We start from the raw sequence: 68,742 nt of genomic DNA, 5'->3' as shown, positions 1-68,742 counted from the left end.
AAAAAAAAAAAAAAAAAAAAAAAAAAAGTATAAGTAGTAGGCTGGGTGCGGTGGCTCACGCCTATAATCCCAGCACTTTGGGAGGCTGAGGAGGGAGGATCATCTGAGGTCAGGAGTTCGAGACCAGGCTGACCAACATGGAGAAACCCCGTCTCTACTAAATACAAATTAGCCAGGGGCGGTGGTGCATGCCTGTAATTCCAGCTACTTGAGAGGCTGAGGCAGGAGAATGGCTTGAACCCCGGAGGTGGAGGTTGCGTGAGCAGAGATCGTGCCACTGCACTCCAGCCTGGGCAACAAGAGCAAAACTCCATCTCAAAAAAAAAAGAAAAAAGAAATAGTAGAATAACACTTTGTATAAGTGGCTTTAAAAAACTAATCAAAATACTGTGTTGGAAGCAGAATTGTGAAACCACCTCTGAGAACAGTATAATCTCTGTGGTTGTTCATTGGGTTCAGGGAGATAGGAGGGAAGATATTATGAAATGTGTTTTGCTACTGTGTACTAGAAAATTTCAGCTTATCAGTCGGGTGCAGTGGCTCATGGCTTATGCCTGTAATCCCAGCACTTTGGGAGGCTGAGGCGGGGCAGATCACCCAAGGTCAGGAGTTCAAGACCAGCCTGGCCAACATGGCGAAACCCCATCCCTACTAAAAATACAAAAATCAGTCGGGTGAGGTAGGAGGCACCTGTAATCCCAACTACTCCCAAGTAGTTGGGAGGCTGAGACAGGAAAATTGCTTGAACCCGGGGGACGGAGGTTGCAGTGAGCTGAGATCATGCCATTGCACTCCAGCCTGGGCAACAAAAGCAAAACTCCATCTCAAATAAATAAATAAAAAGAAAATTTTCCTTACCCATTGCCCTATATGTTACATGCATTTCACTTAACTTTGTTGTACTGTCTGTATTGTGTATATACTGGACAAATGAGTTTTAATTTTTTTTTTTTTTTTTTTTTTTTTTTTTGAGACGGAGTCTCGCTCTGTCACCCAGGCTGGAGTGCAGTGGCCGGATCTCAGCTCACTGCAAGCTCCGCCTCCCGGGTTCACGCCATTCTCCGGCCTCAGCCTCCCAAGTAGCTGGGACTACAGGCGCCCGCCACCTCGCCCGGCTAGTTTTTTTGTATTTAATAGAGACGGGGTTTCACCGTGTTAGCCAGGATGGTCTCGATCTCCTGACCTCGTGATCCGCCCGTCTCGGCCTCCCAAAGTGCTGGGATTACAGGCTAGAGCCACCGCGCCCGGCGAGTTTTAATTTTTTAATATCTAGTCTCTGAATATTAGTAAATAACACATTTTGTACAGTTTGTGTTAAAACTCATGAAAAGGCTGTCTTCTGAAAAGGACTTTTGGACATGAAATGATAACGTCTCTTCTAAGTGACACATGTCCCTATATCCACCAGATTGGTGGTGGAGAGGAGTTGGAAGAAATGAAGGATTCAAACCAGAATGTTCCATTGCACTAACAAGGAAGTGAAAATGTAAAAAGCAAAAAGGAAAAGAAACCAGAATGTTCCTATTTAGAAGATACTTTCAGATATAACCATTGCTACATGTGTCATTTATTTAACACTACTGTGTATATAGGAGAAAACTTAAGTCCTTATTTTTTGTTTTATTTTATTTATTTATTTATTTTGAGATGGAGTCTCACTCTGTCACCCAGGTTGCAGTGCAGTGGCACAATCTCGGCTCACTGCAACCTCCACCTCCCGGGTTCAAGCGATTCTCCTGCCTCAACCTCCCAAGTAGCTGGGACTACAGGCGCGTGCCACCACTCCAGGCTAATTTTTGTATTTTTAGTAGAGATGGGGTTTCACTATGTTGATCAGGCTGGTCTTGAACTTCCGGCCTCATGATCCACCCGTCTCAGCCTCCGAAAGTGCTGGGATTACAGACATGAGCCACTACACCCGGCCTAAGTCCTTATTTGAAACATCTACTCTTTCTAGATATTTAGAAGTGGACCAAGTATGTTAAAAGTAGAGGTAGTAAATAATACATTTTGTAGATATCTTTCTGTTAAAATTCATATGAAATATTGTCTTTTAGAAATTGATCACACCACTTCTCTGAGCAGTACACATTATTATATTTGTGCTGGTTCAGGGAGGAAGGAGGAGAAAGTTCAAAGGGCTTTATACAAGAGTGTTTCTGGTGAACAACATTTAACCGTTGTCCCTCACGTCTGTGTGTTTAATTTTACTTTGCTGCGTATCTAGTGTATATAAAGGTCAAATGAGTCCTGCTTTACAACATCTAGTCTTTCAAGATGTTAAAGAATTTGCCAGCGTATGACAAAAGTGGAGTTAGTAAACTAATACACTGAGTACTTTACGTTAAAATTCATAGGAAAGACTGTTCTTAAAAACACTTATGGAAGTGAAATTGTTAAAATCCCTTGTAAGGCCAGTCATGGTGGCTCACACCTGTAATCCCAGTACTTTAGGAGGCCCAGGCGGGTGGATCATCTGAGGTCAGGAGTTTGAGATCAGCCTGGCCAACATGACAAAGCCCCGTCTCTACTAAAAATACAAAAATTAGCTGGCAATACTGATGGGTGCCTGTAATCTCAGCTACTCCAGAGGCTCAGGCAGGAGAATGGCTTGAACCTGGGAGGCAGAGGTTGCAGTGAGCCAAGACTGCACCGCTGCACTCCAGCCTGGGTGATAGAGCGAGGCTCTATCCCAGGCTGGGCTCAGTGGCTCATACCTGTAATCCCAGCACTTTGGGAGGCCAAGGCAGGTGGATCATGAGGTCAGGAGTTTGAGACCAGCCTGACCAACATGGTGAAACCCCATCTCTACTAAAAATACAAAAAAAAAAAAAAAAATTAGCCAGGTATGGTGGCACGTGCCTATAATCCCAGCTACTCAGGAGGCTGAGGCAGGAGAATCTCCTGAACCCAGGAGGCGGAGGTTGCAATGAGTCAAGCTTGCACTAATGCACTCCAACCTGGGCGACAGAACGAGACTCCATCTTAAAAAAATAAATTAATTAAAATTAAAATTTAAAAATCCCTTCTAAGCATTGCAGATGCTTATACTTGTCCCCTGGGTTCATAGAGGTAGGAAGGGGAAGGGTTCTAGGCCAGAATGTTCCTAGTCAGAAAACATATTGAAATTATAGCCTTTGTTATGTATGTGCACTGTTAACTCAATGGGACTGTGTGTATAGTGAAAAACTTCAGTCCTATTTGAAACATCTCATCTTCCTAGATGTTTAAAAATGCACAAAATATGCTAAAAGAACTAAAGTAATACCCTTCAAGTTTTGGGTTTTTTTTAATATTATAGAAGTCGCTGCATTTTGGGGACAGAACTGTTAAAGTTGATGTCTTGGAGGGTATGCTGACTGCTCATTGGGTAGTGGTGGGTGGTGGGGAGGAGGAATTTTGCAGAGAGAAGGGTTCTATGCCCAGGAGTTAGATTAGTTCAGATCGCCTAACCATCGTTCTATATGCGCATTTTAGTTATTATTGCTGTGCATTAAATAATAAAATAAGTTATAATGCTCAAAGTATGTTAAAAGTAGAGGAAGTAAAATAATCCCTTTATAAATGTGCTCTTGTTCATTTTTACGAACACCTGTCTTCTGGGAGAGACCTTTGTCCCTAGACCTCTTGGAGCTAGACATAGTCCTGTACTTAGTCCCTGGAATGGTGGAAGGAGAAGAGAAAGGGTAGAGGGAAGGGCTCTTCACTAAATACCTAGAAGATGGTTTTAAATTAAAATCATAGGTCTACATGTGCATTTTTAGTAAAGTACTTGTGTTTCTTGAGGACAAAGTTCATTGTTTTGCAACATCTACGCTTAATAGATGTCCTGAGGTGACAGTGTAAGACAGAGGTATCCAATCTTTTGGCTTCCTGGGCCATGCTAGAAGAACTGTTTTGGGCCACACATAAAATACACTAACAATGACAATAGCTGAAGAGCTAAAGAAAAAAAAAATCGCAAAAAAAATAAAACTCATAATGTTTTAACAAAATGTGTGATTTTTTTTGAGATGGAGTCTTGCTCAAAAATAAAAAAACTGATGATTTTTTTTAACGAGCATTTACTCCATATTGTAAAATACAGAGAAGTAGAGATATAGTGATTAACCCCGAGGGAGAAGGAGTGCTGTCATTTGCTCCTGAGACTGTAAGAGCAGGTGGATGGCTTAAAGGAACCGTGGCTCTGTACCAAAACCTGAAATGCAGGATTCATAAATTCAAGTAATTAATAGTAGGGTTGGAAGTATGAGGTGCGTGGGTGAAAAAGTCCAAGGCAATGGCCAGAAGGGGCAGGTGTGCAAAAGAGGAGGGAGACTGGGGAGGTACACAGCCAGGACAAGGAAGATAATCAGGAGGGGCATAGGCCATGTCTTTTCCTTCCTTCCTCCTCCACATACCACATTAACACTGTCCTTTAAAGTTCAGATCAAATGTCACCTCCCCCATGAAGGCCTCCCTGATTTCCACAGCTGGCATTGAGCCCTTTCCTCCTCTGTGCTCCCCTGGCTCACTCTCTCCTCCATCTGATCTTTGTCACACTCTTCCTCCTCCTATTTTAACTTCCCCTCCACCCCCCGCCCCCAGACAGGGTCTCACTCTGTTGCCCAAGCTTGAGTACAGTTGGACAATCTCAGCTCACTGCAACCTCTGCCTCCCAGGCTCAAGCAATCCTCCCACCTCAGCCTCCCAAGTAGCTGCAACTACAGGCGCACACCACCATGCCTGGCTAATTGTTGCATTTTTTGTAGAGACAGGGTCTCACTATGTTGCCTAGACTGGTGTAGACTGATCCTGGACTCAAGCAATCTTCCTGCTTCAGCCTCCCAAAGTGCTGGGATTACAGGCATGAGCCATTGCACTTGGCCCATATTTTAATTCTTTTAAAAGTTAACTGGTGTAAGTCCTTTGCATTCCAGGTGCCTTGAATGGAGATGTGATGGCTGAAGCTATGGCTACTATCTTGGACCACTGAGAGTCAGCCACCCTTTAGGGAGGGCGGGGCAAAGAGCTGGAAGGACCTGACTACCTCAGGACTCAGTGGGTCAGAAATGCCACCTCAGGCCTGGGTTGCCTATCTCTAGATTTTTATGTGAGAAAGATATATTTTATGTTAAGTCAATTATTCGGGGTCTCTGTTAATTGCAGACAACCCCAATTTTAACTAAAGCATTGGGAATTATTTCTGACTCCTTTTCTACCTTTGTCTGAATCTAATCACCAAATCCATCCGATTCTACCTCCTTCATATGCCCCAGATCTGTAACCTTTTCTCCATCACTGTTACCTCTAGCTGAACTCAGGCAATCAGAATTTCTTGCCTGGATTCCTGTGTAAACCTTCCTTCTACCTAGTCTCCCCACTGTAGGGTTGTTCCTTCCAATCCACCTTTCATATCAGGAACTCAAATTAGCATATATCTATATGTATATATATACACATACACACACAAAAAAAACTATATGCACACAGACACACACACACACACACACACACACACACACACACGGAAAAGTACACAATCCAATGTAACAAATACTCAACCCCAAAATGGTGACAATTGTTAATCTTATCTGTATCTTTTTCTTTTTCTTTTTTCTTTATTTTTTTTGAGACAGAGTCTTGCTCTGTGCCCAGGCTGGAGTGCAGTGGTACGATCTACGCTCACTGCAACCTCCGCCTCCCGGGTTTAAGTGATTCTGCTACCTCAGCCTCCTGGGTAGCTGGAACTACAGGCACACGCCACCACATCTGCCTAATTTTTGTATTTTTAGTAGAGACAGAGTTTCACCATATTGGCTAGGCTGGTCTCTAATTCTTGACCTCAGGTGATCTGCACACCCTGGCCTCCCAAAGTGCTGGGATTACAGGCATGAGCCACCACACCTGCCTTTTATCTGTAATTTTTATGAAGCAAATATGACAAAGTTGTCTCCTTCCCTCCACAAGGGCAAATACGCTCATGCCCTCCTAATCCTGGATTGAACTATATCCTTGGCATATTTTTTCAAACTTTTACGTACACTTATGAATGAATGTATGTTCTGGTTTCATGTATTTTAAAAGTATTATCTAAGTGGCACCATATTATATGTATAATTCTATAGTGTGTTTACGTTTTTGAGGTGTTTCCATGGTGACATCTATTGAGCTCATTCATGTTGGTAGTTCTGTAACGCTCCATCATGGGACTGTAGCAGAACATCCATCTCTTCCTCCGTCAATGGGCGACTAGGTTGTTCCGCTTTGCTTTTATAAACAATGCTTCACTGACAGCCTTAAAAATGTGTGAGGAGATCTCTAGGGTTTATACCTGGAAGTGTTATTGTTTTGGGAATAGTTGTTGTTACAGGTTGAAATGTGCCCCCCAAAAAGATATGTTTAAGTTCTAACCTGGGGAACTCATTAATGTGATCTATTTGAAAATAGGGTCTTTACAGATGTAATCAGGCGAAGATGAGGCAATTAAGATATACCCTACCCCAATATGATTGGTGTCCTTAAAAGAAGAGGAGAGACAGACAGGGAGAGAACACTGTGTGACACCAGAGGCAGAGATCAGTGATGCCTCTGACAGCACAGGAATGCCCAGGACTGCAGACAATTGCCAGAAGCTAGGAAAAGCATGGAACAGAGTCTCTGAGACCCCATAAGGCACAAACCCCGCCAACACCTTGATTTTTGACTTTTGCCCGCCAGAATTGTGAGTGAATAAATTTCTGTCGTTTTAAACCACCCAGTTCATGGGGATTTGTTACAGCAGTCTGAGCAAACTAATGTACTAGTATGTTTGAAATGCTTGTTTCTTGGTGCCATAAAGAAACAGCACTTGAACATAAATTTAATTTCCTTAGCAAGGCCATTTTTATACTTTCTGCAGAAAGGGTACACTCGACAGCAGTTTTGCCATGAGAGTACACCGAACAAAGGAGACAGGGTCATTTATAAGCTGACGCGTCCACCTTGCTGCTGTGTCCTGTTTTCATTGGCTGGAACGGGTCCTCACATTTTGTATTTGTTCTGATTAGCTAGCGACTTAGAACTTTTTAAAAGAGGCAAAGGCAGAGGAGAGCAAAGGAAGGAGGAAGTAACTTGTAGAATGCTGAGAACGGTAAAATACGGAAGAGGAACAGGCTATGACCTGATGCTTGCTTGGACCAGTACAAGCATGCCAGGGCAAATATTTAGGCTAAATTATGGGAGTTAAGAACATAAAGTACATTGATTTCTTTATTACGGCTAGCAGATATTTAAGAATGTCAGTACGGGTCTTTGAATAAATTTTGTTTTTAAGAGAAGTTACTATTTCTTTCTTTCTTTTTTTTTTTTTTTTTTTTTGAGACGGAGTCTGCTCTGTCGCCCAGGCTGGAGTGCAGTGGCCGGATCTCAGCTCACTGCAAGCTCCGCCTCCCGGGTTCACGCCATTCTCCTGCCTCCGCCTCCCCAGTAGCTGGGACTACAGGCGCCCGCCACCTCGCTGGCTAGTTTTTTGTATTTTTTAGTGGAGACGGGGTTTCACCGTGTTAGCCAGGATGGTCTGGATCTCCTGACCTCGTGATCCGCCCGTCTCGGCCTCCCAAAGTGCTGGGATTACAGGCTTGAGCCACCGCGCCCGGTCATTTTACTATTTATTTCTAATTAGACAGGGAGCAAAGTCTTTGAAGAAGAACCTCTACTTTACCTTTTACAGGTAGAATCCCAAATCATGGCCTATAGAAGCATAGGTCAAGGTCATATGAGAGCATAAGGGTCTGAGACAGTAAATTGGAGCTGGGCTGGAAGGACCTATAATGTGGCCCTAAGGAGGGGTTTAGACTTTACCATTCAGGCAACATGGAGCCACAGAAGAGATATTAAATTGCCAAGGTATACAGTTCTATCTCGGTTTTATTTTATTTATGTATGTACTTATTTATTTAGAGACGGGGTCTCACTCTGTTACCCAGGCTGGAGTGCAGTAGCACAATCTTGGCTCACTGCACCCTGAATTAATGGGCTCAAGAGATCCTCCCTCCTCAGCCTTCTGAGTAGCTGGAACCACAGGCATGTGACACCACACCCAGCTAAATGTTTTTATTTTTTTAAGAGATGGGGGTTTCATCTTGTTGCCCAGGCTGGTCTCAGACTCTTGGTTTCACGCCATCCTCCTGCCTCAGTCTACCAAAGTGTTGGGTTTACAGGCATAAGCCAACACACTGGGCCCCTATCTGGGTTTAAGATACGAGTATCAGAGAAATAGACTACACATGAGAAAGACTTGTTTGACTTGTGGATGTGTCTGAAATTCCTTTGCTTTTTTCTTTAAAACTGATTCATTTCCTTCCACAAACAGTCACCAGGATTTGACATACACGAGTTTGTCATTAATGACCACGGGTTATTTTGTGCTTACTGAATCAGGCCCTGTTTTAGACATAATCTGCTAATCTTATTAATCCTCACAACTGCCCCACAAAATACGCATGCGACCCTCTCCATAAAGGGATAAGGAAGCCGGGCGCGGTGGCTCACGCCTGTAATCCCAGCACTCTGGGAGGCTGAGGCGGGCGGATCACTTGAGGTCAGGAGTCCGAGACCAGCCTGGTCAACATGGTGAAACCCCCGTCTCTACTAAAAATACAAAAATTAGTCAGGCGTAGTGGTGGCGCCTGTAACCCAGCTACTCAGGGAGCTGAGGCAGGAGAATCACTTGAACCCAGGAGGCAGAGGTTGTAGTGAGCCGAGATCACGCCACGGCACTCCAGCCTGGGTGACAAAGTGAGACTCCATCTCAAAAAAAAAAAAAAAGGGTGGGGGATAAGGAAACATTCAGGAAGGAGGTGACATGACTTGTGTTTAGGGAAACTATTAGGGTTGAAAGTAAGGCATCTTGGTTGGGTCCTAGTGGCTGTAAGGCATCAGACAAAATACGTCAACTATGTCAGCCTACATTTTCTCATCTTTTTTTTTTTTTTTTTTTTTTGAGACAGAGTCTTGCTCAGTCGCCCAGGATGGAGTGCAATGGCACGATCTCGGCTCACTGCAAGCTCCGCCTCCCGGGTTCCCACCATTCTCCTGGCTCAGCCTCCTAAGTAGCTGGGACTACAGGCGCCCGCCGCCACGCCCGGCTAACTTTTTGCATTTTTAGTAGAGACGGGATTTCACCTTGTTAGCCAGGATGGTCTCGATCTGCTGACCTCGTGATCCGCCCGCCTCGGCCTCCCAAAGTGCTGGGATTACAGGCGTGAGCCACCGATCCCGGCCCATTTTCTCATCTTTCAAACTGCCATAACAGCAGCCACTCTTCGGCCGGCTGGATTAAATGAATGAAGTGCAGCAAAGGCTGGGCTTAGGTAAACTGTGCAGTCATCCTCTTCCACGACCTCCGCGGAGCCCACGCCGCTCCGCCCACCGGCCGCCAGGGGTCGCTGTGACGCGGCTCGGGCCCAGCACGCGGCCGCTCTGGCCCGGGAAAATCGTTGTCCTTACCTTCAACAGGAGCCGGCTCCCTGTGTGTGTGTCCGCTCGCCCTCTGCTCGGTCCTGCGGCGGCCCACTGCCCTCCTACCGTCCACCATGGCCCTGCTGCACTCCGGCCGCGTCCTCTCCGGGATCGCCGCCGCCTTCCACCCGGGCCTCGCCGCCGCGGCCTCTGCCAGAGCCAGGTAAGCCAAGAGAAAAGGAGATGGAGCCAGGGCGATGGCCCTGCCCCGCTGAGCTGCGAGCACCCCAGCACATTCACTCCTCCCGGCCCCCAAACACACACTGTCACTCACACACACACACACTTTTCTGCCACCCCCTCGGTTTTCCCTTAATGGGGACTGAGGATTGAGCGTCCGTGCCCCACAATGACCCTCAGGATCCCTCATCCTTCTGGTCCCCGCACCGGGCCCTGCAAGAGGGCGTGCAACGCAATCCCTGGGGAAAGGAAGTGTGGCCCTCGGCGGCTCCCGGACTCCCATTCAAGTGGGAGGGGTGCGGAGAGTACTGGGGCAGCGGCGCCCGGGGACGCCCGTGCCCTTGATAGGGTGCCCTGGGGGCGGCGGGCGCACCTGTCCTGGCTCCCGGCCCGCCCGAGCCGGTGGGCCGGCGGCGGCTGGCTGCCGCGTGTGTGCCCTGGGCGGGAAGCGCGCGAGAGGAAGGTTTCCCGGGCGTCGGCATTCGGGCCTCGCTTCCCTCCCGGCATCTGCGACCTTGGCGTGCGGCATCCCCGAGACCTTGCGACCCTCCGAGGTCCCTGTGACCCCGGTGCCCGTTTGGCCTTTGCTTGGGAAAGGGTCGAGGTGTAGTGTGCCTCCTTTATTTTTTCCTTATTGCCCCTAAGGAGGTCCGGTTGCAGGGAGGCCATCAGTCTTCCTCTCCATCTCCCTGTGCTCTTTCATTCAGTAAATGTTTCGTAACTGCAGTTTCTCAGAGCCAGGCTCTGGACCAGATGCTAGCGATACAACTGTGAACAAGGCGAGGGAAAGACAATGACAAATTGTCATTGCTCAAAAAATGACAACGTAATTCCGTACTGTGGCGTGTATAATAGTATGGAGGGAAATTTCAGAGCTTGAAACGAGCGCTAGTAATTCATTCCCAGTGGAGACCGGAGCCAGACGATTAATTCAACTCAAGAAGCCGATTTGGAGCACTCTCCTTAAGTGCTACCTTAATAAGGAACTGAGTTTTAAAACCACCCCCAAGCAGGTATTAACTGCAAGGAGCAAAGCGTAGCTCGGCCTTTCGTTTGAATGTATGCTGTGTATCTTTCAGCCAGCAGAACGATCTGTCCTTTCCAATGCCCCACAGCCTTGGCAGTACAGTTTTGCCTGGGCTTCGCACTTTCTTCTCTTCCTGACTTGGCTCCTTCCTGGCCCACTGTCAACGTGTGTGCTCTTTAAGTCTGCCTACCTAGTGGACCAGAGCCAGGAGGAGTTATTTATACAACAAATTTGGAAAACCAAAGTAGTGCTTAAAATTTCGGGCAAGAGAAAGTATGTTTCCCTATTATAGTAATCTTAAAATAATACCTTGTTTTATGGATTTGGCTAGATCGCCTGAAGCTCTAGTGCTTGGTGAAAATCCCTTGGAGTCAGGGTTAGTCATTCTTTAAGTTTGAGAGTCTGACTCATGTTTCTTTTCTGTATTTTTCTCACTAGAATGTAAGTTCCATAAGAGCGGAGACTTCACCTACTTTATATTCACTGTTACATCTCAGCACTATTAACAGTTCCTGGCATGTCTCTCATATTGGATATTTTTATTTTAAGCCCAGATTTTTCACTTAATGCAACAGAAACAAATACAGTATGACATTTTAATGTTGTGTCTTAGATCAAAATCTGAACATAGGCTGGTCCAAGTGTAATGGTGTTTACAACTAATTGATCATAACCAGTTACAGATTTTATTGTTCCTTCTCTCGACTAATCTTAAACACACAGGGGAACCATAGTGCTGCAAAATATGTAGAAAAAAAATAAATTATCTCTCTTTTTTTTTTTTAAATACAGGGTCTCACTCTGTCGCCCAGGCTGGAGTGCAGTGGCACAATCATGGCTCACTGCATCCTGACCTCCTAGGCTCAAGTGATCCTCCTGCTTCAGCCTCCCAAGTAGCTGGGACTACAGGCACGCACCACCACACCCAGCCAATTTTTTATTTTTTGTAGAGACAGGCTCTCCCTATGTTGGTGTCAGACTCCTCCCACATCAGCCCCCAAAAGCGTTGGGATTATAGACTGATCGACTCCACCTGACCAGAAAATAAATTCTTGAAATAGTTGAGCACCTAATGTTGAGGAATTACTCTTCAGATTTAAACAATGATACCTGATTAGATGATAGAACCAGATGCCCTATTTAGCATGAAGGTTAACTGTTCATGCAAGGAGATCAGACTTCACTCCTTCCACTGTGGAAGTGATCTTTACCTAGCTCCGAGTGGCAAAAGTGGAAAATACTTAAACTGAACTCATCGACATTTCTATTTAAATGACTAATATAATAAAACCTTGTCAGTTGTTATTCTGAAGAACTGAGGATTTATCCAATGGCATACTTGGAACTCTTCGTAAATATGTGGAACTCTTTGTAAATTCAAGTGTATCATTTAGCTAAACACTGCGAATATAACTTTCTCTTGTTGACCTGTACTGTAAATGTATAGTGACATGAGATCAGACATAGTTGCAGTTCAATGAAGAAAAAAAAAGATGCTAATGTATTTTGATTTATAATGATTCGTTTTTAATTATTTAATTCTGATTACTTTTTGGTGAAATAACTGAGCAGGTCTTGTGAGACTTTAAAAATGCAGTGTGCAACTGTGGTACCATAACCATAGAAGATCACAGACCAGGCGCAGTAGCTCACACCTGTAATTCTAGCACTTGGGAGGCTGAGGCAGGTGGATTGCTTGAGCTCAGGAGTTCTAGACCAGCTGGGCAACATGGCAAGACCCCGTCTCTACATAAAATACAAAAAATTAGCCGGGCATGGTGATGTGCACTTGGAATCCCAGCTACCTGGGAGGCTGAGGTGGGAGGATCACTTGAGCCTGATCGCTTGAGAGGTGAAGAGTTGCAGTGAGCCAGGCCGATCACGCCACTGCACTCCACCCTGAGCAACAAAGCAAGACTGTGTCTCAAGAAAAAAGAAAAAAAAAAAAAAAAGATCACAGCTGTGCTGTTGTCTCTGCCATTTTTAGCTCTGTGATTGTGGGCAAGCTAACTAACTTCCCTTCTGATTTTAAAATGAGAAGAAGTGAGGAAAAGCAGTTTAAAAACTAAAACTTTAAGTAGGCTTAAGCTCCAGGGAAATTGCAATGCATTTCGATTGGAAAGGCTTACCTGAATACTTTGTACCTAACCTCTCTTGGATGACCAGTCAATATTGCTCAATGTTTGAGGCTTTGTTCCTGTATCCAAAGTGTACTGATAGGAATCACTTTCTAGGTCACAAGTTATCAGCATTAATTTTGCCCCTAGAACACTCTTCTTTTCATCTACTCAATTCCTTTAAAAACATCAGAGTTCTTACAACGTGTGTGTAGTCTTTACCATGTTAAGAAATGGAATAGGCCGGGCGCGGTGGCTCAAGCCTGTAATCCCAGCACTTTGGGAGGCCGAGGCGGGCGGATCACGAGGTCAGGAGATCGAGACCATCCTGGCTAACATGGTGAAACCCCGTCTCTACTAAAAATACAAAAAACTAGCCGGGCGTGGTGGCGGGCGCCTGTAGTCCCAGCTACTCGGAGGCTGAGGCAGGAGAATGGCCTGAACCTGGGAGGCGGAGCTTGCAGTGAGCCGAGATCGCGCCACTGCACTCCAGCCTGGGTGACACAGCGCGAGACTCCGTCTCAAAAAAAAAAAAAAAAAGAAAAGAAATGGAATAATGAAAGGCATGGAGGAGCTGAAAGCTGGTTACTAATGTGTGGCTAATCAAATTGAGTATTCCCTCTAGGCCAGGTGCTGTGGCCCACACCTGTAATCCCGGCACTTTGGGATGCCGAGGTGGGAGGAGCACTTGAGCCCAAGAGTTGGAGACCAGCCTGGGCAATATGGCACAACCCCATCTCTACAAAAAACTAGCCAGGCATGGTGGCACGCACCCTAGTCCCTGCTACTCACGGAGGATCACTTGAGCCCGGGAGGTAGAGGCTGCAGTGAGCCGTGGTCACCCCACTGCATTCTAGCCTGGGTGACAGAGTGAGACCCTGTCTCAAAAAAAAAAAAAAATCTTATCCCTCTAGGAGGGGAACAACAGACACTGGAGCCTACCTGAGGGTAGAGAATGGGAAGAGGGAGAGAATGAGAAAAAATAACTGTCAGTACTTCTTAGCCAGATGATGAAATTATCTGTACACCAGACCCCCAGGACACGCACATGTACCTCTGAACCTGAAATAAAAGTTAAAAAAAACCTCCCAGGCCTCTGCCCTTTAGATGCCAGTAGCATCTGCTTTCCCCCAGAGTTTCAACAAACAGAAATGTCTCCAGAAATTGTCAGTGTTCCCTAGCTAGGCAACCCCTTCCTCTCTCTCTGGCTAAGAACCACTTTCCTTGTAATCTGGATTATCAAGCTTGTCTCAAGCAATAGATATGTGGTTTTCATACCTGTGTACTTTAATCTGTATTTCATGTTCAATCTCAAAACTAGCTTTGTAATTGTAAAATGAACATAATTTATTACATTTTTTTTTTAAATTGAGTATCCCTGCTCCTGTATTTAGATTGTTTAAAAATTCAGTATTTGAAATTGTGTTGAGAATTCTTAAGAGATATCCCAGAAGACTCAAGGCTATGGTTTCTGAGTTTCTATGCTTAACATTTTAAAGAACTTGAAAAATAAGTGCTTTTCACACCATTTAACAAGAATGATGCCTTCTCTCCTTGTGGTAGGGAGCAGTGGGCAATGTTATTATTGATCGAGGGCCTTGGAGGATACAGACCATTGTTTTTTCTTTTTCTTTTTTCTTTTTTTTTTTCTTCCTGACACAGAGTCTCTATGTAGCCCATGCTGGTCTCAAACACTAGGCTCAAGTGACCCTCCCACCTCAGCATCCTGAGTAGCTGGGACTACAGGCAAGCGCCACTATGCCCAGCCAGGCCATCTTTTGAAAAATGAAAACTGTTTTCCAGAAGTGTTCTCTTTTATAATCTAGTATGTCCTTGACATTCAGGGTATTCCTTTCACTCAGCAGTTAATGACAGTGATGTAGACAGACAGGTGGCTACATGTTTTCAGGGTCTGAATTGTGGATAAGTCATAAGGAAAGCTTTCTTCAGGCCCAGTTCAGAAGTTGGTTTAAGGTATCTGTGCTTCTTACTATCGCCTAGGTACTAGGAACAGCCAAGCAACCTAGAGCCACAACAACAAAATGAGAGGCAAGCTATTAAAAGAACTGGCACCAACACTAGTGAGGGGGAAGGGCGATAATGGTAGTGTCTCCTGATACTCTGGAAAAACCTATGCAGTAGTAATTGAAAAGCAGAAAAGGGCCAGCGCGATGGTTTATGCCTGTAATCCCAGCACTTTGGGAGGCTGAGGCGGGCAGATCACTTTAGATCAGGGGTTCAAGACCAGCCTGGCCAACATGGCAAAACCGCATCTCTACTAAAAAAAAAAAAATTAGCCGGGCGTGGTGGCAGGCACCTACTTGGGAGGCTGAGGCAGGAGAATCGCTTGAAGCCGGGAGGTGGAGGTTGCAGTGAGCCGAGATCACGCCACTACAATTCAGCCTGGGCAATACAGTGAGACTCTGTCTCAAAAAAAAGAAAAGCAGAAAAGGTTAGTTGGTCGGAGGGTTGTGGGTTGTTGTTAAACTGATTAACATTATCTCCCCCCACAGCCATACTTGATTAGCTTTGTATTTAAAGAGAAAGAAAAGCAGAAAGGACCTGCATTTGGTCATAAGGTCTTACAACTGTATATGCTCCTTGAATTCTCTACATACTGGCCTCCCCAGGCTCTGTACAAGGATGCAGGATGGTTACAAATAAAAGTGGAGCCGTGATAATTTAGTAACTATGACTATTAGCAAACATCACGCACTCTGCCAATCTAGGTTCTGAGTGGTTTTTTTCATCATTATACCAGCCCTGCGAGATAGGTAGTACTATGGCCCCATTTTACAGGTAAGGAAAGTTGAGGCTTAATTTACTTGCCAGTGCTCACATAGCTGGCAGATGACTGAGCTGTTATTTGAATCCATGCAGTTTGCCCAGTACTGAAATTACCCAAGGCAAACTATTAAAAGAACCATTAAAAGAAATAAGAGCCTGGGAAATCAAAAAAACTGGAAATAATCTACCCTTAAATAACAGAGAATTGACTGTATACACTAATTCATTACAATGATTGAGACTGCAGCAGTCTTTAACTTGTCAAGAGAGCATGAATTAAACTCTGTACTGCCATCCAGTATGCCCCATGGAGGAGTGGGTGTATGAATGCTGACAAGTACATTACGAGAACCTTTGTTGGGAAAGAAATATTCATGAGGTAATTCACGAGTTTATCAGCATGGTGAACACGGAGAACTTCCATGGTACCATACTGAAACACGTGGCTGATTCACAGTGGATAAGTGATTGCTAGGAGAACTTGGGCGATTCTCCTGCAACAACCCCCAGCTCTTTCTCACCGTGAGCCTTTATTCTTTTTTTTTTTTTTTTTTTTTTTTTGAGACGGAGTCTTGCTCTGTCACCCAGGCTGGAGTGCAGTGGCCGGATCTCAGCTCACTGCAAGCTCCGCCTCCCGGGTTCACGCCATTCTCCGGCCTCAGCCTCCCGAGTAGCTGGGACTACAGGCGCTGCCACCTCGCCCGGCTATTTTTTGTATTTCTTAGTAGAGACGGGGTTTCACCGTGTTAGCCAGGATGGTCTCGATCTCCTGACCTCATGATCCGCCCGTCTCGGCCTCCCAAAGTGCTGGGATTACAGGCTTGAGCCACCGCGCCCGGCCAATGAGCCTTTATTCTTAAGCCTCTACTTGGAAAGCCCTTTTTCTCTTCTTTTCAGTCTTAGCACTCAGCTGCTAAGTCACGTCCTCCAGGAAGCCTTCCTAACCTTGTGCAGTACTTTCCTTCCCTTCTCCAAGCTATTAGATCCTCTGCTCGGGGCTCCCATAAGTAATATCCCATAATAATGCCCTGGGTCGGTGTGTATCACTATCCATCATCTCCCTGCAGTGCCCAGCCTGCATTGCTTGTAGCTCCCTGCTGATCACCACAGTGGACTAAGGTGGTAAGGGATTGTGTTATACTCTTCTTTACGTTCCCAGCCCTTAGCATAGTGTTCTTAATGATTGCTTTGGAAGATCATAAAGCCTAGAAAAGTGTTCTGGCAAGGCAGAGAATCTCTACAATCTAAACTGATTGCACAGGAGGTTTTTTTTGTTTGTTTGTTTTGTTTTTTTTCTTAAACTTTTATATTGTGGGTGAAGTCATTAATCACTAAACCAAGGAAACTAGGTCATCAAGATTGGGCAAACTTTGTTAAAATGTTAACTTGTGTGCACCTGTAGTCCCAACTATTTGAGGTGGGAGGATGGCTTGAGTCTAGGAGGTCAACGCTGCACTGCAGCCTGGGGGATGGAGTGAGACCCATCTCTTTGTTTGTTTGTTTATTGAAACTCAGTCTTCCTCTACCACCCAGGCAGGAGTGCAGTGGTGCGTTCTTGGCTCACTGCAACCTCCGCCTCCTGGGTTCAAGTGATTCCCATGCCTCAGCCTCCCAAGTGGCTGGGATTACAGGCGCCTGCCACTTTGCCCAGCTAATTTTTGTATTTTTCGTAGAGACGGAGTTTCACCATGTTGGTCAGGCTGGTCTCAAACTCGTGACTTCAGGTGATCTGCCTGCCTTGGCCTCCCAAAGTGCTGGGGTTATAGGTGTGAGCCACTGCACCCAGCGGAGACCCATCTCTTTAAAAAAGAAAAACAAAAAAGTTAACTCAACTTCTTTTCAGATTCACTTACTATAAATCAAAACAAAATTCACATCTGGGTGCAGTGGCTCACGCCTGTAATCCCAGCACTTTGGGAGGCGAAGATGGGTGGATCACTAGAGGTCAGGAGTTCAAGACCAGCCTGGCCAACAGGGTGAAACGCTGTCTCTACTAAAAATACAAAAATTAGCCGGGTGTGGTGGCACACACCTGTAATCGCAGCTATTTGGGAGGCTGAGGCAGAAGAATCACTTGAACCCAGAGACAGAGGTTGCAGTGAGCCGAGATTGCACCACTACACTCCACCCTGGGTGACAGAGCAAGACTGTGTCTCAAAATTAAATAAAAATTTTAAAAAACAGGCCGGGGGCGGCTCACGCCTATAATCTCAGCACTTTGGGAGGCCGAGGTGGGTGGGTCACAAGGTCAGGAGTTCGAGACCAGCCAGGCCAACATGGCAAAACCCTGTCTCTACTAAAAATACAAAAATTAGGCTGGGTGCAGTGGCTCACGCTTGTAATCCCAGCACTTTGGGAGGCCAAGGCAGGCGGATCACTAGGTCAGGAGATAGAGACCATCCTGGCTAACATGGTAAAACCCCGTCTCTACTAAAAATACAAAAAGTTAGCCGGGCGTAGTGGCAGGTGCCTATAGTCCCAGCTACTTGGGAGGCTGAGGCAGGAGAATGGCGTGAACCCGGGAGGCAGAGCTTGCAGTGAGCTGAGATCGTGCCGTTGAACTCCAGCCTGGACGACAAGAACAAGACTCCATCTCAAAAAAATAAAAAATAAACAAAATTCACTTTCTAAGTTTTGTCCTCATATGCTTTTTCATATTTAAAACAAACTGATCCTTTAGGATGGTAGTTCTCCCTGGGAACATGTTAGTTCCATGTTGGTTATGTTAGCATGCAATGTGTTTCCATCATTGCTATTTTCAAATGAATCAGTAAGTATAACAAGCTGCTCAGTTTTTCTAATATAGTAAGTATTAGTGGTTATACCCCACATTAATAAAAGCTCTTTGGGGTTTTCAGTAAGTTTTAAGAGTATAACAGGATCTAAAGATCAAAAGTTGCTTTAGACCAATACTACTCTTTTTCCTTAAAAGCACACAGTTGTATTTATTTGTCACTATTGATCCTAGTGTGATCTCAACACTCATTGCTTATCTTTTAACCAAAGTAGCTTCGATTTCCCAGAGAAAATTAAGAAGGGAGGGTGGTGATGTCAGTCCTACACAAGCATTCTAAGCAGACTGGCAAAACTTGTGAACACACGCAGCACAACTTCTACCGCCGCATATATCCCTTTTATACCTCCTTCAAGTGGCAACAAGGAAAGATCTTTTTATTTTAATGACTCAAAGCTATAGCCTCTTGAGCATGTAAAAATAAGCAAAGATTATAAATTTTAAATTATACTTGGTAATCAATGTGTCTGTAGTCTATCTTAGAAATTAGGTGTGCAATGAATAATAATCTGTTAATCAATTCATTGTAATATTAGACCAAAAGTATAAGTTACCCTAAAGATCTTAGAAATTGTGTTCAAGGCCGGGCTCAGGGGCTCACGCCTGTAATCCCAACACTTTGGGAGGCTGAGGCGCGCAAATCACATGAGGTCAGGAGTTCAAGACCAGCCTGGCCAACATGGTAAAACCCCATCTCTACTAAAAATACAAAAATTAGCTGGGTGTAGTGGTGGGCGCCTGTAATCCCAGCTACTTGGGAGGCTGAGGCAGGAGACTCACTTGAACCCAGGAGGCGGAGTTTGCAGTGAGACAAAATCGCGCCACTATACTGCCTGGGCGGCAGAGTGAGATTCCATCCCCCACCGCCTGGACAAAAAAAAAATAAAAGAAAAAGAAATTGTCATCAAGCTGGCATATTACAAAATACAATTACTGTTCTCCCGAAAGCCTATATCCCCAGTCTAATAAGAAAAACATCAGACAAATTCCAGTAGAGGGGCATCCTACAAGATACCTAACCCACATTCCCAAAATTGTCACAGCCAAGAGAAGCTTATGGAGACATGCAGCTAAGTGTAACGTGGTGTCCTAGATGGAATCGTGGAACAGAAATAGGTAAAAACTAAGGAAATCTAAATAATGTGTGGACTTAATAATGTATGGGCCAGGCGCGGTGGCTCACGCCTGTAATCCCAGCACTTTGGGAGGCCAAGGCGAGTGGATCACCTGAGGTTGGGAGTTTGAGACCAGCCTGGCCAACATGGTGAAACCCCGTCTCTACCAAAAATACAAAAATTAGCAGGGTATGGTGGTGGTCACCTGTAATCCCAGCTACTCGGGAGGCTGAGGTGGGAGAATCACTTGAACGCGGGAGGCAGAGGTTGCAGTGAGCTGAGATCACGTCATTGCACTCCAGCCTGGGTGACAAAGAGGGAAACTTCATCTCAAAAATAATAATAATAGTAATGGGCCAGGCGCGGTGGCTCAAGCCTGTAATCCCAGCACTTTGGGAGGCCGAGACGGGCGGATCACGAGGTCAGGAGATCGAGACCATCCTGGCTAACACGGTGAAACCCTGTCTCTACTAAACACATACAAAAAACTAGCCGGGCGAGGTGGCCGGCGCCTGTAGTCCCAGCTACTCGGGAGGCTGAGGCAGGAGAATGGCGGGAACCCGGGAGGCGGAGCTTGCAGTGAGCTGAGACCCGGCCACAGCACTCCAGCCTGGGTGACAGAGCAAGACTCCGTCTCAAAAAAAAAAAAATAATAATAATAATAGTAATGGGCCAGGCGCAGTGGCTCAAGCCTGTAATCCCAGCACTTTGGGAGGCCGAGACGGGAGGATCACAAGGTCAGGAGATCGAGACCATCCTGGCTAACACGGTGAAACCCTGTCTCTACTAAAAAATACAAAAAACTAGCCGGGCGAGGTGGCGGGCGCCTGTAGTCCCAGCTACTCGGGAGGCTGAGGCAGGAGAATGGCGTAAACCCGGGAGGCAGAGCTTGCAGTGAGCTGAGATCCGGCCACTGCACTCCAGCCTGGGCGACAGAGCGAGACTCCGTCTCAAAAAAAAAAAAAAAAAAAGAAAATCATGTATCAGTATGGATTCATTAATTGTAACAAATGTGCCATACCAATGTAAAATGTTAATAGGGGAAACCTGGGGGTAAGGGTAGATGGGACTGTACTATCTGCTCAATTTTCTGTAAATCAATACTGTTTTGGCTCACGGAGGCTGAGGCATAATTGTTTGAACCCAGGAGGCAGAGACTGCAGTGAGCCGGGGTCACACCAGTACACTCCAGCCTGGGTGACAGAGTGAGACTCTTTCTCAAAAAAAATAAATAAATAAAGTTTGTCAGAATAGCAATTCAATTTCATTTAACACAAATTTGTAGTTTTCATAATTTTAAACATATAAGAGTAATATGGCCGGGTGCAGTGGATCACCTGAGGTCTGGAGTTCGAAACCAGCCTGGCCAACATGGTGAAACCCTGTCTCCACTAAAAATACAAAAATTAGCTGGTGTGGTGGTGCGTGCCTGTAATCCCAGCTACTCGGGAGGCTGGAGCGGGAGAATCACTTGAGCCCAAGAAGCAAACGCTGCAGTGAGCCAAGATAGCACCACTGCACTGCAGCCTGGGCAACAGAGCAATAGTCTATCTCATAAATAAATAAGTAAAATGGATCTTGGATCTAGCTAATGGGATCGAGCTAATGTATTTCTCATTTCAGCTCCTGGTGGACCCATGTGGAAATGGGACCTCCAGATCCCATTCTGGGAGTCACTGAAGCCTTTAAGAGGGACACCAATAGCAAAAAGATGAATCTGGGAGTTGGTGCCTACCGGGATGATAACGGAAAGCCTTACGTGCTGCCTAGCGTCCGCAAGGTGAGCTTGCCATTCATCTCCTTCTGAGTGGGATGAATAAACTGAAGAGAGCCCTGGAGAGTGGCAGGAATAGTGCTAGACCGGGAATCAGGAGCCCTGGGCTTTAGTTCTGGCACTAATGGCATGAATCACTCGGGTTTTCTGGGCTATAGTCTCCTTGGCTGTAAAGGTAAGAGGTTGGAACCATCTGGTTTTTTCCAAGATTGAACTTTCTATGGTTCTGTGATCATCTGTAAAATAGACATTAAATACGCTTTAGAAATGCTTAGCTATGTCTAGTTTAATCCTGAAGGCGCACGAGATGACCAAGACTTTAAGCACTGTCTCTTGGTGAGAGGAATAGCTCTTCGTGGATTACTATTGTTATTTTCCCTTTCTCTAACTGTGATTACCTTAATCAAACCTTTGTACACAGGCATGCTCCGTCCTTTCTTCCTGCTGAGCTATGTAATTTTTTTCACCTCTTTTGTTATATTTTTATTAGTAGCATCTTTATTCATTAGCTAAATAATGTAACAAATCCCCTTAGACTAATTTTTTAAGTTATTCAGTAAGTATTTGCTACTGCAACCTGCATCACAACCAAGCACTATTGTACATTCCCTCATTCACACTTCTGAACACTGTGAGAGGTAGAAATAGTTCCTCCATTTAACAGAGGAGGAAACCAAGGCTCAGGAAGGCTAAATAACTTGCCTAGGGTAACACAACTAGTAAGGCACAGCCAGGCCTCCAATGCCAAAGCACGAAGATGTGTGGCTATCACTGTTAACCCTTTGAAGCTCTTAGACTGGCATATAACTTGAAATGCTTCTCCTGTATGTATTTAGTTTGATTTAATCATCTTATATCTATTTTAGGTGTTGCTCTTAAACCTTGGTTTTGTGCATTCCAAGAATCTCATTTTATGTTAAATTGTAACCAAGAGAGACCATACCCATCCACATAAAACTTAACTTAAACAATAAAATACAATTTTAAAAAGTAAGTATTTCTGTTCTTCAATATAAACTATCAAGCATTCTACCTACCCTTCTTCTCGGAGAGTAACTTCAAATTTTAAAAAAAGGTTTGGCCAGGCGCAGTGGCTCACACCTATAGTCTCAGCACTTTGGGAGGCTGAGGCAGGTGGATCACCTGAGGTCAGGAGTTTGAGACCAGCCTGGCCAACATAGTGAAACCCCATATCTACTAAAAATACAAAATTAGCCGGGCATGGTGGCAGGTGCCTGTAGTCCCAGCTACTTGGGAGGCTGAAGCAGGACAATCACTTGAACCTGGGAGGTGGAGGTTACAGTGAGCCGAGATCACACCACTGTACTCCAGCATGGGTGACAGAGCAAAACTCCGTCTCAAAAAAAAAGACTTTACCTCCAAAACTTAACTTATAAAACTTTAAATATTAATCATAGTAATTCCAAGTAAGGAGAAGAAACTCAATGAATGTATTTTCTCTTGTCTAGGCCGAGGCCCAGATTGCCGCAAAAAATTTGGACAAGGAATACCTGCCCATTGGGGGACTGGCTGAATTTTGCAAGGCATCTGCAGAACTAGCCCTGGGTGAGAACAGCGAAGTCTTGAAGAGTGGCCGGGTAAGCTGAGCAGGCTCTGGCATCATCCCAGGTCTTTAACAAATTTGTAGTTATTTAAACAATTTTAGGCCAGGCGTGGTGACTCACACCTGTAATCCCAGCACTTTGGCAGGCCAAGGCGGGTGGATCATCTGAGGTGGGGAGTTTGAGACCAGCCTGACCAACATGGAGAAACCCCGTCTCTACTAAAAATACAAAATTAGCCAGGCGTGGTGGCGCATGCCTGTAATCCCAGCTACTCGGGAGGCTGAGGCAGGAGAATCACTTGAACCTGGAGGGTGGAGGTTGCAGTGAGCCGAAATCGCACCATTGCACTCCAGCCTAGGCAACGAGAGCAAAACTCTGTCTCAAAAAAAAAAAATTTAAGAAATATGAAAAAATAACTTATTTTGTGTGTAATGATTGTTTTGAGGAGGCCACACTATTTCTAATAATTCTTATTTGATAGTAAATTGCCATCATTAAATAAAATAATCTACATGACACCAATTCCAAAAATGTACTACTAGTAATCCTGAAAATGTGGTAGTCATTTGACTGATAGATTTGACGTTACTTTTGCTGTTAGTCTCTACCTGCTTATGTTCATTTTACATTGAATATGCTTTAGAAATGTTAACTACGCCAAGTTTTAGGCCTGCAATTAGCGCAAACCCTCATGTCCTAAGCTTCCAACTTGCACAGAAGCAGCAAAAGCAGGAAACAAGCCATGGGTGGACTGTGGGCGCTGAACCAGTCTGGCAGCCCTCTGCTATCCCTTCACAGCCCGTGTGGACACACAAAAAAGACCACGCTCCCAACATGTGAACTCGTGCACGTTGTGGTTCACTTTATTTTGGAAAAAAACATGTTTTTTAATGAGTGCATTTGTATGTTTTTCTGGGTGAGCCTGGGGAGTGAAGAAACATACAAACTAGCAACTTTAAGTCAATATTTTGTCTTCCCTTCCCCCTCTGAAAAGCCAGAATAAATACACTTTATTTACAAGACTGGTCTAAGTCCACACGTGAATTTGTTAACTCAGAGTAAAGCACAACAACCTCAACCCCAGGGTTAGGTAGTAATTATCCTACGTCAAATAGATGTGGTTTAGTTCTGTCCATACAGTCAACTGCCTGTTAGCCCCTCCTGAAAATTTCTGTACTTTTTAATTCATGAGTTTTTTTGCCTAGTCTCTGCTCCATCTAGATAATAACCTAAGTATGAAACTGGCCTACCTTAAAATAACATTAACTTGTCTTTTATAAGTTGTGCCTCGGCCGGGTGCAGTGGCTCACGCCTGTAATCCCAGCGCTTTCGGGGGCCGAGGCGGGTGGATCACTTGAGGTCAGGAGTTCGAGAACAGCCTGGCCAATATGGTGAGACCCCCGTCTCTACTAAAAATACAAAAATTAGCTCGATGTGGTGGCGCACGCCTGTAGTCCCAGCTACTGGGGAGGCTGATGCGGGAGGATTGCTGGAACCCAGGAGGTGGAAGTTGCAATGAGCCGAGTTTATGCCATTGCACTGTAGCCTGGGTGACAGTGCAGAGGGTGACCTGTCTCAAAAAAAAAAAAAAAAAAAAGCTGTTGTGCCTTTGTGAATCATAGTATTATCAGACCTACAGTGAGGTTTTTATTTCCATCATGCCAAAGTTTGCAGAGACAAACTATTTAAAAATAAGTTTTTAGTTGGGTTTTTCCCTCTTTAATCTACTGCCACCCCAGTCCAGAAAATACATTTGTGCTTTGTAGAGCCTTGTACTTCTACAATGCCTTTAAAAACAACAAATGAAAACCTCTTAAACCTGCAGTGATTTCTTGTTTGTCCCTTAAAGCTGACCAATTTGAATAAGCAGATTCACCTCAGGCATCTTCCTATTACCCAAAACATGAATATTTTCAGATTATGAAAACACATAAAAGGGGACCTCTTAGAAAACCTTTATTTATCTATCTATTTGTTTGTTTATTTATTTACTTATTTATTTATTTTGAGATGGAGTTTCGCTCTTGTTGCCCAGGATGGAGTGCAATGGCACGACCTCAGCTCACCGCAATCTCCGCCTCCCAGGTTCAAGCGATTCTGCTGCCTCAGCCTTCCCGAGTAGCTGAGATTACAGGCATGTGCCGCCACACCTAGCTAATTTTGTATTTTTAGTTGAGACAGGGTTTCTCCATGTTGATCAGGCTGATCTCGAACTCCCAGCCTCCGGTGATCCGCCCAACTCGGTCTCCCAAAGTCCTGGCATTACAGGTGTGAGCCACTGCACCTGGCCAGAAAACCTTTAAAATGTTGTAATGTTATCCTTATATATTTGTTGACTTGCTTTTCAAGGAACTTTGATGTTTACAGAGTCATTCTACTTTGTATAATTCTAGAGTAATGTCTTAATGTAGTGACTATTCTCAGTGTCTTTTTATTTATTTATTTATTTGTTTATTTATTTATTTTTGAGACACGGTCTCACTCTTTCACCCACACTAGAATGCAGTGGCACAATTTCGGCTCACTGCATGTTGGGGTCCGCGTGTTTCCTAAACAAAGGAATGAACACACAAGACAAGACAAGACAAACATGGCGGCCGCCTCGAATGGCGCGCTCCGCTTTATTTTATACAGTCGTTTGTAGAATGTTGCCAAGTCACAAGACACATTGTTGTTTTTCTGACCTTTCCCTGACTTTCTGGATTTTCAAGATGTTTACATATAAACAGGCCCCCAACGCCCTGCTTCGTTTGCGAGAGCAGGACTTATCGGGAACACCCTGTTTGTGAGCACGTAGTCCCCTACAACTGCATCCTCCACCTCGCAGGTTCAAGCAATTCTCGTGCCTCAACCTTTTGAGTAGCTGGGATTACAGGTGTGCACCACCATGCCCAGCTAATTTTTGTATTTTTAGTAGAGACAGGATCTCGCCATGTTTGCCAGGCTGGTCTCGAACTCCTGACCTCAGGCAATTCACCCGCCTTGGCCTCCTAAAGTTATGAGATTACAGGCATGAGCTACCACACCCAGCCTCTCAGTGTCTTTTTATATCTTTTATATAATTCACCCCTTTTTCATATTGGGGAGGAATGTTTGTGTTCTGAAAGTTTCCCGTGTAACATGGAATGATACTAACAGGCCATAAAGAATGAGCTTCTGAAGTACGGAAGGGTCTTGGACAGAGCAGTGCCCCTGGGCTGGTCCTGTATAGAGAGTGTCGCACATCACTGACCGTGGGTATCTCTCCTTCAGTTTGTCACTGTGCAGACCATTTCTGGAACTGGAGCCTTAAGGATCGGAGCCAGTTTTCTGGTGAGTCTGGAAGCTTCTTCAGGAAAGAACTATAAATTCCAGATGACAGGGCTTCCTGTTGTGTGTATATTTGACTGTTGATGCAGAAGTAGATTTCTTCTTTCCATGAATTTGCAGATGTCCTATTCTCTGATGAAAAAATGAAAGAACTTTGAAGAAATTACACGAAAGATATAGTAGTGATGATGATAAATTAAGTTCACTAGAAACTATTTACTAGAGAGCTTTTGCCTTTTAACTTGTTTAATCCCTATGACAGAGGTACAATTAACCCCATTTACAAGTGAAGAAAGCAAGACCCAGAAAGGTCCTTGGCTATACAGCCAGTATAAGTGTCGGAGACTATTCCAACCCTGGCAGTCTTACTGCTGAGTCAATACTGCTCAACCATTGAGAGAAACTGGGTTTCAGTGGAGAAAAATGTTCCCTCAGTAAAACATGTCAACATTTTTTTGCGTCTCCTTTGTTCATTTTTCTGTTTCCTTTCGTCCCATCTTTTAGCAAAGATTTTTTAAGTTCAGCCGGGATGTCTTTCTGCCCAAACCAAGCTGGGGAAACCACACACCCATCTTCAGGGATGCTGGCATGCAGCTACAAGGTTATCGGTATTATGACCCCAAGACTTGCGGTTTTGACTTCACAGGCGCTGTGGAGGATATTTCAGTAAGTGTGGCTTTCAGGGTGAGAATAAAACTCCTTGCTTGCAGACATTTGATGTCTCCCACCGTGTTCCAATATCTGAGTTAAAATACTGGAGAAGAGGTGATTCCCAGACTTCTGGTTACCTTTGTTACTTATCAAATGATGACAATCCTGTGGCATTTCAGATAAACTGTTTGCCTTAAAGCTTCAAAGTCATCTCTTGGCTGTTTTTCTCTTTAGAAAATACCAGAGCAGAGTGTTCTTCTTCTGCATGCCTGCGCCCACAATCCCACGGGAGTGGACCCGCGTCCGGAACAATGGAAGGAAATAGCAACAGTGGTAAAGGTGAGGAGGATAAACTCACTGGCGACAGTTCTGTGTTTAGTAACCAGCTTTGGAGGCTTAATTTGGCAATGTCTTAACAGAGAGTCTTAACCTTGAACCTGCGTGAAATGTCCATACAGGTGGATAAGCTGCCAGAAAGGGCTCCCCATTTGCGTGATTAGCAGTTCTGGGATTGATGACGCATGAGCATTTGAAAGTAATTTTTTCTGGCCAGGCACAGTGGCTCACGCCTGTAATCCCAGCACTTTGGGAGGCCTAGGCAAGTGGATCACCTGAGGTCAGTTCGAGACCAGCCTGGCCAACATGGAGAAACCCTGTCTCTACTAAAAATACAAAATTGACTGGACGTAGTGGCCCATGCCTGTAATCCTAGCTACTTGGTAGGCTGAGGCAGGAGAATCACTTGAACCCAGGAGGTGGAGATTGTGGTGAGCCGAGATCGTGCCACTGCACTCCAGCCTGAGCAACAAGAGCAAAACTCTGTCTCGAAAAAAGAAAAAAGAAAATAATTTTTTTCCTCGTCCTGGATGTAGGGAACTCTGATAAAACCTGTCTACTGACCCCAGGATGTCTGCTGTTGATGCCTACATTCACCCTGGTCAGTGGTTGCTTAGTGATCTGTTTAAACACTTTTTCATGGCCTTTCCTTTGCAGCATCGCCATGATCACTCTAAAAGTGTAGACAGCTGTCAGAGAAGACACTAGTCAAAATTCCTAGAGAGGAAAATATTATTCCTGTTGTCTCATCTCCCTGTTTTCCCTTTTCACTCCTTTTCATTTCCCTTTCTTTTCTCTCTCCCTCTTTTTTTTTTTCTCTTTTGAGACAGAGTCTCACTCTGTCGCCTTAAGCCAGAACACAGTGGCACAGTCATGGCTCACAGCAACCTCTACCTCCAGGGTTCAAACAATCCTCCTAGCTCAGCCCCTGAGTCGCTGGGACTGCAGACATGTTTGCCACACCTGCCTGGCTAATTCTTTCTAGTTTTTATAGAGACAGCATCTCACTTTGTTGCCCAGGCTGATCTCAAACTCCTGGGCTCAAGCAGTCCTCCCACCTTGGCCTCCGAAAGTGCAGGGATTATAGACATGGGCCACCATGCCTGGCCAGTTTCCCTTTCTTTAACTTCTGTCAAATCTAAGCTGCACACAGAATGAGACAGAAACAGCATTTGGAAAGCACTTTCAAGATAAAATGGTTCTACTGAGGTTGTCTCGTGAGCCCTGGATGTAAGATGAGTCTTCCAGGATTATGTTAGCCCCAGAAAAGGCTTATTGTGCTTATTGGGATCATGCCCACCTCACAGAAACGTCTTTCAGATTTTTATAAACATCTAGGGCCTCTTCAGACAGACTGCTGAAGCTTCAATCTTTTGTTCCTTCTCAGAAAAGGCATCTCTTTGCATTCTTTGACATGGCCTACCAAGGCTTTGCCAGTGGTGATGGTGATAAGGATGCCTGGGCTGTGCGCCACTTCATCGAACAGGGCATTAATGTTTGTCTCTGCCAATCATACGCCAAGAACATGGGCTTATATGGTAAGCTACGGCACCCAGCATGACACATGTTCGCATGCTGGGAGAGAATGCCACGAAGGCATAGAGCTTGTGGGGTGGGTGTGTGTGTGTGTGTGTGTGTGTGTCCATCCATGTCCACATCCCTCCCTACCCTAAGATGAAAGACTGGTATCGTAGATTTTACTGATTTTCTTAGCCATATATTCTTCAGTATTCTTAAATTTTTCCAGCAAAGGAAACTGATTACTGCTTCTCTAAACAAAAAGTAACAAATGCGTCAGCCAAGAAGATAGATACAATAAAAAATACCTTTGAATACTCTGAGTACTCAAAACTTCCTTGTGCCTCAGTTCACCATTCTGGTTGTTGAAAGCTTTTTATTTATAATAAAGTTATTTTGGGGTCCTTTGGATGGAAACAGATAATACGTAGCAAATACACTCATGATTTGCTTTAGCACATTAGATAGTAGAAGTAGAAGACGAGATCCATTTTTGTCTTTCAGGTGAGCGTGTAGGAGCCTTCACTATGGTCTGCAAAGATGCGGATGAAGCCAAAAGGGTAGAGTCACAGTTGAAGATCTTGATCCGTCCCATGTATTCCAACCCTCCCCTCAATGGGGCCCGGATTGCTGCTGCCATTCTGAACACCCCAGATTTGCGAAAACAATGGTAAAGGCTTATGCCACTCCCCAGCCACCCACCTGTTCCCACCACTGCTCCTTCAAAGCTAGTTTTTAATTGACCTCTAGTGATATACAGTACCCCATAGATTCCATATGCGAAGGCAGGGAAGGGAGCAAAAAATGTGCATTCCTTTTTTAAAAAACAGGCCGGGTGCGGTGGCTCATGCCTGTAATCCCAGTACTTTGGGAGGCCAAGCTAAGTGGATCACCTGAGGTTGGAAGTTCGAGACCAGCCTGACCAACATGGAGAAACCCCGTCTCTACTGAAAATACAAAATTAGCCAGGTGTGGTTGGTGCATACCTGTAATCCCAGCTACTTGGGAGGCTGAGGCAGGAGAATTGCTTGAACCTGGGAGGCGGAGGTTGCAGTGAGCTGAGATTGCACCATTGCACTCCAGCCTGGGCAACAAGAGCAAAACTGCGTTTCAAAAAAATATATATAGAGAGAGAGAGAAAGAGAGAAAGAGAGAACGAGAGATTGGTTGAGACAGGGTCTTGCTCTGTCACCCAAGCTGGAGTGCAGTGTTGCAATCCTAAGGCACTGTAACTTTGTACTTCTGGCCTCAAACAGTCCTCCAGCCTCAGCCTCCCAAGTATTTGTTAGCACTTTGAACCAAATTAGTTGGTATTTCTCTGTAAGAGACAGACATAATTTTTAATTGGTAGTTCCTTTTATTCCGTTATCTCCACATTAAATAGAACCTGCTTTCCCCTAAAATCAGTTTCAAATTAAGTACCTTACATAGGAAAACTTCCTTAAAAACATATTTTTGTTTGTGTCCTAATAATTGCTAGCATTGAATCAGTATTTTTGCATTTCTTTGTGTTTTATTGTAGAGACAGGGACTTGGCTGTCTTGCCCAGGCTGGTCTCCTCAAACCCCTGGGCTCAAATGATCCTCCCACCACGGACTCCCTAAGTGCTGAGATTGCAGGTGTGAGCCACTGCACTCAGCCTGTTTTTTATTATCTGTAGTATCTGACTCTCAACATCTGTTCTGTGAATTAGTGTTACTCAATCTTTTTGACCACAATCCACATAAGAAATATATTTAAGGCCACTGTGCCCAGCCAATTGCATCTTACTAAGTTGAATTTAACATACTAAGCCAGGCAACGTGGTTCACACCTATAATCCCAGCATGCACTTTGGGAGGCCAAGGTGGGTGGATCCCTTGAACCCAAGAGTTCGAGACCAGCCTGGGCAACATAGCAAGACTGTGTCTCTATTAAAAGAAAATAAAAAAATAAAAATATAACCTACCAATGGGTCATGACACATAATTTAGAAAACACTGCTCCAGAAAGGGGTTGGCAAACTGTTCTGAGAGTCAATCCAGTTTGCTCCCTATTCTTGTAAATAAAGCTTTATTGGAACACAGCTGTACCCATCTATTTATGCGTTTTATATAGCTACTTCTTTGCTGCCATGGCCAAGTGAGCAGTTGTAGCAGGCAGAGACCATATGGCCCGTAAAGCCTAAAATAATTACTCTTTGGCCATTTACAGAAAGTATGCCAACCCCTACTCTATGAGTTTATAAAACCATGATGCCTGTGGAAGGCGTGATTTGTTATATGAGTTTATCCTGTGTAGCTGCTTAGTTGAGAGGTCACATCTCTGAGCAGCTCTTGGGTAGAAAAGCTAAATCTGCTATCTCTAAGAAACTTGATATGTACCTCCCCTAGTCATCATGTTGCAACTATTTTTCTGTCTTCAGTTTCTGTGTCATGAACATTAAAATAAATACTAAGAGTCTGGTTCAGGATAGTTTTTTTTGTTTTTTTGTTTTGTTTTGTTTTGTTTTTTCCTTTTGATTTTTTTATAAAGACAAGGTCTCACTGTGTTATCCAGGCCAGTCTCAAACTCCCGGGCTCAAGTCATCCTCCCACCTCAGCCTTCCAAAGTGCTTGGATTACAGCTGTGAGCCACTGCACCCAGCTCAGGATAGTTCTTTATGATATAATAGGTTCACGCTAGACTTACCAAAAAATTGACTACTTTTTAAGTCATATTGTTTTGCAGCATGATATTAACATGTAAGTATATTTCAGAAAGTTTGTGAAAGGGAAAAAACCATAACTCTAGCTATTCTAACTCAGCTTTTTTTTTTCCCTTGCCCATTGTTTGTTTGTTTTTTGTTTATTTGTTTTTTAAGTTTGTGTGTGTGGTTTTTCGGGTTTTTTGTTTTGTTTTGTTTGTTTGTTTGTTTTTGAGACAGAGTTTTGCTCTTATTGCCCAGGCTGGAGTGCAATGGCACAATCTTCCCTCACTGCAACCTCCGCCTCCTGGGTTCAAGCGATTCTCCTGCCTCAGCCTCCTGAGTAGCTGGGATTACAGGCATGTGCTACCATGGCCAGCTAATTTTGTATTTTTAGTAGAGACAGGGTTTCTCCATGTTGATTAGGCCGGTCTCGAACTCCCGACCTTAGGTGATCCGCTCATCTCAGCCTCCCAAAGTACTGGGATTACAGGCGTGAACCACCGGGCCCAGCCACCCATTGTTATCTGTAGTTGTGACATACTGTTATATATGTATGAGCAGGACTGGTTTTGGTTTTGTCACTTAGAATTATACTAAACTTTTTTTACTTAATATTTTCTAAAATATTTTCATATTCTCTGGTTATGAAGATTTTTTTTAGTGCATGCATTTCAATACACAATTTGAGAGTTTGTAGTAGACAAAGATGCCAGACTGTGTTAATGACTACCCTCAGGGTGGTTATAATCCAATGAGAAAGATACACACATGACTTTCTTGTTGTTGTTGTTGTTGTTGAAAGAATCTTGCTCTGTGGCCTGGGCTGGAGTGCAGTGCCACAATCTCAGCTCACTGCAACCTCCGCCTCATGGGTTCAAGCAATTCTCCTGTCTCAGGCTCCCCTGAGCTGGGATCACAGGCACCCACCGCCATGCCTGGCTAATTTCTGTGTTTTTATTAGAGACGGTTTCACCACCTACGATAGCTTCGCTCATTGTAGATTCGTAGTATATTGTCTCAGTTGTGGAGATGAGAATGTATATTTCATCCATGTCAAAAATAAGGTCATTTTTTTTGTTTAGCCCACAGCTTTTACCTTAATCTTAGCAGGTTTTAGAGTGATTCATTCACTTTTCTTAATACATATGCAATTACAATGGGGTTACATCCCAGTAAGCCTGTCATAAATTAAAAATGCATTTAAGGCCAGTCTTATGTCTGTAATCCTAGCACTTTGGGAGGCTAAAGTGGGAGAATCACCTGAGCCCAGGAGTTCCAGACCAACCTGGGCAAATAGGGAGACCCTGTCTCTACAAAAAAAAAAAATGAGCGAGGCATGGTGGAATGCACTTGTGGTCCCACCTCTTGGGAGACTGAGGCAGGAGGATCACTTGAGCCTAGAAGATTGAGGCTGCAGTGAGCCATGATCATACCATTGTACTCCAGCTGGGTGATAGACTGAGACCCTATATCTTAAAAAAAAAAAACAGGCCAGGCGTGGTGGCTAACATTTGTAATCCCAGCACTTTGGGAGGCCAAAGCAGGAGGATTGCTTGAACCTCGGAGTTTGAAACCAAACCGGGCAACATGGCAAAACCCCATCTCTACATTATTTTTTTTAGAAAAAGGAAGGAAAAGAAAATGCATTTAATACGCTTAACCTACCAAACATCATAGCTTACCCTAGCATACTTTAAACATGCTCAGAACAGGTATTAGACTACAGTTGAGCAAAATCATCTAACACAAAGCCATTTTATAATGAAGTGCTGAATGTCTCATGTAATTTATTCAATAACATACTGAAAGAAACAAAATGGCTGTATGGATACTTAAAGTACGGTTTCTATTGAATGCATGTTGCTTTTGTGCCGTCATAAAGTTGAAAAACTGTAAGTCAAGGACTGTCTCTACTCAAATGTGTTAACTGTTTTAGTTGCCTGATGGAAATAGTGTTCTGATATAAAACAGAATGCTATAAAATAGCTTTCTTACCTGGCCAGTGACAGCATGTGATTCACTCATGGCCTGAGAATTGAGGCACGCTAGGGGAGCGCTCAGGTTGGGGGTAAAAATGCTGTAAACTCCGGCATATCTGTCAGTGCTTAGGCAGAATGAGCTGCATCTCAGGATTTCTTTACAGGTTGCAAGAAGTGAAAGGCATGGCCGACCGCATCATTGGCATGCGGACTCAACTGGTCTCCAACCTCAAGAAGGAGGGTTCCACCCACAACTGGCAACACATCACTGACCAAATTGGCATGTTCTGTTTCACAGGGTTAAAGCCTGAACAGGTGAGTGATTCTGATTTCTCTGCAGCAGACTAACTGATCAGTCTTTGCAAACCAGAAGGATTCTTTTTTTTTTTCTTTTTTCTTTTTTATTTAATGTTTTTGGGTTTTTTGTTTTGTTTTGTTTTGTTTTTGTTTTTGTTTTGAGACAGTCTTGCTCTGACACCCAGGCTGGAGTGTAGTGGTGCAATCTCAGCTCACTGCAACCTCCACCTCCCAGGGCTTAAGTGATCCTCCTGCCTCAGCCTCCCAAGTAGCTGGGACTACAAGTGAATGCTACCACACCTGGCTAATTTTTATATTTTTTGTAGAGACGTAGCTTTGTCATGTTGCCCAGGCTTGTCTTGAACTACTGGACTCAAGCGATCTGCCCACACTGGTCTCCCAAACTACTGGGATTACAGGTGTGAGCCACTGAGCCCAGCCCCAGAAGGATTCTTCATAGATCACCCACCTATTCAAAGTTAACCTAAAAATAATTAAAACAGTTATTTTGGAGCCCTTTTAGGTAAAAGTATTGTAATACTTTTTAGCATTTATTTGGCTTTCTTTTTTTTTTTTTAGTTGTTTACCTCTCTGTATCACCCATGAACTCACAAACTTCTAAAGAGCAGAGCTTGTTTTGATCATGTTCATGATCACTGTTGCTTCTCCCAAGAGAGCAACAGGAGAAATAGCTGTTTCGTAATTGAATCCTGGCTCTGCTGAATCTAAAGGTGTTTTTCCCCATCTATTTATGCCTCAGAATTCATCATCCTACTTTAAAGTAGCTTTTTTTTTTTCCGAAATGGAGTCTCACTCTGTCACCCAGACTGGAGTGCAGTGGCGCAATCTCGGCTCACTGCAGCCTCTGCCTCCCAGGTTCCAGGTTCCAGCTATTCTCCTGCCTCAGCCTCCTGAATAGCTGGGATTATAGGCGTGAGCCACCATGCCCAGCCTTAAAGTAGCTTTTTATTCTTATTTTATTCCAAGTTAACAGCAAATTCTGGGAACAGGGTTTAAGCGAGGAAATAGAACTTTAATAAGTTGGCTGCTGTACCATGCCAGGCCGGAGAGAATCTCCCCTACCGGGAAGAGGTACCCAAACTCTTTTTTCTCTGCAGGTGGAGCGACTGACCAAGGAGTTCTCCATCTACATGACCAAGGACGGCCGCATCTCTGTGGCAGGGGTCACCTCCGGCAACGTGGGCTACCTTGCCCATGCCATTCACCAGGTCACCAAGTAATGTCCCTGGTGCAAGGAAACAGAGACAACCTTTCTGTCTTCAGCCTCTGCTATTGAGAGCTTCACACAGACGAGAGAGGGTGGATGGTGGTGAGTGGATCATTTCTTTCAACCACAGTGTGTAACACTCAGCATTTGAATGTTTCTCCAAAAAGAACATGTAGTGACACAGGGCAGAGGCATCCGTGGCTGGTGTCTGGAACATTAAACCAAACTCTGTCCCCTGTCCTTTTATCTCCAACTTTTCTCAAAGAGTTTACATGTGCAAGAAAGTCATCGCACCAAAAAACCTGTCAATTATGCCATTGCAATATTTCAGAAGCTTTAACTGAAGTGTCAGGTTCCTTGTGAGAAATAGCACACGTTAGAGGCTTTGAGAGAAGACCTAGTTCTGTCGTGAGCAGTCGACCTTGTGTCTGTCCTCCCATCTTGGAGCAACCTTATCAACAGGCCGCACTGCAGAAATGATGTTTTATGAAAACCAATGAGGCTGCTGCCACTCCAGCAAGGAAAATAATGCAGTTTCCTGTCTTATGTAAGAAAAAGAGAAGGCTCTCTTTTTCTCCCTTGTCATTGCTGTTCTTTTCCTTATGTACAAACATTTTTAACTACTGCAGATTTTCATCCCATTCTACTGCTTGACTGACCATCAACTCCATCCTATCGAGATTTATTTAAGAATGAAGAACAAAATTTTCTGCTGATGCCATATCCTCACCTTTCTCAGCAAAGAATAGTGGAGAGTAGGAAACTGTACTTTAGGCATCCTCTTGAATGATTGTGTAAGTTTCTCTGGTTGGGATGTTGTCTCTGCCCAGTTGGACCTCCTCCCTTTGTTGAATGTGATATACAGCCACTCATCTCACACCGTGAGTCGTGGCGCAGGGTGGTACCAGGAAAGAGGATATTCTAGGCTTTGTGTGCTGCTAGCTAGGTTCAGGCTTCACCCACTGGAAAGAACCACCATCTGCTCTAACCATGTAGACTTATTGCGGCCTGGTTTCTCTGTTACAATAAAATTACTGTAGACCCAACTACTGTCTACTAAGTATCTTTTTTCTTTAATGGGAGGAAGGAGTAAGAGTGGGTAAATAAATATCCTAGGAGTTTGGAATTGTGTAGCTGATCATAAGCCAGTAGATGTAGCCACTATTCCAAATATTGGCTGAAGATTCATCGTTTTCTTCTTTGTGTTGCCATTCAGTTTGTGCAGTCCAAAGATGCTGAGAATGTGGGTGTAATCTCTTGGACCTTGTGGGGAACAAATGGAGTCCCATGAAGGATACTGTGGATATAGGCAAGGGGTAGAAGGGATGGAGGAGAAGTGACAACTTCAGTGATCTATAGGAGCCAAATAGGTAATGTGAATAAAAAGTGGTGTGAACTGGATTTACGATGATCAGTGGTGATCAACCCTCATCCTCAGCATTGAGGAGCAATAGCGAAGTGACAGGAACTGTGAGGATGAACGCCCAAGGTGGTAGGTCTTATATTTGTCAAGAGAAATGGAAATCTTGATTTCTATGGGTGGTCTGTTGGCGCTTAAAAGTTGGCAACTGGTTCAGTTTTTTAAAAATGATTTGGGCCGGGCATGGTGGCTCATGCCTGTAATCCCAGCACTCTGGGAGGCCGAGGTGGGTAGATCACCTGAGGTCGGGAGTTCAAGACCAGCCTGACCAACATGGAGAAACCCTGTCTCTACTAAAAATACAAAATTAGCTGGGCGTGGTGGCGTATGCCTGTAATCCCAGCTACTCAGGAGGCTGAGGCAGGAGAGTCGCTTGAATCCAGGAGGTGGAGATTGCAGTGAGCCGAGATCATACCGTTGCACTCCAGCCTTGGCAACAAGATCAAAACTCCATCTCAAAAAAAAAAATAAAAAAGATTTGGAAGCAGGGTGCAGATGGTAAACTGCAATTCTGTGTCCTCTGATGTAGGTCACATGCCCCTGTCAACAGACATCTAGCACTGGCACCCGTGTGGCATCAGCCCTGCTTATGGTATTTTGTCCCTTCCATTCAGTATAAGGAGCCTTTCATTATGGGGCAGTGACCAGCCAGATAAGCAATGGCGCAGGAGCCAGGCCCAGAGACCCTCCACAGTGTCCCCATGGTTGCTGGGGTGAGGAAGCAGGCTCAACTTGTTCTTTCCCTCTTGCTTTCCCTGAGGGAACACTGCATGGCAGGTCAGGGGTCGCTCTGACCCTTTGCTTCTCTGTGTTCCTGTTACTAGTGGACATTCCAAGGTGGTGAAAGGATGTGTGAAAGGACTGGTTCACTGGATATCTCTATCTGAAAAGGGGAAACAATAGACATCTTAGTCTGCTGCTCTACAACGGTACTGACTGCCTAGGTTAGGAGAAACTGAAGTTCTCTGTCTGGAGCAAAAATGGTTGAAAGTTGGCTGCCAAGACCTCAACTAATTGCGAAAGGAACTTAACCCCCACCCCCTGGTCTCACTCTGTCACCCAGGCTGGAGTACAGTGGCGTGATCTCAGCTCACTGCAACCTCCACCTCCCAGGTTCAAGCAATTCTCCTGCCTCAGCCTCCCAAGTAGCTGAGACTACAGGCGTGTGCCACCACACCCAGCTGATTTTTTGTATTTTTAGTAGAGGCAGGGTTCCACCATGTTGGCCAGGATCTCCTGACCTCGCAATGCGCCTGCCTCAGCCTTCCGAAGTGCTGGGATTACAGGCGTGAGCCACCACACCCGGCCTGACCTTGTTATTTTTAAACATGGGTACTACCACCTTACACTGGACTAAGTCCCATTCATCATGTGGTGTCTGCAGCTTGGTAGTTTTCTGAGAAGGTCAGAACATTGGCCCACAGCCTTTTCCTAGTTCCCTAGTCTGGGTCTAAAATGTTAACATTCTCCAATCTGAGAGTAGTTTGCCTGCTCAGAGAGAATAGTCATACCTTTGTTTTTTTGTTTTTTTGTTTTTTTTGAGACAGAGTTTTGCTCTTGTTGCGCAGGCTGGAGTGCAATGGCACGATCTCGGCTCACTGCAACCTCCGCCTCCCAGGTTCAAGTGATTCTCCTGCCTCAGCCTCCCAAGTAGCTGGGATTACAGGGATGCACCACCATACCTCGCTTTTTTTTTTTTTTTTTTTTTATTTTTAGTAGACACAGGGTTTCTCCATGTTGGTAAGGCTGGTCTTGAACTCCTGACCTTAGGTGATCCACCCACCTCAGCCTCCCAAAGTTCTGGGATTACAGGCATGAGCCACTGCACCCAGCCACCTTTGTTTCATTATAATTCAAGGTAGAATAGTTCCCAAATCTAGATCATTTATTTAAAATACTGGTTCTCTGGCCTCACCTCTTGGGCATTCTGATTCAGCATGTCTAAAAGAAAGCTTTAGAATCTATTTTATTAAATTAAAAAAAACTGCAGTTGATTCAAATATAACTCACCCATAGATCAGCCACTGGGAACTGTCAACCTGAACTGTTTCAGTTAAACATCTAAGCAACCCGGCCGGGCGCGGTGGCTCAAGCCTGTAATCCCAGCACTTTGGGAGGCCGAGGCGGGTGGATCACGAGGTCAGGAGATCGAGACTATCCTGGCTAACATGGTGAAACCCCGTCTCTACTAAAAATACAAAAAACTAGCCGGGCGTGGTGGTGGGCGCCTGTAGTCTCAGCTACTTGGGAGGCTGAGGTGGGAGAATGGCGTGAACCCGGGAGGCGGAGCTTGCAGTGAGCCGAGACCACGCCACTGCACTCCAGCCTGGGAGACACAGCGAGACTCCGTCTCAAAAAAAAAAAAAAAAAAACATCTAAGCAACCAAAGTCCAACTTACTCAGCCAACTTGAGAGTTTATTCTAAGCCTTTTTTCTGGATTTTTTTTTTTTTCATAGAAATTACTGGGGTTTTTTTTCTTTTACTTTTGTTTTTTCTTTATTGTTATTATTTTTTTTTAATGAGACCAGGTCTTGCTATGTTGCCCAGGCTGGTCTCAAACTCCTGCACTCAAACAATCCACCCACCTTGGCCTCCCAAAGTGCTGGGATTACAGGTGTGAGCCACCACACCCAGCCTATAGGTTTATTTATACGTAATGATAACTGAAAGACCAATCGTTTCTTTTTCAAAATATCTTATAAAAATGCTGAAAACGGCTGGGCACGGTGACTCAAGCCTGTAATCCCAGCACTTTGGGAGGCCGAGGCGGGCGGATCACGAGGTCAGGAGATTGAGACTATCCTGGCTAACGTGGTGAAACCCCATCTCTACTAAAAATACAAAAAATTAGCCGGGCGTGGTGGTGGGCGCCTGTAGTCCCAGCTACTTGGGAGGCTGAGGCAGGAGAATGGTGTGAACATGGGAGGCGGAGCTTGCAGTGAGCCAAGATTGCGCCACTGCGCTCCAGCCTGCGAGACAGCGAGATTCCATCTCAAAAAAAAAAAATGTTGAAAACAGTAGTTTTTATTGATAACAGTAAGGTATGCTCATTTCAGAAAATTTTAAATTCCTCAAATGCCTACCATGTGGAAATAACAGTTGTTTATACTGAATGGTCTTCATTGGTTTTTCCATGCAAATATTTATATAGTAGAGATTGTACTACTAATATAATTTTGGCTGGGCACAGTGACTTGGGCCTGTAATCCCAACTACCCAGGAGGCTGAGCTGGGAGGATCACTTGAGCCCAGGAGTTTGAGGCTGCAGTGAGCTATGATCTAAGTGAAAAGAATGAGCTTTGACCCCCTACTTAACAACATATACAAAAGTTTATTCAAGATGGATCAGAGACTTAAATGTGGAAGGTGAAACAATAAAACTTCTAGAAAAAAAAGTAGGCGCAGGCACCATGACTTATGCCTGTAATCCTAGCTCTTTGGGAAGCTGAGGCAGGAGGGTTGCTTAAGCCCAGGTGTTCAAGACCAGACTGGGCAACATAGTGAGACTCCGTCTCTTAAAAAAGGAAAAAGGGCAAGATGCAGTGGCTCACGCCTGTAATCCCAACACTTTGGGAAGCCAAGGCAGGCGGATCACCTGAGGGTCAGGAGTTCGAGACCAGCCTGGCCAACGTGGTAAAACCCCGTCTCTACTAAAAAATATATAAAAATTAGCCAGGCATGGTGGCGTGTGCCTGTAATCCCAACTACTCAGGAGGCTGAGGCAGGAGAATCACTTGAACCCAGGAGGTGAAGGTTGCAGTGAGCCAAGATCGCCATCATTGAACTCCAGCGTGATCAACAAGAGTGAAACTCTGTCTTAAAAAAGGTGGGGGCTGGGTGCAGTGTAACACTCCTGTAATCCCAGCACTTTGGGAGGCCAAGACAGATGGATCACGAGGTCAGGAGTTTGAGACCAGCCTGACGGACATAGTGAAACCCCATATCTACTAAAAATACAAAAATTTAGCTGGGTGTGGTGGCGCATGTCTGCAATCCCAGCTACTCAGGAGACTGAGGCAGGAGAATCGCTTGACTTGGATCTGGGAGGCAGAGGTTGCAGTGAGCCAAGATTGCACCCCTGCACTCCAGCCTAGGTGACACAATGCTATAAATAGAACAATGTCTTTTGTTTCCAAAGTTGATATACTAGAGCGATGCAAAAATAATAAAAACGAGATATTTCATGGCAAATTTATCTCAGGGTAAATGCTGCGGCCACAAGCGTTGCCAGTTAGTATTCTCGGAGCAAACAAGACAAGGGTTAAGAATTACCAGAGTTGAGTAATTTATAAAAATAGGTTTATTTGGCTTATGGTTTTACAAGCTGTACAAGAAGCATGACACCAGCATCTGCTCTGGTGAGGACTTCTGGCTTCTATCACTCTTGGCAAAGGGGAGCTGGTGTAGGCAGACATCACTTGGTGAGACAGGAAGCAAGAGAGGGGCCAGGCTCCTCTAAACAGTGAGCTGGGAAGGAAACTTCTGCCAACTAATAGAGTGAGAATTCATTTCCATGAGGACAGCACCAAGCCATTCAAGAGGAATCTGCCCCCATCACCCAGACACTTCCCATTAGGCTCCACCTGCAACATTGGGGATCAATTTCAACATGAAATTTGGAGGGGTCAGATATCGAAACTATAGCATATTCCTATCCTATGACCCAGCAATTCCATTCTTAGGTATACACTCAAGAGAAATTCATATATGTCAACCCAAAGACATGAACGAGAACATACACAATACCTATTCTTAATTGCTGTATTAGTCTGTTTTCTCACTGCTATAAAGAAATACCTGAGAGTGGCTGGGCACGGTAGCTCATGCCTGTAATCCCAGCACTTTGGGAGGCTGAGGCAGGTGGATCATGAGGTCAAGAGATTGAGCCCATCCTGGCCAACATGGTGAAACCCCGTCTCTACTGAAAATACAAAAATTAGCCAGGTGTGGTGGCACATGCCTGTAATCCTAGCTACTCGGGAGGCTGAGGCAGGAGAATCGCTTGAACCTGGGAGGAGGAGGTTTCAGGGAGCCGAGATTACGCTACTGCACTCCAGCCTGGGCAACAGAGCGAGACTCTGTCTCAAGAAAAAATAAAAAAAAAGAAATGCCTGAGACTGGATAATTTATAAAGCAAAGAGATTTAATTGACTAACTGTTCCACATGACTGGGAGGCCTCAGGAAACTTAACAATCGTGGCGTAAGTTGAAAGAGAGGCAGGGACCTTCTTCACATGGTGACAGGAGAGAGAAGTGTAAGCAGGGGAAATGCCAGATGCTTATAAAACCATCAGATCTCATGAGAATTCACTCACTATCACGAGACTAGCATGGGGAAAACCACCCCCATGATCTAATCACCTCCCTCCCTCGACACATGGGGATTACAATTTGAGATGAGATTTGGGTGGGGACACAGAGCCAAACTATATCAATTGCCAACACTAAAAACAACCCAAGTATTCATCAACAGAAGAATGAATTTTTCTTTTAGAAGAATGGGTTTCTGGCTGGGCACAGTGACTCCTGCCTGTAATCCCAGCACTCTGGGAGGCCAAGGCAGGTGGATCGCCTGAGGTCAGGAGTTCAAGACCATCCTGGCTAACATGGCGATGAAACCCCATCTCTACTAAGAATGCAAAAGTTAGCTGGGCATGGCAGCGCACGCCTGTAGTCCCAGCTACTTGGGAGGCTGAGGCAGGAGAATCACTTGAACCTGGGGGTTGGAGGTTGCAGTGAGCCAAGATTGTGCCATTGAACTCCAGCTTGGGCGACAGAGTGAGTCTCTGTCTCAAAAACAAAAGAAAAAGAAGGATGAGTTTCTTAAAATTCACAGTCATAGGGGGGAAATACATATATAAATAACTACTTAGAGCAACCTGGATGAATCTCACAGTATTGACCAAAAGAAACTAGACTCCAGTGAGCAAATACTGTATGATTTAATTTATATGAAGTTCATGAACTGGCAAAACTAATCTATGATGACATCAGCCAGAATAGTGGTTGCCTTTTCTAGAGGGGGATATTACCTGGGACACGAGAGGCTTCTGAGATGCTGGAAACGTTCTGTATCAATCTGAGTGGTGGTTGCATGTATGTATAAACACTTGTAAAAATTTCAGTTAAAATTTATTACATGTAAATTTGTTCCTAACATAAAAGTAAATATATTTTTTAAAAGAACCAGCACAATATCTATTAAAAATGCTTAATCTGGCTGGACACAGTGACTCACACCTATAATCCCAGCACTTTGAGAGGATGAGGCGGGAGGATTGCTTAAGCTCAGGAGTTCAAGACCAGCCTGGGCAATATAGTGATACCCCATCTCCGAAAGAAAGATAAAATTTCTTAATCTGTCATAGGGATAAGAAAAAAAAATGCTCTAAGAGCTGTGCTAGAAATGTTTTAAATCTTGCTCTGGGTCATGGTTACAAAAGTAAATACATAAGTAAAAATTCATCGAGATGTATTGAATTTAATTAGTATATTTTACTCACTTTGCTATATGCATCTTACACTTCCATTTTTTTTTTTTTTTTACGAAGTCTTGCTCTGTTGCTAGGCTGGAGTGCAGTGGCACAATTTCCCTCACTGCAACCTCTGCCTCCTGGGTTCAGGCGATTCTCCTGCCTCAACCTCCCGAGTAGCTGAGATTACAGGCGCGTGCCACCACGCCCGGCAAATTTTTGTATTTTTAGTAGAGACGGGGTTTCGCCATGTTGGCGAGAATGGTCTCAATCTCTTGATCTCATGATCCGCCCACCTCGGCCTCCCAAAGGGCTGGGATTACAGGCATGAGCCACCAGGCCCGGCCCTGAAATAAGCTTTAAAAAATACTAGCAGAAAAAAAGGAATGGGAGAAACAAGGCAAATGAGCATACCAACGCAAGGAAAATAATGCCACAAAGAAAATGAAAATTCTGGCCATAGATTCTCACATATGTTGAACGTACTGAAAGACAATTATGTAAAGTAGAGATCAAGGAAGAAAAAAATTAATAAATACAGAATTAAGTGAGTTGGCAGAGCTTAGGAAATAAGCGAAAGATAAAAACAAAACCAGGGCCAGGCATGGTGGCTCTCGCCCGTAATCCCAGCACTCTGGGAGGCCAAGGTGAGTGGATCACCTGAGGTCAGGAGTTTGAGACCAGCCTGGCCAACGTGGTGAAACCCCGTCTCTACTGCAAATACAAAAATTAGCCGGGTGTGGTGGCGGGCGCCTGTAATCCCAGCTACTTGGGAGGCTGAGGCAGAAGAATCGTTGGTACCTGGGAGGCGGAGGTTGCAGTGAGCCAAGGTCACACCATTGCACTCCAACCTGGGCGACAAGAGCAAAACTCCATCTGAAAAATAAATAAATACATACATACATACATACCGGGGCCAGGTGCGGTGGCTCACACCTATAATCCCAGCACTTTGGGAGGCCGAGGCGGGCGGATCATGAAGTCAGGAGATGGAGACCATCCTGGCTAACAGTGAAACCCTGTCTCTACTAAAAAAATACAAAAAAATTAGCCGGGTATGATGGCGGGCACCTATAGTCCCAGCTACTCAGGAGGCTGAGGCAGAGGAATTACTTGAACCCGAGAGGCAGAGCTTGCAGTGAGCCGAGATCACGTCACTGCACTCCAGCCTGGGCAACAGAGCAAGACTCCATCTCAAAAAAAAACCAAAAAAAACATGGTTTTATTTAAAATGGTAAAAACTTGCTGTCAAGTCCCCAGTGAGGTGGTAGCCTTGGGGAATCTACAGACAGGAAGTCCATTCTGTAGCTGGGTGCAGTAGCATGAGCCTGTGGTCCCAGCTATTTGGGAGGCTGAGGCAGGAGGATCACTTGGGTCCAGGAGTTTAAGTCCAGTCTGGGTAACGTAGTGAGACCTTGTCTCTAAAAAAGAATTTTTTTAAATTAAAAAATATAGGCGAGGTGTGGTGGCTCACTCCTATAATCCTAGCACTCTGGGAGGCCAAGGCAGGAGGATCACTTGAGACCAGGAGTTCGAGACCAGCTTGGGCAACATGGTGAAACCATATCTCTACTAAAAATACAAAAATTAGTTGGCTGTGGTGGTGCACTGCCTACAGTCCCAGCTACTCGGGAAGCTAAGGTGGGAGAATCGCTTGAACCTGGGAGGTGGAGGTGACAGTGAGCCGAGATTGCACCACAGCACTCCAGCCTGGGGGACAGAGAGACTCCGTCTCAAAAAAAAAAATTGCAAAAAGTATATCTACACTAAAGAAAAAAAGTGAAATGAAGGCCATTCTCTAAATGTCCAAATCTAAAAAAGGAAGTTACTCAATATCCAAAGACCTTTTTGGACCAATTCCTGGGGCAATGTGAGGAATTTCAGCTGAGAATTTCTGTCAGGCTTATATTAACAATCCCTTACCTTTATTTACATGGCACTTAAAAATGGACATGATCAGCCAGGCGCAGTGCCTCATGCCTGTAATTACAGCACTTTGGGAGGCTGAGGCAGGCAGATCACTTGAGTTCAGGAGCTCAAGACCAGCCTGGCCAACATGGTGAAACCCCATCATTACTAAAAATACAAAAATTAGCCGGATGTAGTGGTGGGCACCTGTAATCCCAGCTACTCAGGACGCCGAGGCAGGGAGAATCACTTGAACCCAGGAGGCAGAGGTTGCAGTAAGCCGAGATCACACCATTGCACTCCAGCCTGGGCGACAGTGAGACTCCGTCTCAAAAAAAAAAAAAGTACATGATCTTATTTGATGCCCGTGGCAACCTTCAATAAATATTTTCGAGCAAATACTGTGGGAGGTCATTTGTGCTTAGAACTCGAAGGCACCCTTTATTGTTTTCCCCTGCCTTGGCTTTGAGACTATAGACTTTATCAATTAGGGCTCCTTTGGTTGCAAGTGCCAAAAGCCAGCTTGACTGGCACAAGAATAAAAAGGGAATTAGCTCATGTACATGTACTGGAGAACAGCCCAAGGCTGATGTAATGGTAGCTCTAGATCTCTAGCTGCTGGGTCTAACAGCCAGAGCTAAGTGCTCCGTGTTGCCAAGAATCTGCCTCCATTTGTCAGCTTCACTTTTTTTGCTGCTGCTGCTGGCACTGGCTTCAATCTTTTTTTTTAAGAGATATAGAGTCTTGCTCAGACACCCAGGCTGGAGTGATTGCAGTGGTGCGATCTTGGCTCACTACAATCTTTGCCTCCCAGGTTCAAGCAATTCTCCTGCCTCAGCCTCCCAAGTAGCTGGGATTACAAGTGCCTGCCACCACACCCAGCTAATTTTTTGTATTTTTAGTAGAGACGGGGTTTCACCGCGTTGGCCAGGCTGGTCTCAGACTCCTGACCTCGAGTGATCCACCTGCTTCGGCCTCCCAAAGTGGTGGGATTACAGGCGTGAGCCACTGCGCCTGGCGGGTGCTGGCTTCATTCTTGAGAAGGCTGTCCTCTCAACAGTGAGAAGATACTCACCAGCAGGTCCTGGAGTTTTTTCTAATATCTCCACTCCCTCTCAAAAAAAAAAAAAAAAAAGAGAGACAAAAAGAAAAAAAACTTCTCTTTCTCAATTTCAACAAATGTCTGAAGACCTATTCTAAGTTGGCCCAGTTTAGGATATTCCACAGCAGATGCAAAAGCATAATGGAAGGCCTGGAAACAAGTTAGAGCTCAAAAATGGGAGCAGCAAGAGATCTGCCTAGCGGGGCAGGCAGAGGCCACACCACCAAGTGCATTATGTCTTCTTAAGGAATGACTGGATCCTGTAGCAAAAAGGGTTTAAGGAACAAAGTCATCTGCTCCATCTCAATTTGGTTGCATCATATGAACCTTGATCCCCATCCAAACTCTTAATCTAAACTGGATGAAGTGGAAAATAAAGAACGATTCTTGGCCGGGTGTGGTGGGTCATGCCTGTAATCCCAACACTCTGGGAGGCTGAGGTGGGTGGATCACCTGAGGTCAGGAGTTCAAGACCATCCTGGCCAACATGGTGAAACCCCGTCTATATTAAAAATTCCAAAAATTAGCCGGGTGTGGTGGCGGGTGCCTGTAATCCCAGCTTCCTGGGAGACTGAGGCAGGAGAATTGCTTGAACCCGGGAGGCGGAGGTCGCAGTGAGCCAAGATTGCACCACTGCACTCCAATCTGGGCAACAAGAGTGAAAATCCATCTCCAAAAAGAAAAAAAAGAATGATTCTTACCAGAGCGTTTTTGAAATGGCAGAATGTGGAAGAGAGAATCCTGTCTTCCATAAAAGCTATGAGAATACTGTCAAAAATTGCCAAAATCAACACTCTGGGAATGAAGCAAAGGCTTCCAACAATCCCAGGAGAGTTTGTTCAAGAAAAATGACAATCTCAGTCAGAACGGCAAGACTTGTGTCATTTAACGCCCTATTTCCATCCCCCTCCTCCCAGCTCCATGGTAGCCTTAGAAACCAAAAGACTCAAAACTGGTTTCAGGGACCGGTGCAGTAGCTCATGCCTGTAATCCCAGCCCTTTGGGAGGCCAAGGCAGGCGGATCTCTTGAGCTCAAGAGTTTGAGACCAGCCTGGGCAACACAGTGAAACCCATCTCTACTAAAAATACAAAAATTAGCTGGGTACACAGGTGCACACCTGTATTCCTAGCTACTCAGGAGGCTGAGGCACGAGACTCATTTGAACTGGGAGGCGGAGGTTGCAGTGAGCCGAGATCGTTTCACTGCACTCCAGCCTGGGTGACAGAGCAAGAGTTGGTCTCAAAAAACTAAGAAAGGAAAAAAAAAAAAAACTTCAAAAGAAAAAAACTGGGAAATGAATGTGTCTATAGAGGCCTTTAAAAAGTTTTGAGTGGCTCACACCTGTAATCCCGACATTTTGGGAGACCAAGGCGGGAGGATCACTTGAGCCCAGGAGGTCAAAGCTGCAGTGAGCCATGATCATTGCCACTCCACTCAAGTCTGGATGACAAAGTGAGATCCTGTCTCAGTAAGTAAGGGCCAGGCACAGTGGCTCACAACTGTAATCCCAGCGCTTTGAGAAGCCAAGGCGGGCAGATACTTGGGGTCAGGAGTTCAAGACCAGCCTGGCCAACATGGTGTAAGCCAGTCTTTATGAAAAAATGCAAAAAAATTAGCTGAGCATGATGGCGCACACCTGTAGTCCCAGCTACTCAGGAGGCTGAGGTGGGAGAATCGCTTGAACCGGGAAGGGGATGTTGCAGTGATCCAAGATTGTGCCACTATACTCCAGCCTGGGGCAACAGAGTGAGACTCTGTCTCAAAAACAGTAAGTAAGTAAAAGTTTGTCATGCTTCTGGAAAACTAGAAAACCATGAACAGTTACAGGCTGTGCACATGTCCAGGTAAGATCTAAGAACATCCTAATCTCTCACTTCTGACTGGCCTTGAGGCTTTGTGCAAACAGTAAGTGAAGTCCAGGACAGAGGGATAAACTGCCAACCAGAGAATTAAACAGACTTTCAGTAAAGGCTGGGATACTTACTGGTTCAAGGCCATTTAAGGAAATCTATCAAATTAACTAAACTGACTCAGAGGAGACTTCAGTGACCACACACAACAAAGAATAAAGACTTTACAGAATTAGTCCAGGAAGGTCACTAAACAAAAGGAAGCAGCAACAAACTCCAATTTTTGGATATCCATATCATATTATTTTTCAATGTCTAGTCTTCAAAAACTTTATGAAAAATGTAAAGAAATGGGAAAGTATGGTCCACACATAGGGAAAAAAGCAGTCAATAGAAACTGTCCCTGAGTAAGCCCAAGCCCAGGCATTAGACTTACTAGACAAAGACTTTGAATCACATAGGCAAAGAATGAAAGGAAATTATGTCTGAACAACTACAGAAAAGTATGAGAACAGTGTCCTGCCAAATAGAGACTATCATGAATAGATATTATTAAAAAGACCCAAATAGAAATTCTGGAGTTAAAATGTACAGTAATAACTGAAATTAAAAATTTAATAGAAGGGCTCAATAGTAAATTTGTGCTGATAGAAGAATCAGTAAACATAAGGATACATCAGTTGAGATTGTCCGTCCTGTGGAAGAGAAAGAAAAAAAATGAAGAAAAATGAGGGCTGGGTGTACCTGTAATCCCAGCGCTTTGGGAGGCAAAGGAGGGCAGATCACTTGAAGCCAGGAGTTCCACAGCAGCCTGGCCAACATGGTGAAACCCCATCTCTACTAAAAATATGGAAATTAGCCGAGCATGGTGGCATGTGCCTGTAATCCCAGCTACTCGGGAGGCTGAGGCATGAGAATCACTTGAACCCAGGAGACGGAGGTTGCAGTAAGCCAAGATCACAACAATGCACTCCAGCCTGGGTTACTGAACCAGACTGTCTCAAAAACAAAGAGGAAAAATGAACAGAATTTCAGAGACCTGCAAGACACCATCAGGCATACCAACATATACATAATGGCAGTCTCAGGAGAAAGAGAAAGAAAGGAGCAGAAAGAATATTTGAAGAAATAATGGTGGAAAACTTTCCAAACTTGAGAAAAACATTATCTACACATCCAAGAAACTCTAAGATAATCTTAAAATGATCCATACCTAGAAACATCATAAAGTGTCCAAAGACAGAGAAATTTGAAAGCAGCAAGAGAAGGAACACATACAGGGCTCCTCAGTGAGCTTAACAACTGGTTTCTCATCAGAAACCATGGAGGCCTGAGGCAGTGAGGAGACACATGCAAAGTGCTCAAAGAAAAAGACCATAAATTAAGAATTCTCATCCAGCAAAACTATCCTTCAAAAACAAAAGAAATTAAGATATTCCCAGATGAAAACAGAAAATTGTTGCTAGCAAGTCTGCCCTATAAGAAATATTCAAGGAAATTGTTAAGGCTGAAATAACAGGACACTTGACAGTAATTTGAATGAAGAAATAAAGAGCACCAGTAAAAGTAACTACATAGTAAATATTAAAAATAGTACAAATGCATTTTTTGCACTTTTCTTGTGCTCCCTACTTATTTTTTTAAAACAGAGTCTCACTCTGTCCCCCGGGCTGGAGTACTGTGGTATGACCTCAGCTCACTACAACCTCTGCCTCCCAGGCTCAGCAATTCTCTTACCTCAGCCTCTCCAGTAGCTGGGACTACAGGTGCACACCACCATACCCAGATAATTTTTTTTTTTTAGTAGAGATGGGGTTTCACCCTGTTGCCCTGGCAGACCTCAAACTCCTGGGCTCAAGTGATCCACCCACATCCACCTCTTAGAGTACTGGGATGACAGTCATGAGCCATCACACCCAGCCATGCTGTCTCATTTAAAAGGCAACTGCATAAAGTAAGAATTATAAAACTATGTTGATGGAGCCAAGCTCAGTGGCTCATCCCTGTAATCCCAGCACTTTGGGAGGCCAAGGTGGGCAGATAACTTGAGGTCAGGAGTTTGAGACCAGCCTGGTCAACATGGTGAAACCCTGTCTCTACTAAAAATACAGAAACTAGGTATTTTCAGTGTAATGCATGCCTATAGTCCCAGCTACTCAGGGGGAGAATAGCTTGAACCCATGAGACAGAGGTTGCAGTGAGTCAGGATCACGCCACTGTACTCCAGCCTGCATGACAGAGTGAGACCCTGTCTCAGAAAAAGAATTTTTTAAATTTCAAAATAGAACTATGTTGATGGGTTTATAATGTATGTAAACTGTTGTCATATTTGTATTACTAGAGTAGCATATGGGGGAAAGAGAACAAAAGGATATAGAAGCAAAGATTTGCATCCAAGTGAATTAAATTGGTATTAATTCTAGAGTGTTGTTCTAATGTTAATTGTAATCCACAGGGCAACCACTAAGAAAATCACTCAAAACTGTGTATAGTAAATGTCTTAGTCCATTTTGAGTTGCTATAACAGAATACCACAGACTGGAGAATGTATAAGCAATAGAAGTTTATTTGGCTCATGGTTCTGGAGACTGGGAAGTCCAAGAGCATGGTGCTGCCATCTGGTGAGGGCCTTCATGCTGAGTCATCCCATGGCCAAAGATGGAACACTTTTATTTTTATTTTTATTTTAAGACAGGATCTCGCTCTGTCACTCAGGCTGGAGTGCAGTGGCAGGATCGTAGTTCACTGCAACCTCAACCTCCTGAGCTCAAGCAATCCTCCTGCCTCAGCTTCCTGAATAGTTGGGACTACAGGCATGAGACAGCCTGCCTGGCTACTTTTTCTTTTCTACAGAGACAGCTGTGTTCACTGGGCTGGTCTTGAACTCCTGGCCTCAAGAGAGGCCTACCTTGGCCTCCCAAAGTGCTGAAATTACAGGTGTGAGCCACTGTCCCCAGTCCAGAACTTGCTTCTCTAATAAGCCCAATCTCATGATAACTAACCCACTCCCACAATAATTATATTAGTCCATTCATCAGGGCAGAGCGCTCATGACCTAATCACCTCTTATGTGGCCCCACCTCCCAACACTGTTGTATTAGGTATTAAGTTTCTGACACATGAATTTTGGGGGACACATTCAAACCATAACAGTAAAAGAAATCACAAGAGAATAAAATGATAGACTAGAAAATATGTACTTAATACAAAATAAGACAGTAATGGAGGAACAGAGGAATAACAACAACGAAAAGACATATAGAGAGAACAAACAGCACAATGGCAGATGTAAAGCCTAACTTACTAGTAATTACATTAAATGTAAAGGAATCAAACACTACAATTAAAAGACAGATATTAGCAGAAGGGATTTTTTTATTTAAAAGATCGAACTATATGCTGTTGACAAAAGACAATCTTTTTTTTTTCTTTTCTTTGAGACGGGGTCTTGCTCTGTCACCCAGGCTGGAGTGCAGTGACATGAGCACAATTCCAGTCTCGAACTTCCTGGGCTCAAGCAATCCTCCCATCTCGTCTTCCTGAGTAGCCGGGACCACAGGCATGTGCCATTACACCTGGCTAATTTTTTTAATTTTTAGTAGAAATGAGATGTCGCTATGTTGCCCAGGCTGGTCTCGAACCACTGAGCTCAACAATCCTCCTGCCTCAGCCTCTGAAACTGATTGGATTATGGGCATGAGCCATGGCTCCCAGCCTCATACTTTCAAGAATGGATATAAAAACTAGGCAGAACGTCAACAAAAGAGAAGGCTTCAACAATACCATAAATCAACCAACTACACCTAGGAGACAATCTATAGAACACTTGACCCAACAGGAGCAGAATATGCAATCTTCTCAAGTGCACATGGAACATTCTCCAGAACAGTCCATACATTAGGCCATAAAACACGTCTCCATAAACATAAAAGGACTGAGATCACACAAAGTATGTTCTCCGACCACAGTGGAATGAAACTAGGAATCAATCACAAAAGGAAATTTGGGAAATTTATAAATATGTGGATGTTGAACAGTACACTACTAAATAACATCAGTTAAAGAAGAAATCAAAAGGGAAATTAGAAAATATTTTCATGAAAACACATATCAAATCTTCCGGGATGTAGTTAAAGCCGTGCGTAGCTATAAATGCCTATGTTAAAAAAAGAAGAAAGATGTTGGCCAGACACGTTGGCTCATGCCTGTAATCCAAGCACTTTGGGAGGCCAAGGCAGGTGGGTCACCTGAGGTCAGGAATTTGAGACCAGTCTGGCCAATGTGGTAAAACCCCGTCTCTAGTAAAAATACAAAAAATTACCCAGGCATGGTGGTGTGTGCCTGTAATCCCAGCTATTTGGGAGGCTGAGGCAGGAGAATCACTTGAACCCAGGAGGCAGAGGTTGCAGTGAGCTGAGATTGCGCCGCTGCACTCCAGCCTGTGCGACAGAGCAAGACTCTGTCTCAAAGAAAAAAAAAAGAAGAAGAAAGATCTTAATTCAATAACCTAATGTTCCATCTTAAGAAACTAGTAAATAAAAGATCAAATTAAACCCAAAGCAAGCAGAAGAAAATAATAAAAACTAGAGCTAAAATAAATTAAACAGAATAGAAAAGTAGAGAAAATCAACAAAATCAAAAGTTTCTTTGTAAGAATCAACAAAATTGACAAAGCTTTAACTACACTGACCAAGAAAGAGAAGACTCATATTGCCAAAATCAGGAATGAGATAAAAGCCATTAATACTGCCCTTACAGAAATAAAAAAGATTATAAGAGAATATTATGAAAATTATATGTCAACAAGCCAAATAACCTACATTAAATGGACAAATTCCTAGAAAAACACTACCCAAACTGGCTAGGCCTGGTGGCTCACACCTGTAATCCCAGCACTTTGGGAGGCCGAGGTGGGCAGATCACTTGAGGTCAGGAGTTCAACACCAGCCTGGCCAACATGGCAAAATTCCATCTTTACCAGAAATACAAAAAATTAGCCAGGCATGGTGGCGCATGCCTGTGGTCCCAGCTACTTGGGAGATGGCAGGATCACTTGAGCTCAAGAGGACTCCAGTCTGGGTGACAGCTTGAAACCCCATCTCAAAGCAAAACACTACTAAAACTGACTCAAAGAGAAATACAAAATTTGAATAGACTTACAATTAAGAGATTGAATGAATAATCCAAAGACTTCCCACCAAGAAAAGCTGAGGATTTGACAGCTTCACATAGACTACACCATCACCAAGAAGTATTAATCCCAGGAATGCAAAATTGATTCAACATAGGAAAATCAACGTACATACCGTATCAATAAAATAAAGTAGAAACATTACATAATTATCTCAATAGAAGCAGAGGAAAAAAAACACCATTTGACAAGATCCAACACCCATTCGTGATAAAAACACTCAACACACTAGGAATAAGCAGGAAATTCCTACCCTGATAAAAGGCATCTACAAATAATCCACAGGCAACATCATACTTAATAATGAATCGCTGAATGATTGTCTTCTGAAACAAGGAACAAAACAAGGATGTCCACTCTCTTCATTCAACATTGTACTGGAGGTTCTAGTACAGTCAAGGCTAGAAAATAAAAGGAATCCAGAGTAGAAAGGAAGATTAAAAATTATCTCTATTTACAGATTTATAATCTTATGTTGAAGATTCCACTAATAAAACTATTAGAGCTAGTAAATAAGTTCAGCAGAATTGTAGGGTATAAGATCAATATACAAAACAGTTGTAGGACTGGCCCAGTGGCTCACACCTGTAATCCTAGCACTTTGGGAGGCTGAGGTGGAAGGATTGCCTGAGCCCAGGAATTCAAGACTAGCCTGGACAACACAGCAAGACCCTGTCTTTGCAAAAAATTTAAAAATTAGCTGGACATGGTGGCACACATCTGCAGTCCCAGCTACTCGGCTAGAGCGCAGTGGTGCAATCTCCGCTTACTGCAGCCTCCACCTCCCCGGTTGAAGCAATTCTCCTGCCTCAGCCTCCTGAGTAGCGGGGACCACAGGCACATGCCACCACGCCCAGCTAATGTTTTTGTATTTTTAGTAGAGACGGGGTTTCACCATGTTAGCCAGGATGGTCTCGATCTCTTAACATCATGATCCACCCGCCTCAGCCTCCCAAAGTGCTGGGATTACAGGTGTGAGCCACCGCGCCCTGCCAATAAAATAATTTTTAAAAGGTTAAACATAGAGTTACCATCTGATCTATCAATTCCACTTCTACATGTATACCCAAGAGAAATGAAAACATATGTCCACACAAAAACTAGTCCATGAGGGAGGCCAAGGTGGGCGGATCACCCGAGGTCAGGAGATCGAGACCAGCCTGGCCAATGTGGTGAAACCCCATTTCTACTTAAAATACAAAATTAGTCGGGCATGGTGGTAGGCGCCTGTAATCCTACCTACTCGGGAGGCTGAGGCAGGAGAATAGCTTGAACCCAGGAGGCGGAGGTTGCAGTGAGCCAAGATCATGCCATTGCACTCCAACCTGGGCAAAAAGAGCAAAAGTCCATTTCAAAAAAAAAAAACAAAAAAAAACTTGTACATGAATGTTCACAGCACCATTATTCACAGTAGCTAAAAAGAAAATATAACACAAATATAAACTACTGAACAGATAAACAAAATGTGGTGTAATGAGAAAAACACTGAATTGTATGAAAAGCTTTCCCCCAAACTTGGAGGCAGTCGAGACACCAGAGAATGACTCAGGCAAGTCCAGCTTGGCGAGTAGATGAGTTTGAGGACTTACATATGGGACACTCCTGGACAGCAGCAGGACAGTGCTACAGATCCGCGCCACCTCCCATCTCTAAGCTGTTTTTAAGCTAATTTTCTGGCTCTTTGCCTACTGAGTGTATGCAGTGGGACTGTTTTCCTTGGTAGGTTCTCAGATCCTCTCCAGGATGTTTGAGTCCTCAGGAATATCTGCTCCTAGGCTGGGCACCATGGCCTTGGCTCACCACCCAGCGTTCAGTATTCAAGCAATGGACATACACTCCCAAGTAACCTGATGGGGGACCTGCCACACTACATGTGGTATAGCCACACAACAGAACATTATTCAGCAATAAAAGTGAATGAAATACTGATTCATGTTCCAACTAGGATGAGCCCTGAAAACACGATGCTCAGTGAAAGAAGCAGACAGAACAGGTCACATATTGTGTGACTCAATTTATATGAAAGGTCAAGAATAGGTAAACCCACAGAAGCAAAAAGTAGATTCAGAGTTGCCAGGGACTTGGTGGAGGGGGAGATGGGGAGTGACTGCTAACGGGTTCAGGATTTCAGTTTTAGTAGGGGACGGTGATCACAATATTCTGAAATTAGATAGTGGTCATCATTGCACAATTCTGAAGAAATGCACCTTATTGGACACATTTAAAGGGTGGATTTTATGGCATACGAATATGTCAACAAAACTTTTTTATTTTTTTAATTTTTTTTTTTCCGAGACAGAGTTTCATTCTGTTGCCCAGGTTGGAGTGCAGTGGCATGATCTTGGCTCACTGCAGTCTCCACCTCCTGCGTTCAAGCGATTCTCACAGCCTCAACACAGTTTGAGGCTGGTCTTGAACTCCTGATATCAAGTGATCATCCTGCCTTGGCCTCCCAAAGTGCTGGGATTACAGGTGTGAGCCACCACACCCAACCAGTATGATTCAATTTATATAAATTTTTTGGAGGCCAGGCGCGGTGGCTCATGCCTGTTATCCCAGCACTTTGGGAGGCCGAGACAAGTGGATCACTCGAGGTCAGGAGTTCGAGACCAACCTGGCCAACATGGCGAAACCCCATCTCTACTAAAAATACAAAAATTAGCTGGGCGTCGTGGTGTGCACCAGTAAGTCCCAGCTACTCGGGAGGCTGAGGCAGGAGAATCACTTGAACCCAGGAGGCGGAGGTTACAGTGAGCAGAGATTGTGCTGCTGCACTCTAGCCTGGGAGACAGAGTGAGACTCTGTCTCAAAAAATAAATAAATAAATAAATAAATAAATAAATAAATAAATAAATAAGATATGACTTGGGTTTCTAAGGATTCCCAGCGTGTCCTCATCGGTTGGACCTCTGATGCATGAAGAGGTAGGTGCAGTGGAGAGCATATCCACAAAACAGAAATGAGGCTATTGGGATGCCGGAGATTACATGACAACTTATGAGTGACACACAACCAAGAACAGAACCGGGACTGGATGCCCGTTTCTTCATTCAACAAGTATTTACTGAGCACCTACAAACCCTCAAAAACTGTTCTAGGACCTAAATCCTGGGGTCATAGTCATGCCCCCAGCCCACTCTCTTGCGGGAAAGACCATGGCTCAAGGTCCCCCACATTACTGGTTAAAAAACACTCCAGTGCTCTGGCCGTGTCCTTGCGGACAGAGACCGGGAGGATAATGAGGCCAAATAGCTTTGGCCCACCGCCCCGGGACTGGCAAAGACGCCAGACCTCCTAACGCTCTTCCTTGGAAGAAGGAACAGTGCTTGATTTGGTCAAGAGGCCAACACTAACAGTAAGAGGATAAACACGAGCTGGCTGGACGCGAGGCTGGCTCAGGGCAATGCTGTTGGGCTGAGGATTCAGGGAGCTGGTGTGGTCCAAGAGTCACACTTGCGGAAACTACAACTCCCAGCGTGTCCCGCGGCCGCCCAAGCGGGCGTCATGTGATCCATGCTCACGTGTCTCCGCAGCCGGCTCGGGAAAGAATCCCCAAAGGTAAGTGGCCGGAGACAGGCTCTGGAGGGTGGAAGTGTTAGATCCCCGAGGTCTCTGGAGCCCCTCAGCCCCCGCCACCGCGGCAGTGCTCAGGCCCTTTACCTGCAGAGGTCCGGATCCCGGCGTCCTCGCCCCGCGCCCGTCCCTCGGTTGGCCGGCTCTGCCGCGCCTTAGCCCAGCCAGCGGGTCTCCACCCAGTCCTAGGCCGGAATCGAGTCCCGGAGCTCCTCCCCAGTTTACCCCACAGTAGCCCACCCGCCTCACTCCAGGCCTGGGAATCGCCCCGCCCCGGCCTCCTGGCCCGGGTGCGCCCTGGCTCACCTCACAAAGCAGCCCACCCTTTCTATTTCAGGGCTCCAACCCCAGGCTGGACTGGGAGCACACTCCAGTTGGGATCTGAGGGGCCTACATCTCTGGCCTGAGCATGTGGGCATCAGGCTTCTATTCTGGCTCTGCCACCTACCCACTGTGACCTTAGTCTAACCTCTCCCTCCTGGGCCTGTTTTCCTGTCTGACCTGAGGCTCCAGTCCATGGGTAAGAGTGAGAGCCGCTCAGTCTCCTCCAGCTCTGCTAAAGCCAGCGCAGAAGTAGCCCAAACTCTTCTCTGCTGACAGCAAATTGTAGGCAAAGTCTTGAGAAAGAAGAAATTGGGGCCAGAAAGGGAAGTGAGGAGAACCAGATCCCAGACCTTTGGAGAGAAGGAGCAAACCCCCTCTGGCACAGCCCATCAGGGAGAAAGCAGGTAAGGTGCAAAGGTGGACTGAGTAATTTGCCAGTGAGCATTGGGGGTGCCCAGAGATCTTGAACCAAGGCAGAGAATCCGCAAGATATGAGACCCCCAGCTTCTGAGTTCCATGAGGACCCCAGCCTGTGCTCTCATGTGGGTGGCAGGAGAGGCTGGCAGATGGTGCAGGACTTGGGCAGGGCTGCCAAAGGGAACCATTTTGGTTGGAGAGTCAGGAAGCCGCACCAAGCCTTGTGACCTTGGACGAGTCACTCTGTAGACCTCTGTGTCTGACATGAGCAGCAGGGAGGAGGTGGTCACAGCTCTGGCAGCACTCACTTTGCAGGGTTCCTTCTCTGACTGCACGGGAAGCCTGGGAGTCCCAAGACTCTGCCTCTATTGCTCACTGCTTTGATTTTGCTGAGTTGCTGGCTGGGTGACAGGATGTGTAAGAGGAAGAAGCCCTGTGACATCTGACAGATCTTTCTGGGTTTAGAGCCCGCAGAGGGATGTTTCCTCTGGTGCCATGGTTCCATGCTTGATGACAGATGGCTGGGAGCACATGAATTTTCCCCCTTTCCCTCTCATGAGTGGATGGTCCCCAGCTTTGTTTGTCCATCATCAGGAGGAGCGATGGGAAGTAGCCCAACTGGTTTCGTTAACCATTTTAAACCCCCAGTGGGCTGAAGGCATCAGAGAGGATGGTCCAATGGTTAGGGCAGTCATTATGGCTGAATCTGCTCAGTTCCCTTTTCTTCCCTCTGGGCTGTAAAGACTAAACCAGGCCAGGGGCTGTGGCTCAAGCCTATAATCCCAGCACTTTGGGAGGCCAAGGCAGCAGGATTGCTTGAGCACAGGAGTTCAAGACCAGCCTGGGCAACATAGTGAGACCTCCTCATGTCTACAGAAAATTTAAACACAACCGGCATGGGGGGCTTGTCACATGGGAGAAGTCACATGGGAGAAGAGTTGAGAATTGGCCTGAATTTTGAAGAGCCAATTTTGTTCCCCACAGGAACAAAAAAATGTGAAAGGTTGGCCAGGCACGGTGGCTCACTCCTGTAATCCTAGCACTTTGGGAGGCCGAGGCAGGGGGATCACAAGGTCAGGAGTTCGAGACCAGCCTGGCCAACATGGCAAAACCCCATCTCTACTAAAAATACAAAAATTAGCCAGGCATGGTGGCAGGCACCTGTAATCCCAGCTACTCAGGAGGCTGAGGCAGGAAAATCTCTTGAACCCGGGAGGTAGGGGTTGCAGTGAGCTGAGATCGTGTCATTGCACTCCAGCCTGGGCAACAAGAGCAAGACTCCATCTCAAAAAAAAAAAAAAATTAAAAAGTTAGCTGGCTGTGGTGGCACACACCTGTAGTCCCTGGTACTCAGGAAGTCGAGGTGGGAGGATTGCTTAAGCCTGGGAGATTGAGGTTGCAGTGAGCTCTGATTGTGCCACTGCACTCCAGCCTGAGCAACAGATTGAGACCCTGTCTCTAAATAAATAAAGACTAAACCAGAGAGGGAGTAGAGACTGAAATGGAGTTTTGTATGAGTACCCTGAAATCGGGACTCAGGAATGAGGAGACTGTAGGAGGGGTCTTTGGCAGATTTTGCCAGCCTGGGTGGTAACCAGCTAATAGTAGCCTCTGGGGAAGACTGCCCTGGCTCCTCCCTGCCCCCTTAGTCCCTGCCCTTGTAATCTGGGCTTCTTCCTGCTCTTTCTCCCATTAGCTATCCCAGGGCCTCTGTGCCCATTGTTACCTGGCCAATAGCACCAGGCTCTGGTTTGGGTTTTTTTGTTGTTTGTTTGTTTGGAGACAGAGTCTTACTCTGTCGCCCAGACTGGAGTGCAGGGGCATGATCTGGGCTCACTACAACCTCCGTCTCCCGATTTCAGGCCATTCTCCTGCCTTAGCCTCCTGTGTAGCTGGGACTACAGGGGCAAACCACCGCACCTGGCTAATTTTTGTATTTTTAGCAGAGATGGAGTTTCACCATGTTGGCCAGGCTGGTCTCAAACTCCTGACCTCAGGTGATCTGCCCACCTTGGCCTCCCAAAGTGCTGGGATTCCAGACGTGAGCCACCACACCCGGCCCAGGCTCTGGTTTTGATCGGTGTTCTGCTCTTAGCTTGCTTAGGGCTGGAGAGTCTCAGGCATGGTTGGTAGTGGGCAACATGGGAAGGGGCATCTGCAGAAATAACAGCAGCAGTGACCATTTATTGAGTGTTAAACCCTTACTGATATTAACACATGCCCCACAGGAACATATGATGTAAAGGCTTAGAGGGGCGAGGTGACTTGCCCAGGGTCACACAGATAGGCAGCGGAGGAGTCAGCATTCTGAAGGCAGAGCCTACTCGGAGACCCAGATCACAGCCCTGTCCAGGGCTGCTCTTGATCTGGGGGTGGACTTGATTCTTTAGGACCATCATTTCTCTGTGAGTCTCAGGCTATGAGCTGACCCTTGAGAACACTGAAGGTCTTTTTTCAGGGCTGGGCTTCTCAGAGCCTCAGAAGATTCTTGGAAGAAAAAAAAACTGCATCTCAACAGTGTTTAGCCAGAGAGCAAAGAGAATCAGTCAGGTGATAAGCCTGTTATCTGAGTTCCGCCACACCCAAGGTACCGTCTTGGACTCAGGAGTGGGGCAGATACAAACGGATGGATGCCCTGTGGTCAGACAGACCTGGGTTTGAATCTCAGCTCCACCACTGACCACTGTATGACTCAGGGGAGAGTGGTTGTCCCTTCTGGGATTCAGCTTCCTCTTTGGTAAAATGGTGACTGTCATGTCTACCTTTTAGGGCTGCATTGAGGATTGAATGAGAAAGCATTCCATAGCTGCAGCAATAGTGGTTTATAGTAACAAACAGCACTGCATGTTGAGCACCGATCATTGTAATCTAGCCCAGGAGAGCAAGCCTAATGGCCAGTGAGATGCTAGCACATGAGAGAGTACTGAGAAGAAACCAACTTGAGTGGTGCTGGGCCCCTACATGGCACCAAGAAGAGCTCAGTGAGTGACCCAGGAAATGGGGAGGAAATAGGACCTAAAAGGGTGGCTGGCAAAGGAGTTGGGAGCATTCCAAGCATGGGATGAATCATTGTTTTCCTGAAGATGCAGACATGACAGGCATGGGGGATTCTCACATGAGAGGAGTTGAGAATTGGCCTGAATTTCAAAGGTCCTCGAAAGTCACAGAATTTAGACTCTGGGCCACCGGGAGGCATGCTGGACTGTAATATGTTGAATTTCAGTTCTTGGCGAGGGGTCCTTTTGGGACCCTGTGGTGTGAAAACAGGCTGGAAGCCAGGCAGATCCGGATGCAAATCCTGCTGTGCAACTTGCTAATATATGACCCTGGGTCAGTGATGGGATCTCTCCAAACCTTTTGACAAGACTGTCCTAAGGATTGAATGAGATAAAGTATATCCATGACACACCTGCCCGACATGGGGCCTCTCTCTAGTGCTGATGTGTTAGTACCCACTTTATGTTGACATCTAACTGGCCCAATGAGTCTGTATGCCTGAAACAAGCATGATTTACACCTGATCTGTTTCTGTGTCTGTCTCCCCATACTCTGGCACCCAGTGCACTGTCTGCACAGAGGCATACCTGGGTTTGGATCCTGCCCATGTGATCTTGGGCAAGTTATTTCACCTTTTTGTTCCCCAGTTCCCCCATCTTAGGATAACAGTAGTGCTTGCCTTTGTCCCATCTAGGTTGAGAAGAGTCCTAGGCTAACAGCCCCAAACAGGTGGGTGTTGCTCAGCTGCCTGGGGCATGTGGTTGTAAGGCAGAACCCACAGACCTTGCAGGAAGAAGGCTCTTGGGGCCATGGCCCAGGCCAGCATCAACAGTGACTACAGTGAGTGGGGCTTGAGCACGGATGCCGGGGAGCGGGCCCGGCTGCTTCAGAGTCCCTGTGTGGACACAGCCCCCAAGAGTGAGTGGGAAGCCTCTCCTGGGGGTCCAGACAGAGGCACCACTTCCACACTTGGGGCCGTCTTCATCGTCGTCAACGCGTGCCTGGGCGCAGGACTACTCAACTTCCCAGCAGCCTTCAGCACTGCGGGGGGCGTGGCAGCAGGCATCGCACTGCAGATGGTGAGTGCACTGGCTGGGAGGGCAGAGGTGCAGTTCAGGCGGGCACTTTGCCTCAAAAGGGAGGCTTTGAGTCAGGAATGGCCAGTAAGTGATACAGCACTGCTCTCCCCTCCCTCACATGTGGCAGACATGACTAATCTATTCTAGTATTCTTTCTTCTGAGGCTTCAAAAGCCTTCCAACAATCAGAGAAATTTGAACATCAATTACATCTCTAATTTTTTAGGCAAAACATTGATTTTGTGGTATGTTTACAAAGAGGGCCCTTATCTTTTAGAACTACACACTGAAATATTTATGGATGAAATGATATGATAGCTTTATATTGGCTTCACAATAAATGCAGAGTGGGAGGGAAAGGGAATGATGAAACAGGTTGGCCATGCATTGATCATTTTTGAAGCTGAGTGATGGATACATGCCAGTTCTTTTTACTATTCTCTTTACCTTTTTTTTTTTTTTTGAGATGGTGTCTTGCTTTTTCACCCAGACTGGAGTGCAGTGGCCTGATCTCAGCTTACTGTAGCCTCCGCCTTCCAATTTCAAGTGATTCTCCTGCCTCAGCCTCCCAAGTCGCTGGCATTACAGGCACCCACCACCATGCCCAGCTAATTTTTGTATTTTTAGTAGAGACAGGGTTTCACCATGTTGGCCAGGCTGGTCTCAAACTCCTGACTTCAAGTGATCCTCCTGCCTCAGCCTCCCAAAGTGCTGGGATTACAGGCATGAGTCATCACATCTGGCCTATTCTCTTTACTTTTGTATGTTTGCAATTTTTCACAAAACTTTGTTTTTAAAGAAAATCTCAACTCAGCATCGTCTAGCAGTCTCTTAAAATTGCCCTTGGGAGATTTGGCAAGCTTGCTTTGGGCACTGGCCCAGTAAATGCGAGGCGAGCCCAGGGCGCCCTCTGCTGCCAGGCCTGTCCCACAAGCTCTTGTTCTGCCTCTGCCTGCAGGGTATGCTGGTTTTCATCATCAGCGGCCTTGTCATCCTGGCCTACTGCTCCCAGGCCAGCAATGAGAGGACCTACCAGGAGGTGGTGTGGGCTGTGTGTGGCAAGCTGACAGGTGTGCTGTGTGAAGTGGCCATCGCTGTCTACACCTTTGGCACCTGCATCGCCTTCCTAATCATCATTGGTGACCAGCAGGACAAGAGTGAGCTTCCCCCTCAGTCCCTACCCCATCTCTTCTTATCAGCCCTGCGGGGGAGGGTAAAGGTGCTCAACACCTTTCCAGGACTTACCTGGGCCCAGCATTCATCTGGGAATCCTCCCTCCAGGCAGAGGGAAGTCCTGGGACCCAGCGGAGCAGGAGGGCCACACCCCGTGATGGCCTGGCTTGACATTCCCTCCTTCCTCCCTGTGCAGTTATAGCTGTGATGGCAAAAGAGCCGGAGGGGGCCAGCGGCCCTTGGTACACAGACCGCAAGTTCACCATCAGCCTCACTGCCTTCCTCTTCATCCTGCCCCTCTCCATTCCCAGGGAGATCGGCTTCCAGAAATATGCCAGGTATGGAGGCCCCAGCCCCGGTCAGACAGAAGCTGTGATGCTGGGCAGCTGTAGACCCAAGGGCTCCTGGGGAACCCTGCTCCTCCATGCCGCCTTACCTTAGGGAGCAAGAGTAGGCAAAGCAGGGCAGACTGGGGCTTGCAGGGTTTCAGATAAGACCATCCTTTTCTGTCTCCATCACAGAAAAGGATGCATCCGTGAGAGATTCAGTTCTAAGTGTCCTTTTGCATCCATGAGAAATTCAGTTCTAAGTGTCCTTGTCAAAGAAAGAACAGGTAGTATCTGGATGGTGAAGGCGGCCTCCTGGCTTTCCCTGGGAGGAAGGGATTTGGGTCTTTGAGATTGTCAGCCTGGCAGCATCTTACCTGCAGCTTGGCATGAAGGAAGGAAACTGGTTTCCTGTCTCAGCATCTGAAAGGTTGTGGGATTCTAGGCTTCCCCGTCCGTAAGTGCAGGGGCCATGCTCCACTCTCTCCAAGGCTCCCATAAATGTTGACACAAAAGTGTTTGTACTCTCAACCCCCTTACCTCTGGCATCTCGTAGTTCTCAAAGGCCAGGCTCAGAGGATGGGCTGCCCACAACCCCTGCCCAGGCTGGGCTGCTCTGATTCAAGTCCCAGGTGTGCTTTGGAGCCCTGCTCTCTGCATTGTCTCTGAGCCATGGAGCTGAACCAGCACTTCCCAATGGCCAGAGATGATGATCGGGTCCCCTCTTGGCTGTCCAGCTCCCTCCTAGCTGTGGCAGGTTTCTCTGAAACTACTTCTCAGGCATTTCCTGAGTCTTTGCTTGGCATAGTTCCTGGTTCATTCAGTGGACACTTGTGGTCACTAGAGCTGAAGGTGGATGTCCCTAGGGGTGGAATCAGATAAGAGGCAGCTGGGGATGAGGACACTTAGTCTCTCCTTCCCGGCAGCTTCCTGAGCGTCGTGGGTACCTGGTACGTCACAGCCATCGTTATCATCAAGTACATCTGGCCAGATAAAGAGATGACCCCAGGGGACATCCTGACCAGGTGAGGGTGAGGGCCCTAGGAGACATGGGGAAGAAGCCACCACTTGGGCCCCAGCAGGTGCTGGGTCAGGAACCAGAAGGCCACACAGGTGCTCTTCTCAAGGCTCATGAGCTCATCAGGGCTGACTTGGTCATTGTAGGAAGGAGGAAAGAGCCCCTGATCTCATGTTACTGGAGGGAAGAGCAAGAATCAGAGACAGGAGGCACCTTGCCACCCACATCCAACAGATGAACCAGTGTGAGGCTAGGCCTTGGGTTGTGGAGGAACCTGAGGGTGGAATTGCCCATGTTTCCAGCATGTGCTTATCTGTAATTTATATATCTTTGAGGGTGAATTTATTATTTAAAAAAAAACAAAAAAACAAAAAACAGGGCCAGGCGCGGTGGCTCACGCCTGTAATCCCAGCACTTTGGGAGGCCAAGGCAGGTGGATCATGAGGTCAGGAGATTGAGACCATCCTGCCTAACATGGTGAAACTCCGTCTCTACTAAAAAAATACAAAATATTAGCCGGGTGTGGTGGCGGGCGCCTGTAGTCCCAGCTACTCAGGAGGCTGAGGCAGGAGAATGGCTCGAACCTAGGAGGCAGAAATTGCAGTGAGCCGAGATCGCGCCACTGCACTCCAGCCTGAGCAACAGAGCGAGACTCCGTCTCAAAAAAAAAAAAAAATTAGGCCGGGCATAGTGGCTCACGCCTGTAATCCTAGCACTTTGGAAGGCCGAGGCGGGCGGATCAGGCGGTCAGGAGATCGAGACCATCCTGGCTAACACGGTGAAACCCCATCTCTACTAAAAATACAAAAAATTAACCGGGCGTGGTGGCGGGCGCCTGTAGTCCCAGCTACTCGGGAGGTTGAGGCAGGAGAATGGCGTGAACCCGGGAGGCGGAGCTTGCAGTGAGCTGAGATCACGCCACTGCACTACAGCCTGGGTGACCGAGTGAGACTCCGTCTCAAAAACAAAACAAAACAAAACAAAAACAAAACAAAACAAAAATTTCCTTTTTTTGAGAGAAACAAACCAGTGAAGCAAAATCCCCAGTCCAGGAGCCAGGAATTCTGGATTTTGGTCCTAGGGATCTTTTCGGAGCCTCCAGGCCCCCTCCCAGCAGGGCCTGGGACAAGGGGATGCCTCTTCTCCCTGGTCCCAGACTTCCGTGGGTTGAACCTATAGAATGCCAGTTGCTGGAGACCATGGTAGGCTGAATGAAGAGTGAGGGTGTGGGGTGGGTTGGTGGCTCCGAGGAGTTCCCAGGTGGCAGCACCTTGTGTGTTTGTTCACAGGCCGGCTTCCTGGATGGCTGTGTTCAATGCCATGCCCACCATCTGCTTCGGATTTCAGGTGCCAGTGCCAGTTGCAAGGTCCCTGCTGTCCCCTTAGGTCACCCCACCCCAGGTTGGAACCCAGGAAGGAGGAGGAACCCAGGCAGGATGGAGGAAATCCTGGGGGGAAGGACGGAGCAGGGGCCTCAGGACTTGCCCCTTGTCCTTGGGGTCTTTGTTCCCAAGGTACCTTCCTCTGGAAACTGGGGGTGAGGTCATTTCCCCACCATGACCGTGCCCTTCGCCTGGACAGTGCCACGTCAGCAGTGTGCCCGTCTTCAACAGCATGCAGCGGCCTGAAGTGAAGACCTGGGGTGGAGTGGTGACAGCTGCCATGGTCATAGCCCTCGCTGTCTACATGGGGACAGGTAAGTGCTCCCCCCTAGACCTGGGACTGGAGTGCTCTCACTTCCACAGGTGTCCGCAGGTCCTGGGGCCTAGCATGACTTGTACAGGCACTGGCTTGAACTTGGCCTGCCTGGGGCCTCCTCCTGCCAAGATGAGAGTGGCGTATTCATCCATTCATTCACCAGTTCTAAGTTGGTGCCTAGGAAGTGCCAGGAACTGTTCTCAGTGTGGGGGATGCCATGGAGAGAGATAGAGCTGGTCTTGCCCTCATGGAGTTGACATTCTTGTTGGAGAGACAGTCATGCAGGAGTAACTAGGGAATCAGTAAGGAATTCCGGATGGTGGCGAGCATCCTGATGACAGTGAAATTGGGGAGGTGTATTTTGTTTTGTTCTATTTTGTTGTGTTTTGAGAAAGGGTCTCAGAAACTGTCACCCAGGCTGGAGTGCAGTGGCATGATCATAGCTCACTGTAACCTCAACCTGCCGAGTTCAAGTGATCCTCCTGTCTCAGCCTCCAGAGTAGCTGGGACTACAGCCATGTGCCACCATGCCCAGCTAATTTTTTGTTTTGTTTTGTTTTGTTTTGTTTTAGCAGAGACAAGGTCTCACTCTGTTCCCCAGACTAGTCTTGAATTCCTGGGCTCAAGCAATTCTTCTGCCTCGGCCTCCCAAAGTACTGGGGTTACGGGCGTGAGCCACCAACCCAGCCTAAAATGGGGAAGGTATGAATGGGACTGGATGGGTGGCTTTGGGAGTGGTTCATAGAAAGTTCTTCTCAGAGGAGGCCCAAATGATGAGAAAGAGCCAGAAGAGGAGGGGCTGGGGGAGAACGGTTCTAGACAGAGGAACCACAAAACACCAAATCACTGAGGCAGGGCCAGGAAGAAGGTCTGCGTGGCTGGGGTGGTGTGTGATGGGGGCAGGTGACAGGCAGTGAGGCCAGACAGGCACTGGCAGCCAGATCCTGTTGGGCCTTGAGGGCTTCTGGGAGTCAGAGAGGAAGCGTTTTAAGCAGGGGGGTGGTTCGGGGAAAGATGGCTCTGGCTGCAGTGTGGAGAGTGGTTGGGATGAGGGAGCAAGTCTAGGAAACCCCGGAAGAAGGATCCCCTGAGTTCTTTCCATGGATGGACAATAGGAGCTGCCTGGGCCAGTACTGTTCTAGCCTCTGAATACACAGCCAGGAATAAGAGAGGCAAATAGCCAAATCCCTGTTCTCCTGGGGCTCATATTCTGACTGGGGAGACAGAAAATAAGCCTGTGAAAAAAATTAATTTTTTTTTATTGTTTACTTAAAGACCAGTGTAATAGTACAGTTTAAAAAAAAAAAAATTAGGAAGAGATGAGGCTGATCACTGTGGTTCACACCTATAATCTCAGCTATGGGAGGCCAAGATGGGAGGTTCTCTTGAGCCCAGGAGGTCAAGACAGGCCAGGCAACATGGTGAAACTCCATCTCTACAAAAAAATTTTAAAATTAGCCAGGTGTGGTGACATGCACCTGTGGACCCAGCTACTTGGAGGCTGAGGTGGGAGGATCACTTGAGCCTATGAGATAAAGGCTGTAGAGACCCATGATCATGCCGCTACACTCCAACCTGGGCAACAGAGCGAGACCCTGTCTCTAAAAAAGAGATAGAGAGAAATGAGTGTTAGGGGACAGGCACAGTGATTCATACCTATAATCCCAACACTTGGAAAAGCTGAGATGAGAGAACCGCTTGAGGCCAGGAGTTCAAGACCAGCCTCGGCAACATAGTGAGACTCATCTCTACAAAAATTAAAGAATTAGCCAGGCATTGGCCAGGCACGGTGGCTCACTCCTGTAATCCCAGCACTTTGAGAGGCCAAGGTGAGCGAATCACTTGAGACCAGGAGTTCAAGACCAGCCTGTCCCAACATGGCAAAACCCTGTCTCTACTAAAATTACAAAAATAAACTAGGCGTGGTGGCAGGTGCCTGTAAGCCCAGCTACTCAGGAGGCTAAGGCATGAGAATCGCTTGAACGTGGGAGGCAGAGGTTGCAGTAAGCCAAGTTCACGCCACTGTACTCTAGCCTGGGGGATAGAGTGAGACTCTGTCTTAAAAAAAAAAAAAAAAATTTAGCCGGGCGTGGTGGCATGTGTCTGTGCCTGTAGTCCCAGCGACTTGGGAGGCCAAGTCGGGAGGCACTTGAGCCTAAGAATTCAAGGCTACTATGGAACTATGATTGTACCACTTCACTCCAGCCTGAGTGACAGAGCAAGGTCCTGTCTTTAAAAAAAAAAAAACAAAAAAAAAAAACGGCCAGGCACCGTGGCTCACACCTGTAATCCCAGCACTTTGGGAAGCCAAGGTAGGCAGATCACATTAGGTCAGGAGTTCAAGACCAGCCTAGCCAACATGGGGAAACCCCATCTCTACTAAAATTACAAAAATTAGGGCCAGGCACAGTGGCTCACGCCTGTAATCCCAGCACTTTGGGAGGCTGAGGCGGGCAGATCACAAGGTCAGGAGTTTGAGACCAGCCTAGCCAACATGGCGAAACCCCATCTCTACTAAAAATACAAAAATTAGCCAGGCGTGGTGGCGGGCGCCTGTAATCCCAGCTACTTGGGAGGCTGAGGCAGGAGAATCACTTGAAACCGGAAGGCAGAGGTTGCAGTGAGCCGAAATCACACCACTGCACTCCAGCCTGGGCGAAAGAGCGAAACTCCATCTCAAAAAAAAAAAAAAAAAAACTAGCCAGGCGTTGGCGGCAAGTGCCTGTAACCCCAGCTGCTCAGGAGGCTGAGGCATGAGAACCCAGGAGGCCAGACTGGGCACGACAGAGCGAGACTCTGTCTCAAAAAAAAAAAAAAAAAGAGCCAGGCATGGTGGCGTGCACATGCTGTAATCCCAGCTGCTCAGGAGGCTGAGGCGGGAGAATCACTTGAACCTAGAAAGTGGAGGTTGCAGTGAGCCGAGATCATGCCACTGCGCTCCAGCCTGGGCAACAAGAAGAGCGAAACTCCATCTCAAAAAAAAAAAAAAGAAAAAAGAAAAAAGGCCAGGTGTGGTGGCTCATGCCTGTAATCTCAGCACTTTGGGAGGCTGAGGCAGGTGAATCACAAGGTCAGGAGTTCAAGACCAGCCTGGTTTATATGGTGAAACCCCATCTCTACTAAAAATACAAAAATTAGCCAGGTGTGGTGGCGAGTGCCTGTAGTCCCAGCTACTTGGGAGGCTGAAGCAGGAGAATTGTTTGAACCTGGGAGGCTGAGGTTGCAGTGAGCCGAGATTGCACCACTGCACTCCAGCCTGGGCCACAAAGGAAGACTGTTTCAAAAAAAAAAAAAAAAAAGAAGGCTGGGCGTGGTGGCTCACACTTTGGGAGGGTGAGGTAGGAGGATTGCTTGAGCCCAGGAGTTT

General features: G+C 45.9%; 2 protein-coding genes across 4 annotated transcripts in view; both read left to right on the top strand.

Annotated features, from left to right (window-relative positions):
• The first annotated feature begins 9,431 nt into the window (after positions 1-9,431).
• On the top strand, positions 9,432-35,871 carry GOT2 (glutamic-oxaloacetic transaminase 2). Of its 2 annotated transcripts, XM_025370777.1 has the most exons (10): positions 9,432-9,643; positions 21,124-21,280; positions 22,744-22,872; positions 26,092-26,151; positions 26,653-26,814; positions 27,034-27,138; positions 28,523-28,673; positions 29,158-29,323; positions 33,465-33,615; positions 34,716-35,871. In XM_025370777.1, the coding sequence occupies exons 1-10, from the start codon at positions 9,555-9,557 to the stop codon at positions 34,836-34,838; spliced, it is 1,293 nt and encodes a 430-aa protein (XP_025226562.1). In that variant the 5' UTR covers positions 9,432-9,554; the 3' UTR covers positions 34,839-35,871. The 2 variants fall into 2 exon arrangements, with proteins under 2 accessions (XP_025226562.1, XP_025226563.1); XM_025370778.1 differs by lacking the exon at positions 22,744-22,872.
• A 20,404-nt stretch (positions 35,872-56,275) lies between these two features.
• Positions 56,276-68,742, top strand: part of SLC38A7 (solute carrier family 38 member 7) — a 23,816-nt gene continuing 11,349 nt past the window's right edge. The window contains exons 1-8 of one of the 2 annotated variants that reach the window (XM_025370774.1): positions 56,276-56,329; positions 56,945-57,072; positions 60,777-61,161; positions 62,119-62,317; positions 62,530-62,671; positions 63,586-63,684; positions 64,967-65,024; positions 65,259-65,373. In XM_025370774.1, the coding sequence (XP_025226559.1) occupies positions 60,892-61,161; positions 62,119-62,317; positions 62,530-62,671; positions 63,586-63,684; positions 64,967-65,024; positions 65,259-65,373 (883 nt within the window). In that variant the 5' untranslated portion in view covers positions 56,276-56,329; positions 56,945-57,072; positions 60,777-60,891. Of the gene's footprint in view, positions 57,073-60,776; positions 61,162-62,118; positions 62,318-62,529; positions 62,672-63,585; positions 63,685-64,966; positions 65,025-65,258; positions 65,374-68,742 lie in introns of both variants that reach the window. The other variant, XM_025370775.1, reaches the window with a different exon arrangement.

The sequence above is a fragment of the Theropithecus gelada genome, chromosome 20 (genome assembly GCF_003255815.1).
Source record: "Theropithecus gelada isolate Dixy chromosome 20, Tgel_1.0, whole genome shotgun sequence".
NCBI lineage: Eukaryota > Metazoa > Chordata > Mammalia > Primates > Cercopithecidae > Theropithecus > Theropithecus gelada.
Note: the sequence above shows the minus strand (reverse complement) of the source record. Positions and strands in the feature narration are given on the sequence as shown.

Bases quoted from the DNA above. Each gene is read 5' to 3' on its own strand.
- GOT2 (XM_025370777.1), top strand. From the start codon at position 9,555: ATGGCCCTGCTGCACTCCGGCCGCGTCCTCTCCGGGATCGCCGCCGCC. The intron at 27,139-28,522 runs GTGAGGAGGATA...GTTCCTTCTCAG, and splicing joins AAATAGCAACAGTGGTAAAG to AAAAGGCATCTCTTTGCATT. The intron at 33,616-34,715 runs GTGAGTGATTCT...TTTTCTCTGCAG, and splicing joins CAGGGTTAAAGCCTGAACAG to GTGGAGCGACTGACCAAGGA.